This window comes from Anas platyrhynchos, chromosome 1 (genome assembly GCF_047663525.1).
Source record: "Anas platyrhynchos isolate ZD024472 breed Pekin duck chromosome 1, IASCAAS_PekinDuck_T2T, whole genome shotgun sequence".
In the NCBI taxonomy this organism is placed as follows: Eukaryota; Metazoa; Chordata; class Aves; order Anseriformes; family Anatidae; genus Anas; species Anas platyrhynchos.
The window spans coordinates 33,252,500-33,324,373 of record NC_092587.1 but is presented as its reverse complement, the minus strand read 5'-3'; the positions used below and the strand labels follow the sequence as shown (position 1 = coordinate 33,324,373).

The 71,874-nt window shown below is 38.3% G+C and overlaps 2 protein-coding genes and 1 long non-coding RNA gene across 7 annotated transcripts; 1 reads left to right on the top strand and 2 right to left on the bottom strand.

The window, feature by feature from the left end:
* Positions 1 to 25,136: 25,136 nt before the first annotated feature.
* On the bottom strand, positions 25,137 to 30,867 carry ATP23 (ATP23 metallopeptidase and ATP synthase assembly factor homolog). The gene is made up of 6 exons (XM_027456666.3): positions 30,660 to 30,867; positions 30,258 to 30,303; positions 30,071 to 30,152; positions 29,637 to 29,774; positions 28,148 to 28,231; positions 25,137 to 25,522 (listed from the first exon to the last, which is right to left on the bottom strand). Exons 1-6 carry the CDS (start codon positions 30,829 to 30,831, stop codon positions 25,319 to 25,321), a joined length of 726 nt encoding a protein of 241 aa, XP_027312467.1. The 5' UTR covers positions 30,832 to 30,867; the 3' UTR covers positions 25,137 to 25,318.
* A 4-nt stretch (positions 30,868 to 30,871) lies between these two features.
* RPAP3 (RNA polymerase II associated protein 3) lies at positions 30,872 to 49,919 on the top strand. 4 transcript variants are annotated; one of them, XM_072034263.1, is made up of 18 exons: positions 30,929 to 31,031; positions 31,429 to 31,530; positions 32,986 to 33,144; positions 34,157 to 34,297; positions 34,732 to 34,854; positions 37,036 to 37,163; positions 37,752 to 37,873; positions 38,240 to 38,310; positions 39,237 to 39,368; positions 40,614 to 40,741; positions 42,115 to 42,236; positions 42,684 to 42,754; positions 42,897 to 43,019; positions 44,938 to 45,149; positions 45,962 to 46,157; positions 46,834 to 46,931; positions 48,141 to 48,241; positions 49,408 to 49,646. In XM_072034263.1, exons 3-18 carry the CDS (start codon positions 32,992 to 32,994, stop codon positions 49,497 to 49,499), a joined length of 2,013 nt encoding a protein of 670 aa, XP_071890364.1. In that variant the 5' UTR covers positions 30,929 to 31,031; positions 31,429 to 31,530; positions 32,986 to 32,991; the 3' UTR covers positions 49,500 to 49,646. The 4 variants fall into 4 exon arrangements, with proteins under 4 accessions (XP_027312451.1, XP_038021105.1, XP_071890364.1 ...); XM_027456650.3 differs by lacking the exon at positions 31,429 to 31,530 and having other exon boundaries at positions 30,872 to 31,031; positions 49,408 to 49,919; XM_072034265.1 differs by lacking the exons at positions 30,929 to 31,031; positions 31,429 to 31,530 and adding an exon at positions 31,706 to 31,727.
* Positions 49,920 to 61,502: 11,583 nt separating this feature from the next.
* On the bottom strand, positions 61,503 to 68,245 carry LOC106017380 (uncharacterized). Of its 2 annotated transcripts, XR_002402861.4 has the most exons (5): positions 68,049 to 68,245; positions 65,239 to 65,284; positions 64,728 to 64,817; positions 64,424 to 64,488; positions 61,503 to 62,597 (listed from the first exon to the last, which is right to left on the bottom strand). It is a non-coding gene; the product is annotated as an uncharacterized lncRNA (long non-coding RNA). The 2 variants fall into 2 exon arrangements; XR_001190811.5 differs by lacking the exon at positions 64,424 to 64,488.
* Positions 68,246 to 71,874: the final 3,629 nt, after the last annotated feature.

Here is a 71,874-nt window from a genome sequence, read left to right as displayed (position 1 = left end):
AATTCTTAATATCTTGCTATCGGTGTACTTATTTATTTTACATCTTACTAGATCCTGTTTTTCAGTTCCGATATAATTTAATAAATACGTTTATTTAAGGTTGATCTCCCATGTTAGAATTTTAGTTTTTACCTTATACTAAACTCTTACGTTTTATAATCTGAACCACTGATTTATAACTCACTTTTCATGAGTAAACACATTTTGAGTTTCCAACTCCAATTTATTTTCTCCTAATTATTAACAGTGTAGGGGCAACACCATCAGAATGTGTGTAATCTGTTGTTAGGTACTTTGACTTTGCTTACGATGATAGGACACACCAAATCGCTTGGTGAATTTGCACGTTAAAGAACAGTACTGATACAAGTCTTGTTGATCAGTAAGCTTTTCTTAAGTGTCAGTGTTTTCTGAATCACATAAACTTACAGCTTAAGAATTAAACTAAAATCTTCCTTTATTCTTTCTGTAACAGAAATTTGAAAAATCTGTGTTATGTAGATTTTGAACATGATATTTTCTGTCTTGCTTCCCTCAGCCCCAGACAACCTAACTTATCCTCTTTAATTTTTGCAAGTTTGGCAAAAATATATATATATATATATATTTTTTTTTTTTCCCCAGTTTTAGACAGGAATTGCTTATCACTGTCTCACTTTATTTGCTGAGCAGAATGGAACAAACATACCTGAGTTTATGCATAAAAATTCTTTAAATGCACTTTGTGATAAAGTGTGTTATGTTATTAAGAATTGTAAAAGTATTACTGCACATCATTTTCATTACGTAGCTTATTTTAAATGGAGCAGAATATTTTAATAGTCCAAGAAAAGACATATTTTATAACCCAAAACAGGAGATATATCTGTAACTTTTTTCATAAAATATGCATGAATGATTTTCAGTTCCATTTAATTAATGTGTTTTGGAAAGTCTTTGCAATAGCAAATGCAACAAATCTCGGGCAAGATGGGAAGTAATATGTAAGTGTGGTTAAGAGTAACTTTTCATTTTGCGGTTCAAATTTTGGACCAAATATTTCTTTAAATAGATAGAAGCAGTATTGCTTTGGAATGTGACAGAGTGATCAACGGGTACAAAATTGCAAACTGTAAGAAAATAAAAATGTCCAAACATCATAAATGATTCAAAGTATATCCACCCTTCAATTGACTATAGAGCCTCCAGGAGCTATTGGTTGTTGTACAAATGGATGGAAAAGAGAGTGTTGGTGTCCTGATCAAAGATCTACTGAACACCAAGTGAAAGACAACACAAGACACAAAGGTGAAGCAGGGATTAATGGGTAGTGCCTAGTGCAGATGAGAGTAGTCTATGGTATGAAAAGGTCTTAAAATCCATAAGGTATCGGCACCTGCAAGACCACACTGCCTTCTGCCCTCCTCTCACACACCTACCATACAAACTACATCACACTTTTCCTTTGATGTTATCCAGACACAAAGAAGCAGTGATGAGGATGGCAGAGTTGACCACATGCTTTTTGAAATATGGGGAACAAGCCTGATTCCAAAAATTGCACAAAGTGCAACAAACGTAAATAATTGATGAGACCCACCAAAGCAAATACAGATGCTAATAGTAACTAATCTAGTTGAAACAGGGGAAGTTGTTACACCAGAAGCAGAGGGTTAGGTTCTCAAGCTGCAAGCAGAATTTCCAATTGCACAATCATCCCACTTAACTCAGGAATGAGTGTCTCCAGTGTTTGCTATGATCACCAACTAGAGCTAATCACCTCCATGGAGCTCTTCAGCATACCTAAAACTTTAATCTGTCAAGGCCAGGGCTCTTGGAAGAGAGATGATTTTTACAATAGACCATGGATAAACAATAACAGTCCCAGACAGAGTTCCCAGTTCTGCTCCATCCCTAATGAATTTGTGTGGTGGTTTCACACTGACGGGCAGCTAAACTCTACTGCACGATTCTTTCACTCCCCCTCCTCTAAAGAACAGGGTGAGAAAATATGATGATAGAGGGCTCAAGAATTGAGATAAGGACAGGGAGGTCACTCACCAATTACCCCCAAGGGCCAAACAGACTCGGGTAGATTAATATAATTTATTATCTATCACTAGCAGCCTAGAGAAGTGAGAACTAAAAGCAAACTAAAAACACCTTCCCTCCAACGACCCTCCCCTACCTCCTCCCCCCAGCAGCACAAGGGAACAGAATGGGGATTGGGGACCGTGGTCAGCCCCTAATGCTTCTTCCGTCTCTGCTGCTCCTTCACGGTCACCCTCTGCCCCTGCTCCATATGGGGTCCCTCCCAGAGGATGCCCAGAACTGAGCCTGTAGGGGCTTCCCACATGGCTCTGTACCACAGGGTCCGTCCCTCAGGAGCAAACTGCTCCAGCACGGGTCCCCCAAAGGTGGGTGGCAGCTCCCCCCAGACCTCCTACTCCTGCGTGGGCTCCTCTCCACGGGCTGCAGCTCTGGCCCAGGACCTGCTCCTGCGGGGGCTCTCCATGTGGCCTCCTCCAGGCCACATCCACTTGCTCCACTGGAGGCTCCTCCACAGGCTGCAGTGTGGAGATCTGCTCCATGTGGGACCCATGGGCTGCAGGGGGACAGCCTGCTCCACCAGGGGCCTCTCCACAGGTCACAGGGGAACTGCTGCTGTGTGCCTGGAGCACCTCCTGCCCTCCTGCTGCACTGACCCTGTGGTCTCTGCTGGTTCTCTCTCCCTGCTGCTGTTGCACAGCAGTTTTTTCCCCTTTCTTCAGTCTGCTTTCCCAGAGGCCCAGCCAGCATCGCTCACTGGCTTGGCTCTCACCAGCAGTGGGTCCCTTTTGCAGCCATCTGAAGCAGATTCCAATCTGACATGGGACAGCTGCTGGGCTCTACTCACAGAAGCTACCCCTGAATCACTCCTCCAGCCACCACCACTCCCCAAAACAGCCTCAAGAGTTGCAAGGTTTAGTCCTATGTGTTTCAAACAGCAATGATTTTGCTATCAAATGTAGTGTAGCTGCTTCACAAAATTTCTACATCTGAAAACGTTGTCAATATATAGATTTTTGTCAATGTTTGAAAGGCTGCCTTGATATATTCTGTTTTCAGATGTTATAACAAGAAATGAAGAAACACCATGAGAAGCTTAACATTACACTTCACATGATTGGTAGTATTGAAGTGAAAACACAATTATACTGTCATCTTACTTCATTTTAAAAACCTGAGCAATACGATTCATGGAAAAGTGGGACTGAAAATACAGAAAGCTGAAATCCAGATAGTAGAAGAAATATAACACATGCAGTGGCAATGCACTATTTATTACATGCTAAATTGCCTCATTAACATGACTTTTTCTGACCTTGAAATATCACAGTAAAGACAGAAAAGTAGTTCTGCCTCAATGTTTGCTTGATTTTTGCATTTTATGTGGAAAATGACAAGATATCTGTGATATCTGGCCATTTTAAGTGTCTCTGTTGCAACTCCTTGTCAAGAACATACATTCTGCTTAATCTTCAGATAAGTAATGTGTGAAAGAAAGGTGAACTAAACAATACTTGAGCAAATACAGACTAGACATTGATCTAAAATTCATTTTTCTCGGATGAGAAAAATATCTGAGGATTAAAAGACTATAAATTTGGCATGCATTTTGCATGTGTCACCTCTGTGCATAACAGTTTTTAAGATCCAAAAAGCAAAAGTCACCACTACCCTGAACATGGACCTAACTTTCTTGTACAAGTGGCAGATCAAGGTAGCATGTATCACAACACCTCTTTGTTCCCTCCCTCCCCCCCCCCATAAAAAAAAAAAATAAAAAAATCAGAACACTTGTTTCTTTTTATACTTCTACAATAAATGGTGTTTTAGTTCCATTCTGTCCACTATTTAATTGGTACAGTGCTAGCCACCTTGGATTCAGAATTTAGCTATTTATTTTAATGTATATAAATCAGGTGACTAAGAATTATGTCAACAATGCTAAATATTACAGTGTTATGACCATAAATGAATGAATGGAATAAAATTATGGAAATATTTTGCAGCTAGTAATTAATTGTATTATTATGGCTGATGGTGTTGGTGGGTGATACTTTCTTTTTTTCTTTGCACTCAGTAGGCAGTTAGTAGTCTTGAGGAGCACTTGGCTGATTTCCTCATGTTACTCTCCTCCAAAGGCAAAATTAACTTCAAGAAGTAAGATACAGTGCATGACAACAACTGGGATAGAGCCAAGGTGTGAATGTTCTAGGCATATTGCCTGGATATATTCAGATTTCAAGAAGCTGGTGTCAACTCCACTGAGTGTTTTGGCAGATGCTTATAATATGTTAACAATTTACTCAGACCAGAATCCTGTGGTAGACACTGACTTAGCATCCTTTGTTTATTTGTTTGTTTTTTCCAGTAAAAACTATTAACAAAAACTTGTTTCACAGATACATATATATATATAAACCAAACACCACACAACGCGTGTTCAAAGTCTTGCAGCATCAGTATTACAAGATAAAGCTTCAATTCAACTCCCAATTTGATATTCTAAGGACCTTATGTGGGTATGTATATTTTTGTATCTGTGTGGGAGAGAGAGAAGGAGAAAGAAAAGGAGAGAGAAAAAGTGTGTTTGTGGCTGCATATAAAATAAAAGGTACATAGAAAATTGTAAAGGGCAATTTAAAAAACAGTGACATTGAGCTGTTGATTTGAAACTGAAATAAACATAAAATATAAAGATCTCTTTGATACCACAGGAGTATCAGTATTTTATTCTAGACCAAAAAGACACATATGGCAATGCCAGTAACAAGACATTTCATTTACATGTGAATTATATTCTCTCTCTACCCCAAGAGAATTATTATTATTATTTTTCCCTAAGGAGTATATTTGAAGATAGAGTAGAAATGTGGTTTGTAAATGATATTTTTGTAGATTTTTTCACAGTGAGATTGAAAGGTATTAAAGTCATTAATTATCCACAGATTAAGATATGGATTTATAGAGGATATAAAAATCAATTTGTTGAGAGAATGTGAGGTAAAGGCTGTAGGATACATATATATATATATATTTTTTTTTTTTTTTTTTTGAGGGGAGTTATCTTACATATTATTCTAACATATGAGAACTGTGATTATTTTCTAACATGAGATTGGTATACTGTTGTACAAAATGTTGTACACTTTCTAAACTGAAATATTGGGCTTCGCTAAAGTCCTTGAGAATTTGTATTGCTAACTCGAATAAGGTCATCACTTCACCTTTGACTTTTCTAACTGATACATCTGAGCTACAAAGTTCTAACAAGTGATACCCTTTTTAAGTACTATATATGTTAATATGTTGTGTAATATAATATAACAGTGTAATATTGTTCATATTGTTCTCTTCCCCTCATCTCTTCTATGACATTCAAAACCTTTGTTTCATCATACTACTGTGCTGGTTTTACCCAGCTGGGCAGCTGAGCTCCACCACAACTGCTCTCTCACTCTCCCTCCTCAAAGGGAAAGGGGGAGAAAATGCAATGCAAAGGGCTCAGGGCTTGAGATAAGGACAGGGAGATCACTCAGCAATTATCGTTATGGGCAAAACAGACTCAGCATAAAGAGATCAATGCAATTTATTACCTCTTACGAGCTAGAGAAGTGAGAAACTAAAACCAACCAAACAAACAAGCAAAACAAACAAGCAAAACAAACAAAAACAAAACAAACAAACAAAAAAACTAAAAACACCTTTCCCCAACCACCCTCTTATATGTTCTCCTCCACAGGCTTGCAGCGTGGAGATCTGCTCCATGTGGGACCCATGGGCTGCAGGGGGACAGCCTGCTCCACCAGGGGCCTCTCCACAGGCTGCAGGGGAACTGCTGCTGTGTGCCTGGAGCACCTCCTGCCCTCCTGCTCCACTGACCCTGGGGTCTGCAGGGCTGCTTCTCTCACATTTTCTTACTCCTCTCTCCCAGCTTCTGTTGTGCATCTTTGTTTTTTTCTCCCCCTTTCTCCAACCTGCTCTCCCAGAGGCCCACACAGTGTCACTCACTGGCTTGGCTCTGGCCAGCAACAGGTCCCTTTTTGGAGGTGTCTGTAGCTGGCTCTGATCTGACATGGGGCAGCTGCTGGGCTCTGCTCACAGGGGCCACCCCTGCAGTCCCCCACGTAAACCTTGCCACTTAAACCCAATACGACTACACATACTGTAACACACGAGCATCTTTCTTTTTTCTGTCTTACTGTGCTCTGCTGATGCCCCTGAGTTTTGTATAATATTTCTTGGATCTAAGAAGGTGGTAATAAACTCTTAATATGTCATCATAACAATGAATGTAAATTGGGAATTTGTGAGGTCACCCTAATATTTGCATGTAGTAGAAATATTAACATACTCCTAAAAGTAATAGTAATAATATTTGAAAGTGGTAAGGATATTTATTATTTTGCTTTACCTGTAAAGAGATCTCAAAGCATTTTGTAACCACCATATCTTTGTTCAAATCTCACACTCAGTGAAATTGTATTTATAACGGTTCCATGTGGTGTACGAATGGCTGAGCCTAAGTGAAAATTTAAGTGTGAATTCTTGAAAATTGACTAGTCACACCCCACAACACTTGCTTGCCTTTTGGCAGAAAAAGATCGGCTTGCTCTTTGATTATGTTACCATATGCAATGTACATGCATAACTGTATGCATACACATATATGTACATATATTCATCTATTGACAGTTTCTTCTTGAAAGATAAATAAAACTTTTCCTCTCTCCAAGTCCACTTATCTAATTATCACATTATAATGAAGTAATGCTGTTGAATGAATTTTTCATGCCAAGAGTATGTTTTAAAATATCTTGGGTTGTGTTTTCCTCATTACTAGTTTTTATACATAGAGATTTAGAGAATCCTTAACTGAAGAGTGGAAATGTTTTGCCATGTTACCTCAATTGTATAAATCCTATCTTATTTCTTTGTAAATTTTATAAGTAAAATAATAGGCCTATAGCAACACTACAAGAAATCAGACAAAAGTTGTGTTTCTTTCTTTCACAAATTAAACTTCCAGTTTTGAAAAGAAGAGCTGTTTCTGCAGGTATGACTTTCTGTTTACTAATAATAAACACTTTCACAGCACATTTCATCTACAGTTTAAAAGGCAGTTCAGCATGATTATGCTCTTCTTTTGGTGAGAAGTGCTGAGAGGACACCATAACCATTGCCAGACTGCAGAGCCAGGCCATATCAGTGACAAGGTTGTCTTAGCTTACAATGTTCCTTACACCTTAGTTATTAAGCATTCTGCCTCCTAGAAATCAATTTCTGGAGGGCAAAATATATAGAGTGCCTGCCAGTATGTGAGAGGATTGTTTATATTGATCTTTCTTGCAACACAGTTTTCCTTTAAGGAAAAAAAGAGAAAATGATTAGTCAGTGACTGCCAGTGGATTTTCTTCAAGGGGAGTTCCAAGGTAAGCAAGATCTCAGAATCACGTCCTAATTCACCTGATAAGTTCAATGAAATAACACTCATCACCCACTTACTGTAGTGGTACAAAAGGAGGTGTAAATTTTGCTTCAGAAATAAGCTAAGTACAGGCTAAATACAGCATACGCTGTGTTGTTATGTGTGTTGTTATGTGTGTTGAGCTTAAAGCTTTGAGACCATCAAATGAGCTGTGTTCATATCTAAATGTTCTATACTGCACCTTAAAATGACTTAACTGACACTGTAAATGTCAGTTAATGGTTCATTATGAACAATCTACTTTTTTATCTCAATGGTAAATTACCAATGAATCTTTCGGATAGTCTTTTAAAAGAAAAAGGGGTTTAATATGTATGAACAAATACAAATTCCAAGTGAGTATTTCTTTTTGTATTTCTTTTATCCATAACTTTCTTCATGTCATGAATAAAGAAACTGATGGGAGTACTTTACTCATCACTGGAAAGAAGTTTACTCATCCAAATGCTGAATGAACAATGCATAATATATTATTGACAAGGACTAAAGTAATAACCACTTGCTATATCCACATGACACTAAAAAAGTGTTCATTTACTTAAGATACTATATTCATAAATGGTGAAGCTGGAAGGTCTGTAAAGCAAAGCTTGTTTTCCAACGAATTTTTCGTGCCCTTTACACTACACAACAACAGATTTACACCTCTCCATATTTCCCATGAACATTTTACTATCTGCTCCCTTCATCACAATACTCACAGCTTCTTCATCTTCAACCATTGGCTTCAAAATTTATTCTGTGCAACTCGTGGACCTCATGGCACAGCCTTTTTCCATGTAGATATATAGGTATCTTTCAGATAAGCGTATGGTGGTAAAAAGTGATGTTGCCATCAGAAACCTGATAATAACAGATACCATCAGTTCCTATACCACAAATAAAAGTATGAATATGCTGGGACATCATGAGTACTGTATGGGTCCTCTGTGTAGCTATCAGCACGTGTGTAGTTAGTCTAGTTAAGGACAGTTTTATCAGGTCCACAATGTGTGAGCAGATGTCTCTGCAGCCCCTACATAGTGATCAATGCATTCACAAAGCACAGCGCATACCCAAGGACAGTAGATTGGACTAACCAGGCATGCAAAATACAGTTGACCTGAACACAGACAGCTGTCATTTGTCCTGCTACTGCTTTGAGTGGGCTGCTGGGCACCCAGAAATCCCACAGAAAATGGCTAAAGATGGCAGGATAACAGGCAGTGAGACATAAAAGCAATCAGCGACTGTCAAAGGTAGCAGCCTCAGCAGATGCATATTCCCTCATCGTCTCCTGAGGAAATTTAGATAGGATCACTGTAAAGTTACAGGCAGGATAGACTATAAAATTGCAGTTCAATAATTACTGTACTATATAAACTTTTATATTTAGTCATTGTCTTAAGCTACAGTAGTTCTCATTACAGAGTCAAAAAGTAGTTAGATTAAAGCAAGTACTACAAACATTGTCATAAATTCTGTTCTATGGCAAAATTCTTACGCAGCCTGTCACTAAAGATCTTCATGGCTGTCTAAAGAGAGGAGTTTGGACTATAATGTCTCTCACAAGTATTTTTCTCATGTTTTCCATGCTTAGTGTTCACCTTTTCAGATTGATTTTATCGTTTTATTTAGTATTTACCCTTTGAGAGGTCCTAGCAACAACCACCTGGTATAGTATGGCTATAAACTATTTCTCAACATTTGTTGTGTTAGATTAACCATTAAGATCATTATGACATTTCCTATTTTCTTTAACACAAGCAGAACTGGGATGGCAAACCCCATAACATGCTAGCGTATAGGTACAGATTAATATATTCTCCAAATAAATGACACATTGAAATGCAATAGAGTACACTCAAAATATGGTAATATACTAAAAGATGCAGTATCTATTTTTTAAAGCATGCAAATTGCATGTTTGTCTCAAAAGGCTACAAACAGATGGAGTGTTGTGTTCAGCACATTTCTTCAGAGTTTCTAAATCTGCCTGATGGGAATTCCATTACCTGCACCAGCTGTACAGGTGACCTCTTTGACTTCTACTTGCTAGACTCTGAATATATGAGGAAGTGCTGGCTTGTTTTTAAAATAAAGTATATGCAAATATGGACATATCTGACATGTTGCTGTAGTGCCTATTTAAAATGTATACTCTCTGGTTTAACCCTTGCACCCATAATTATAAAGTGTTTCAAACTGTCTATTTTTTTCCCCTTAATCAGAATTTATTAAGATTTCTAATCTGAGAATTATTATTGGTTGTAGATCTAATTATTGCAGAAAAAAAAAGAAAAACAAACAAATGTTACATATTGGAAAAAGTCTCTGTAATGATAATAATACAGCTAACATTTTTATACACTTAATTTCTACAGCTTTTTTCCTGGTGTTATGCTTACCCTCCCTCTGTTTCTCCAGGACCTGAGGTCAGTGGTTTCAGCCTCGTTGCAGTGGTAGGTGTTAAGGTGAGTGTCAGTATCTGGAGTTTTTTTCCAGGAGGAAGATGATGCTAATGCTGATGATTTTTTCTTCCTCATTTTATGATATAATTTCAGTATTTATCACTTATTCTCTGTGTTACCCTTAAAAGCAGTTTTGTGCAGCTCCAGGTCTGCATTTCTTTAGCAGAACAAGTGTATGTTGTTTATTGCCATGGGGTCTCCAGTTCTAGTCTGTGCCCATCTTTATCACCCTGTGCCTGTATCTTAATGCGCTGCATCCTTCCCCTCTACTTCCCAGTGCTCCTGCTATCCTACCAGCCTGTATTTCTCTATACTACATTGCTATGGCAGTCATAAATACCTCACTATACATATAATTACTCCTTATTGTTTTTATTTCAGTAAAACTATGATTGCACAAAGATTAATAATAATAATAATAATAATAATAATAATAATAATAATAATAATAATAATAACAATAATAATAATAATAATAACGTAAAACACTAGCTGCAACCTCCTGAGCTTTAGAATTGTTGTTAAAGCTAACCCAAGCAAGACAGGAGTTCACATAGGACAAGCCTGACAACTCTGTTCAGAGGCCTTAAAAGCTCAGTAGCTCAGTTCAAAACCTATAGCCAGATACTAGCAGTATCAATACAACATTACAGGCATTACAGGTCTATAGGGTCACAGAGTTGTGCATGTTTTGTAATTATAACACCATCTCAAGAAAAAACACCAGAGTTTATTTTCATTTTGTATCATGGCAGTTGTCTCAGATCACTGTGCATTGTATCAAATTCTTCTGCTGAGCTGTCTGGCAAACCTGCAAGCTTTAGATTTTAACAGAGCTCTCTGATCAGTGTGCAAAACATATCCCGACCTAACAAACCCTGTTGCTGCCAAGAGTCCTCTTCTATCTCCAATATGCAGTCTGTAGGAGAACTGCCTCCCTGCTGCTGCATCAGCTTGGGACTAGAAATTAGCACAGGAATGTGAAGACAGGTATTCCAGGCAACCTTAGAAAAGAATTGAGAAGGGACTGATATGGCTGTTACATATCAGAGAGAAAACTCGTAAGTGTAGAATTATCAACACATTTACCTTCATTTTCACAAAGCATATCACTGAGATAAGTGTAGAGTTAATTTAAATACCAGGTGCTTAATAATCTTCATGAAATTTCTAGATAAAATGTCAGATTTATCGTCTGAAACAAGCTCTACAGATCTATCCAAGATCTGAAACATAATAGATTTCCTCTGGCTAATACTAACTCTCTTTTTTATATTTCTCAGTAGTGGTGAATTTAATAAAAGTATCAGGTAATAATAATTCCAATCTAGACTTACAAGGATCAGGTAACTACTTCTGGAAAGTATTCTATGGGCTTTGCAGAAACAGTTCAGTTTACAGTGGTATAACAAATGCAACAGGAGGCTATGTTTGCAGACCATAAAAAATTGAGTAAAAAACTAAGATTGCTACTATGAATTTGAAATATCAAGCCAATCTTGAGCCTAGCATCATCTAGAAAAGTGATTGTAACATTTTTATTACGAAGTCCAGAAATATCAGGTTTTCCACACTTTCTACAGTTTGACACCTGAAAGTAAAAACCATAAGTCTTTAATTTACTATGAAGAATATATTTATTTTCCACTGGAAAACAGCTGTAATGTGCAAGAATTTATCTGCCTTTAAAAGTAGATTTCACCAATAGCAGTTTAATCCTTTCTTAGATGGCAAACACTGAAGCTACCTGTAAAACAAATTGGATTTTTCACACATAACAAGGCAACTCAGTATAATGGAACCCAGGTGTTAGACTAATTTCTAATTTAACCATAAATGAAGAAAAGAGAAATATTAATCCTCAATGCAAGTTGTTGTGGTATTATAGAATCCATCATAATGAAGGAATGACCCCACTTTGCACAAAGGTTACCTGTACAAATGGTACAGTATTGACAAAAATGTTAATGAGTATGTGTGGCAGCAGGTAAGCAAGAGTTGGCAGAAGGAAGCTATTGTGATAGGCAGATAATTACAATGGAAGTCATGTCTTCAGTAATGACTAGGATTCACATCACATATCTTTTCAGTCACAGTACAATTTCGCTAGCTCTGTTTATGGTAATCTATGGGATTATTTGACAGCAAGGTGACACTGTGACTTTGGAACAAATTTCTTTCACAGACAGCACAATTACTGATATTGTGACATTCAATTAGCTATATCACTGCTGTATAATTTTGATTTTAGAAAATATACAAACATGAGGCACATTTTTCATTAGTACATGATGTTCTTTAGTCCTCCATTTGGATCTCATCACGCTACAAGCTTTGATCTTACTAATGCTTAGGAATTGGGAGAAATTTAACAGCACTGCATCTTTAACCATTCAGCTGCAGGATTGAAAAAGGAAAAAAATTATGCATTTTAAATATATACTTTTCTAAAATAGAAGGAATATAGATTTCCAGACAAAGTTTATCTGTGTTGTGAACTCTAGTAAATAACAATAAATATGCAATATGCTTTTCAAAAGTGAATTCTCTGTCAGTAGTTATTAAATCATATAGCAGGCCAAATTCCCATTTTTTTCCCATAGATTTTTTCCCAATCTATGTACCTCAAACTTACAAAATAACTAGCAATAGAAAAATGTTAAGGTGAAGAATCAAAACTGTGCCACCTATTCTCCCCTTAATGGAAGCATCGTGGGTAGGGCAAGACAGCAGATATGGTGATATGGTGAACAGCTCCAGAAGTTCCACCATATCTTTTGCCCATGGCAATAAGCTAGGTCTTACTGTGAGTATTTCATCACAAGACCAGAGTCCACAGCACCCTGTCAGTACTTGCATGTAAGTAAATAGCACTTTAACTATAACTAAAAGTCATAACTATAGTTATAACTTTTATAACTATCACAAGTTATAAAAGATATACTTTGGCAAACAGCAGCTTTCAAGAAAAAAATGTTTTATGTTTGAAATTCATCAAGAAAGGCCTTGTGCAAAACCAAACCAAACCAGACAACAAAATACTTTAATTTCTGGGATGTTTATGAACATTTTTTTTTTTTTTTTTGTGCTTCATGTGCATCAGTGCCTAAACTTGTGTGCTGGTCCACCAAAAGCACATTTTATTATTTATTTAGTTCTTTCAGTTCTTTCTTTGGCTAACCTAATCTTCCATAACCATCTCACCAAAAATCTCTCTTGCTGCCTTACAGTATATCCTCACAAATATAGCATCATAAATAAGATTTTTATTTTGCAAACAAAAATAAAATAAAATAAGAATGGGTATGGATATATCAGAAACAAAAATTTGCTTAGAAGACAAAAAATTTCTACAAATACAGCATTTTACTATCCACATAGCTTGTCATAACAGTGATTTTTTTTTCTTTGCTGTAGGTTTCACAGTCTAAAGTTTATGTTGTTTGCCTTCTTTATAACTCTGAATCTTTGTGACATGTCCATTATTTAAGACATAGGATCCAAGCATTAATCAAAAAGCAGCATTAAGGTTCAAGTAACTTTTAATCTGCATGACATCTGCATCTTTCCTTCCACTAAATTTGTGTAAAAATTTATACTGAAATTGGATTAGAAAAGTTGGCTTAGGTAACTTATTTATAGTTCATGATATGGAAAAAAAATGCTATCAGTATCCTATTATTTCCACTTCTGTTCAGTAATTTGTGACTTGAATGAACAAAACCTAAGGCTGAGATGGGATGAAGATGCTGTTAAGATTTGTTGGAGCCGTAAGAACATTATGCTTTTTCTCTCCAAGGAGACAGACTGCAATCATAATGATCTTACATTTGTAGGGGAGGTGGGGGGGATCAAGCCAACAAACCCCAAAATGCTTTAAAAAAACGACAAATCATATGTAAAAATCTTTCCATTCACCCTTGAAGTTCAGCAGCCTCTGTTGCAAAAGGTTTTTAAGACTGTACAGTAATGTCCTTCACTTTAGGACAAGATATGACTGCTATAAGCAGGAAGAGTCTCAGCAAGCTGACAATAGCACTTCAAATGGAAATGTAGAGACCACTGAAGTTGATATAGTACTTAGGAAGTGTGGCACATTGATTGAATGACCTTCCTTTTGTGTTTTGAGAGGACTGTACGTCCAATAACTCACTGAGTGAGTCCAAGTGCACTTGATGCACTTAGAGCACAGTTCTTCAAGGTGCTCAGCACAGTGGTTCACAAGACAACAAATGTTAAGTCTGTAAATATGACATGATTAAAGGTAAGTAAGTGCCTAAGTGCTCTGCTGCTCAGAACTTGCAGAGCTCTATGAAAGAGTCTGTGTCCCTGAGAGCCTGAAGTTCGTGTCTTGAAACCAGGACTCCTGAAGGAGAGAAATAGAAACAGTGACAGGGGTGTGGAGAACAGTCAGACTTAGTGCCACTGATAGACATCAGCCTTGGGCAATGGGGAAGTTGAGTAGCTAGATTCTGCTTATCTGTTATACAGACTTAAGGGTGGAGGTCTGTGAGCTTGGTTAGAGAGGTTGCCAAAGGAGGGAGAACTGTGGTGGCGGTATGGCCCTGTTTATATATATGCCCCTAAAAGCAGCAGTGCCTGGAGTGAAATCTTTTGCTTGAATATTTGTGAAATGAATATTAAAGTTACCTCCAAAACAGACATATTTTACTCTGGTTTACTCTTACCCTTTAATGTGACAGAGGTGTCAGTATTTTTTGCTTGCTTGGTTCACAAAGACAGAAAGAGGTAGTTCCCCTCAAAATCCTTTCTCTCACCTATTCCATAAGAATTTGCTTTATGGGGTTACAGCTGAAGAATATGAAAAGCATCTTGTTAAAATAAATAAATAAGTAAATAAAAGGAATAAAGCATACAGGAAGAGATTCAGACAATACCTACATCTCAATAAATAAATAAATAAATCTATGTAGTTGTCAACCTAACTGTAGAGATACTTATTTCGATATACTCCTCCAGAACTCTACCAAGGATTGTACAAGAGGGAGGTCTACTGTAAGTACTGCTTTAAGAGGCATCTCAGGTGGAAACAAATGTGCTTGAAGCACATTGCCACAGCTGCTGAAGGTATGTGTTGATGGAGAAAGCAGGCAGAACTCTGATGAGGCTCTCATGAGATGAGAAGCATGTCTTAGGGTCTCAAAGAAGCAAGCGGGAGAGCTGCCAGAGTGAAGGTTGATTTTGATAAGGAAGTCTGTTGCCCTAATATTCTAAAGTTCGTGCACAGGTGTCTCAGCCACCTTTGGACAACCTCAGACTGATGGTCCTCAGACATCACTACCTCTGGGACCAAATCTGCTGCCTATTACATCTGTGTTTGGGTTAAAGTTAGGTTCCTTATGTTAAACATGTCTTGAAAGGTGACGGTTACGTGTCTCAAAAAGCATACAGAAAGGCCAGCATGGAAAGACAAAGTAACCTAAAACTGAAGTAGAGGGTACATTTTATTTTGTTTTAAAAAGTAGAAAAGTCGGAGGGAAAGGATCATAAACTCTTAAAAAAAAAAAAAAAGTCAAAAAAGTCGTTAGATAACTCATTTACATAGCAGATGGCTAGGTTCAAGTACTTGTTTACCCTAAGGATAATGAACTTTCATCTCCCACTTCTCCAGTGGATGCCCCAACCAATAGGTTACAGACTAATGAAGGTATGCCATACTGCAATTCATTACTGACTGACCCAAGGTAAGGGGAAGAACTCTCTGAAGTTTATCCTAGGAAGGAAAGGTCTTTTTTTTTTTTTTTTTTTTTAAACCATACTTCAGCATGTTAAGTACTTCCATTTTCCATAGTAGATCCAAGTTATCAATAAGCTTTCAAACTATTGAAGAGAAAATCCCAAAGGTTCAGTCAAGCCAGCTAGCTATCCCCAAGAAAGCCTATCTGGGTGAACCTAGCAGAAAAGAAAGCTTAATGTGACTTCAAACCCTTTAAACCCTAGAAAATGCTTTGATGTTGCATCCACAAGGAAAGGATTTTATGGTGAATGATCACTAGTCCTCAGTATATCAGCAATAGTTTTCCGGTATTTAGGTGCTGAAAGGAGCAAAATGTCATGTAAAGATCAAGTTACAAAAGTCTAAATGTCACAGGAGGGATTATTACTGTAGCACTGCACATGTAGTAGGTGCTGTACTTCAAGGTGATTTACACAGTGTGCAAGTTACATGACTGGCCTCTCTAAGATGTGTTAGTGGGTGACAAGAAAATGTCTTCACATTTCTACCCAAGCTAGGCAATCGAAAATGATTGTGAGTGGTATGATTTCTAAAAACCTTCCCTTGACAAGAACTCAGCTACCCTGCATTCTGGATTCATTGACTGAACATAGGAAGGCTTCCTTAGCCCTTATTTCTAAAATATGCAGCATTTCTTTCTTTTTAAGCAAAAGTTAGAGAGGATTTGAACTCAAATTTCTCACTGCTCAAGAACATCCTGACTATGTCACTACTGGTACTTGGAAAACAAGGAAGGGACACCCTTGGTATGTTTTGGCATGGAGTCAGTAAAAGTGCTATAGGAGCCAGGAAAAAAGTAGACATAATAGCCAGTCCTCTTCAGTTAGTGTCTGGCAGACAAATTTACTCCCCCAGAGGCTTTCAAAGATCAGAAAGAAAGGGTTATGTTAAAGCTGTCCTTTTACCTCTGCTCTTATCCAGCAGTCAGAAAAAGAAATTGAGATGAAAATGTGTCCTCATGAGCTTCTTTTCTTGTATGCCCAGCCCTATAGGTAATTAGTCTCCTACTCTTTAAATCAGGTGTCAGGCAGCAGGAATAACAGCTGAGGGTAATATGCATTCTCTGCTACCCAGGAATGTTTCTCAGATCCCACAGATGAGTACTCAGCCCTGCCACGAGCTTAGTCCAGTATCACCATGAGGCCAAACTGGTAATCCTTAATCCCTGCCCTTGTTTCTTTGCTGAAGAAACATATTCCCAAATGGATTCCAGCAGAGTGTTGAACCGAGAGAGTAAAGCCAAGCAGACCACCAGCAGGCATCAACAATGGTTCAGCAAGGAAGGCAGAAGTATGGGGGCAGCAAAAGAAATAAATACAGTTGCAGGAGCTGGGTTTTGCAGCAAGTGGGGCAGTTGAGACACATATATATGCCTACATTTATATATAGGCATAAGACCAGAGGTGAGGAGGAAGCTCCTTAAAAGTAACACCAGAAGGAAGTGGATTCACATCCTTCTTCGCAGTCTGCTGCTGTGAATTGCCAGTTTAGTCCTACCAGTCCAGGTCTAAGTGATCAGAGATAAAAATGCAGTTGGGATTAGGAGATGGAAATCGACAGAGGTCATTGGGATGAAATATCCCTTGTACTGACACATATAACATAGTGGATAGGTTCCCCAAATATAATTTCCTTTGCATTCTCCTGTGTGAATTAGAGATGCACAGTGGTAGCAGAAGGAGGTAAGACATAGCAGGAAGAAAAGGAAGAACAACATCCTCCTTGCACATACTCACACACACACAGAGGAGGAAGTTGAAGAGGAAAGTGGGCTGAGTGTAATGTGTTCATTGGGAAGCAACTTTCTCGAACAAAGAGAAAATAGGAGGACAAAACCAGAGATGAATGAAAACCAGTCAAATATGAAGTATTTTGGGAAGAGATAAAGGTGTCCCTCTTGCTGAGGCAGTTCCATTTTGCTCTGGCAGGGAGAGAGGGAAAACCAAACTTTTGAGTACCAGAGACCCCTGCTCCCCTTGCAGCCATCGCTCTGCCCAGCTTGTCACCTGTCATGGATTTGTTTACAGCCTTTTCCCCAGCAGATGCCTGCGAGTGGGGAACATGGTTATAAATCCAGCAAATGCTTCTATGTTTTTTACTTAACATTCAGTGGAGCAGGAGATGAAACCAAGATCTCTCTTCATTTATTTGTTCCTTAAACACTAGCATGCCCTTTGTGTATGCCCTTCCTTTTCCTTCTTGCCATCTTCTTTTCAAACAAAGTGAGAGTGATGGTTTCACTCTCCCAAACCTTTAATGGATTTCTCATGTCCCGTTTAAGAACTATGATACAGAAAACTATTGAATAAATAAAAAATAATAATAATAATAAAAAAAAGACGATAGAAAGCTTAGTTTTCTAGTTTTGTTTTTGATCAGGCTTGCAGGCAAGGTAGAAAGGAGTGCTTACTAGTGAATTGGGGTCGAGTTCTGCTGGATAATAAACTCAGTGCTGAACTCCTCAGCTCTAGCAAGAGCTTCCTGCTTGTGCCCTGAAAACTTATGAATACTTTAATAACATTTTTTATCGTGGTTGAATTTTCCTTCTTTCTTATAGTTTCTGTTTTCTTCCCTTGTAATTGCTAAAATTTTCCAAAGAAATTTTGCAAAACTATAATCAACACATGTGGGCTACAGTTCTAATTCTGGCAAATGTCCATGAAACTGAGGAGCAGGTACTAAAAACTTTAAAAATACATCTGCCCAAGGAAGTATTCAGTGAGATATGTTATGGTTAGCACTTCTTCTCTAGGAAAAAGAAAATAATTAAAACAGTTCTTAAATTACTATCCTTTGTAATTTTACGTCTCTTTACTATTTGGACAATGTCACTTTTTATTTATTTTTTATTTTTATTCTTTCCCAGTTAGCATTGAAAAGCAGCTTCAGACAGAGACAGGGCATAAGCAGAAAGAACCAGCACTTCTAGAGATATTTATTATAAGACTTGGATGCTCAGCTGGCGTTTGATACTTCCACAAACAGAGGTAGCAGTATGGCACTGGAATTGTGGAATTAATGCAGAACCAGAAAAAAAAAAAAAAAAAAAAAAAAAAAAAAAAAAAAAAGTACAGTTTGAGTCAAAACTTCCAAATCTTTCATAAATAAGGAACAAGATTAAATATGGTGGGAATTCAGGCATGAGAAGTAATGAATTGAGACAATGTGACTTGTATGATTCTGATTACTGATGATGGGTCTTCAAAGCTTGAAGCTTAGGTCTGCAACATGCACCACAGCATTTATCTAACTGCCCCTGCAAACATAGCCACAATCCAAAGCATCACAGATAGCAAAATTATTTCCATATGTCTTGAGGTGATCTTCTAAAGGAAGGATATATTCTGTAGAAGCAGAAAATGTGATTGAAATATGTATAATTTTTAATCTACTTTAACATTAGAGTTATGCAAATTTGATTAAAACAGAGATTTCCACAAAAACTGATCTGCACACTGAGCAACGGCTATGTATAGTCGGCAGGTGGCTTTCTGCACGAACACGTTCTTCCACGCTCCTTTTGCTCCCTCTGCTGGCTAGTTCATCCCCCCATTTTTCATAATTGTTATGAGCTTTTACTCATTTTTTTAAAACCTCTGTTTAGATGAGAAAAAATGATGCAGATTAAAATTGCACCTAAAGCAATGAAATGATTGCTGAATTGATAAACAGCATGCAAAAAGTTTCTTATAATTACTGTCCCTCATTTTCTTGGGGAATGACAAGAAGCCCATCAGACTCTTCTGATTGCTTTCCGGCAACTCGGTGTAACTGTAATCTATCTGCTGCTTAAACTGACATATCCCGGTTATGCAATTTTATATCATACTGATCATTTATTTAAATAATTATGCCTTCATATAGCTAAGTGTACTCTTTATTACCAGTGTCTCTTTCAGGCATTTCTGGAATACTTTTTCCCCCAGATTTTTATGGTGTTCATCTATCAAAAATGCTAAAGAAAATAAGCTGCAGTTAGTATTCTTGTATTCCCGTCTTTATTGCTGTTTTTTCATTTCTAGACAGACTTGACAGAGCTTGTGCCAGATAGCTTATACCAGATTTACAGATAACTGTAAATATTCAACAAGCGTGTTGGACAAAAAGCAATATAAATACAAAACACTCAAACACACACACACATTCAGTGAAGTAGACCTTTGCTTAATAAGGTATAATGAAGGGAAGGAATGATCTGGCAGAATATACGTTAGAAGTATTATGAAAAACTCAGTATCATACTGACAAAATGGGAATCTGAAAAACAGTAAAGGTTAGGGGAATATTAACATACAAGATTATGCTGTTCCAAGGCATCTCTGATCTGCAGGGGATTTTAGAAAACCCAGAAGGTCTAGCTCGATTATATCAAAGATGGGAAGCTTAGAATTCAATGTGCAATTTTCTCCATAGGTATGTAGGGTATTATACCCATTTTTTTTTCTGTTTGGATATTCAGCTGTGTGATTATGTCAGTCACTGATGGAATTACCTTGAGAAAATAAGATTATTAAATCTCCATGTGAAATTCTGCAAAACTATTGAAAACACAGGTTTGGGGAATCTTGGGCAAGACTTTACTTTCTCCAGGACAACTAGGATGACTTTCTGAGGGATATGCATTAATGCTTAGCCCTAGAAGCAATGCTACCTGTGGGTGTGTATTATGCTACGCCTGGGAATAGGTGTAATCCACACATAATTCACCACAAACAGAACAACTCAGGCAACTCAGGCTCGATCAAATCTCCCAGGCACTGTTTGGTGTGTTGCTTTGTCCTTTGTGAGGGCAGTGCTTACATATAAATTTTTCCACAGTGTTTTATTGCTGTTCAGGAAATGGTGGCAAATCACTGGCCCTGCTTAGGGGGCATGGGAAGTGGCTGACTTTGCCATCATTTTCTTCATGCTGCTTGTTCTTGAGTGACAGATGAGGAGAGGGCCCACTAGGCTCGAGACTAATTACATGACCGAATCCTTTTTAGTAAGGAATTACATAATTACATTCAGATCCAAAGGTCTTGTGCCCCACAGCAGCCAGATCTAGCAGTTATGTATGCCTGAAAAAGTTTCATACTCTGACAATAGCCACAGCAGTGAAAGAGAAAACATGCCAATGAGTTTCAGCCCTGCAACAAGAAGCAACATCATTTAACATGGAATTCTCTGGCTGTTCTGTGATTACCGACTGCAGTTCCTTCTAGGTCTGCCTTTCCCACTACCGTGCTCTTCCAGTGGTTACTCCTTGCCCAGGAAGCCTAACTCTTAGCTAAAACCCCAGCGTGCAGGGTAGCTCCTACTGCGGAGGCATAATTACCTGCTTCAGGGCCAACACCAGAGCTCATTTATGAGGGACAGACTCACCCAGCCTTGCCAGTCACAGCTCAGTTCAGCACTGGTTATATCACACAGGCATCTCGATTTAGAGCAGCGATAGCAGCCAGGAAACATAAAGCTGTGCACTGGTGAATGAACAGCATGAAATAGCGTCCAGCTGCTCGTCTGCTTAAATCAAGGCAAGCAACAGCTCTATTATGTGCATTTAATTAGGTCCTTATATATTATATCACACTGTTTATCCTACTGTTTATGGTTGCCTCTCAAGCACTTCTGCTCTGCTCCCATACTAAGCATGCATGCAGATGCCAGCCATTAGCAGCACTGTTTGTTCTGCTTCTGCTACATATTGTTGTATATGAACATCTTCCCCAATTTAGTGTCATGGGTGCCTGGTGAAGACTTTAGCTGGTCTTTTAGTAGATTATAGGCAGTCTTGTTCCTAGTCTGGCATCTACCTATATCCCTTTCCACACTCTGTTCAGCATCTCATTCTCTCAGTAGAACAGCTACTGTAACTACAATACCTCTTTTTTAAAGCCTTTTAAGCCTTTTTAAGCCTTTTTTAAGCCTTCAGCCTCCATACTGTAGATTAAAGAAATAAAGTCATCCCTATCAAATAAATCGAGGAAAAATTTCTTTCTGATCCCAGATTTGGTGATTACTTTAACCTTGACCATGTGAGTAAAATATGCTCAAGTGGCAATACAAGGATTTAAGATCTCAAACCCATCAGCTTGTCCTAACTCACATACTTGTTAATATGAGTAATGAGTATTACTGCAGCTTCCCTGGTGCTGCAGGGGAGGACAATGAAGAACAGGAAACCAAAGTTATATATTTTGCGGTGTTGAGAGTAAAAAAAGGTCAAAGGGTTTTTGTTTCCTTTACAAATTCTGGCAATGACAAACAGAAATACTAAAATATAGGAGTGGTGCATCAGAAATAAGATACAAATAAATGTGAAAACACAACAATCCAGTTTTACTTCAGCCTTTTTTGAATATTCAAGGACTTAATGTTTCTCATTCTGGGCTCAACCGTTTCCCTAAATTTTCCATCCTTAGTATAAATAATGCATTTTCCTTGTCCTTTATCCTATTTAGAATACCTTTAATCTCCAGCTTCTAATTTCCTAATTAAATTTACACTGTCCATTTCATAACGATTTGACCTTCTACCATGACTTAAATTCCCTGCCCCAGTACATTTATGGAGTCATCGCTTCCACTCTCATAGAGTTTTTCTTGCTTTCTTTCCAGATCTTTTTGGGAGAGAGAACTGAAGAAAACAAAATGCACGGGGCCAAGGAAATCATGAGTAGAGCCACAAAATTGTGACTCCCTGGTGGAGACGTTCTCCTGGGACTGGGTGAGTGAGAAACTGGGTTGTGGGACCAGGTCTCCCAGGGCTGCTTTTACATCTTACATTAAACAGAAAACAAACAAAATGTCTGTATGTGCGCAGTTATTCTTTCAAGCAATGAAGGCTGAGCTCTGGGCTCAAGTTGCAAATTTGCATGGTGACCTTAATGTTGTCTGAGCACATCTGGAAAGCAGGTGGCATTCTACCACTATTTCCATATAGTTTTATCTCAACAAGCAGTGGGACAAAGAGTTGCTTTTCTTTTGCTTTGTTTTGTTTTGCCTGACTGAATTCAGTGTGAACAAAATATGATTGGCAAATTCTTGTGCTCAGGGCCCAAGTTCCAGGTACTTTATCTATCACTATACATGGAGAGGTAAATTAAACATGCCTTGAATGATTTTCTGACAGTTAAGGCAGTTCACATTGATATTTTACAACTTTTTAAATCTTCAGGGAGCACGCACACAAACTATCTATCAAAAATGTTCCCCAAACTGTTTTGTCTCTTTTACTGGGACTTATATGCAGAAGTGACTGCATTGCCTGTCATCAAAGGAATGCCTTAGTCTCTAAGACCATGGGTTAATTTCACACACTGAATGTCAGTCTAATCTCGACATCTTGGCTGGATTTCATATCTATCCCTTTCTGGTATATTTTGTAGGCTAATGTAGACCCCTCTTTCATGTATAGTTGATAGAACCATAGAATCATAGAATAGTTTGGGTTGGAAGGCACCTTAAGGAGCACCCAGTTCCAAACCCCCTGCCATAGGCAGGGATGCCACCCACCAGAACAGGTTGCCCAAAGCCCTGTCCAGTCTGGCCTTCAACACCTCCAGGGACAGGGCATCCACTGCTTCTCTGGGCAGCCTGTTCCAGTGCCTCACCACCCTCTGAGCAAAGAATATCCTCCTAAAATCTAATCTAAATCTCTCCTCTTTTATTTTACAACTGTTCCCCCTTGTTCTATCACTATCTGCTGTGTGAAACAGTTCTCACCATTTTTTTATAAACCCCATTTAAGTACCGAAAAGATGCAAACAGGTCTCCCTAGAGTCTTTGCTCTAGGCTGAACATCCCCAGCTCCCTCAATCTTTCTTCACAGGAGAGGTCCTTCAGCCTCTGACCATCTTTGTGGCCCTCCTCCAGACCCACTCTAACAGGTCCAATTGTTATGGAATATCCCTTTGGTTGGTTTAGGTCAGCTGCCCTAGCGATGTCCCCTCCCTGCCTCTTGCCCACCCCCAGCCTGCTGGCTCTTGGCAGGGGGTTGGAAGGAGTCTTGATACTGTGCCAGCACAGCTCAGCAATACACAAAACACTGGTGTGATAGCAGTGCTGTTCTAGCTACAGGTGCACAGCACAGCACTGTATGGGCTGTTGCAGGGAAAGTTAACTCCATCCCAGGCAGACCCAGCACACAAGGAGAGATTGAGAGGTAGGACTGTTCAGTCTGGAGAAGAGAAAGTTCAGGCAGACTTTATCAACATGCAGACTTTATCATCAATATCTGATGGGGAAAGGGTGGAAGCAAAGACTGAGCCAGTCTTCTCACAGGTGCCTAAGGAAATGACAAGAGGAAATGGGCACAAATACCAGAAATTCCATCTATTTCCATATACATAATTCCATATGTATCTGCATGTGTGATCAAATGCTGAACCAGATACTGAGAGGTTGTAGAATCTTCAATCTTGCAGACACCCAAACTCAACTAGACTTGCTCCTGCAAAACCTGCTCTAGTTGACCCTATTCTGTGCAATGGGGTTGAAAGAAACAGTCTCCAGAGGTCCCTTCCAACCTCAGCAAATTCTGCACAGAACTGACACAACCAGTAACAAAAAGTCCTCTCAGACCTTGAGATCCCATTAAGTTTGTTTGGCAATCAGTACAAAACAATAAAAATCAGAGGACTATTTGCTCCTTTGTGGATCTAGGTTTCCCATTTGAGTCTTAATCCAGTAACTGTTAATAGTTATACCTACAAACCCTTTGACTGTGGAGCCACAAGTCCATTACGTCAGTGAACTGTACCTGTGGTAGAATCATACCTTCAACTTCAAGAAAGAGGAAAATGTGGCTTTCTTGTATCCAAGACAATCATTATAATACTTTGTATTTGGGAATAACAGTTTCTCTAAGATTTATTATGAAGTTGGCAACCTTTCCCTTCCCTCAGAGGAAGAGATGAACTTCCAGTCTTTTTCCTATACTGTCAAGCAGGTAAGTTCCATACACTATTCATGTAAAACTCAGTCTGATGGATAGACTCTGACAATGCTTATCCAGCCTGTAGGTTTGATCCTGTAAGCAGGAGAATTGTCAGTCAAATTTCTAATAAGCAAAAGGGCTTTATGTACCTGTACAGTTAACATTAGATGAGGTGGAATTAAGAGGTGCTCAAAAACTGACTTCAGAGACAAATGGGGCAGTTCACTACATTTGGGAAGCGCCAGTTGTTAAATACAGGTCCAGGAGCTTTTTAAATGGACTGAAGAAGATAATCAAATTTATGACTATGTATCAAAGATGGTGGAAATTTAAAGATTTTATGAAAAGATTTGTTCAATAACAACAAAATTTTTAGAAACCAATTCCTACTCAAACCAAACAGAATTAAATGTGCATTGAAATGTGCAGATCATTATCTACTAAATCATTAGGTGTACTAAATGAGCTTGTTGGAATAACAGGTGAAGAAACACAGTTTTTAGTCAAGTTCATTTACTTTATTTACCTTGATGTAAATTGGCTCCTTGAAAAAGTTTACAAAATTAATTGATGCACTTGAAAGAATTGCCCCTTTCCACCAGCATTGCAGGTGTAGATTGCAACTCCATATACTATAGAACAACCAGCTATTAACATAGTTTTTCACATTTTTTTCCTTTACAAATTAGCATTGTAGCGATCTCTGTTCAGAAAGTCTTTATAAGCACGTTTTGCATCTGTTTTATTGTGCGGGATTCTTCCAAATGGTTCCAGATCATTGAAGCAGGCATCAAACACTTCATCCACAGCTTTTTCCGCAGTCTCTCTGCTAACTTTTCGAACAGCCAGAATGGAACGAATTGCTCTATCTCGTACACAAGTCTAAAGTGGGAATTAGAAAATGTCATTATTACAAAAAATAAAAATAGAATAAACCCATTTTTTTCCCTTTTAAAAAAAAGATTTTGTCAAGTATCAACTCCTACTATATGTGCAATAATTTTGTGTCACAGAAGAGTAAAATAACGTCTGCAATAAGCATTAAAAGACGTTTCTGTTCAAATTTGTTTTAAGTATGTGTTTTAGTTTTCCATACCATTTCCATTTCCATAAACTTCCAGATAAGAAAAGGATATTCCTCTCAACAGGAAAAAAAATAAAACTTGAGATTTGTTGTGGGTACCAAATATTTGTACAACTCGACTTGCACACAAGAGAAAATATGTAAAAAGAAACATACATAAATCCAAGTTAGTACTTCTAACCCCCTTTATGTTGTAAAACATGAAGGAATGACTCCTCTAATAGTCTTTATTTTGATACCTCTCTTTATGACTACTTTTGCTTACACAGTTTGTCTACTAAAAGATAAAAACAATGTAAGCATCTCCAGCTATAAGCTGACTACTGCTCTAGAATAAACAAAAACAATTATTTGGGATTCAACCTGTACTCTTCTCTACAAGTAGAAAGAAGCAGCTCCTCCAAGACATGCATTGTGTGACTGGTACCCTCTGTTCCTGACACATGGTAATATGGTATATTACCAATTAGCCCTATATTGGTATAGGGTATGGTATATTACCAATATACCACTAATATGGTATATTACCAATTATTATAACCAACGGTAAGGCACGCGTGCACAGCATGCAACTGGGCTGGTCACAGATCACTCTTCCCTCCCTTTCTCCCTACCTCTCTGGTGCCAAGGTATGGGGGCACCCACTCACAGGGTTATTAAGGCCATTCGCATTATTAAGGCTCAGGTGCTGGGTTGTCAGGATGTGGTTACACCCATCACATAACTGTACAAGCACATGGAGCTTGGAACTGGGACACAGTGAACTGGAAACTGTCTACAAGATCATGCAACAGCAAGCACTGGAAGCTAGACCAGCACTGCTGCTGGACAGCAAAACCCGTGAATCCTCTGGTGCCTCCACTGTCATCTTCCTGGAGGACTGAGTGAGTGGCTCATGTTCTTTTAGGTAAAGTCTGAGTCTGGCTTATGATTAATATACACTACTGACTAATCAGAATTTGACCTGATCTGCAGAGGGTCCAGGTGACTGAAAAGTCCATGGAACTAAGAATTCTAGAAATTCTATGTAACTGTCAGCTACACTAAGTGGCAGAAATTGTAGATAACAACCTATGCTGATTGCTAACATATTATGCAACAATAAAGTGTAAAAATAATATATAATTATAACACAAAAACCCCATTGCCAGTTGTCATTCCTTCAAGGATCTCTAAAACAACCTTCCTGTCCTCTGTAGTGTTGGGTGACAAATGGTTATTTAGACCCCTTGTAATCCAGTTTTCAAACACTTAAGAGTTTTATGGCCTTAGAGTATTGCTGCTACATTTCTTGCAAACCCCATTTTTGTTGGGTTCTTATTGACCATCCATTGTCAGTGGTAATGCTATAGGACATGACTAAGTACTCTGGCATTTCACTTCAACAAAAATAATAAAGGTCTTCAGAAAAAAATAATAAAAAAAACACCATGAACCGTTAAAGGTTAATTAAGTAAAGGTTGATTGAGTAGCAGGTCCACAGCTTATTCACAAGCACTGGTCCTGTCACACTACTGCTCTGCAAAAACAGAATTGCTGGGGAGCACGGAAGAGATGAACAGTAACAAACTGACAATAATGTCAAAACCTATGAAGAAGGAATGCTATTACAGACACACTTTGCAGATAATAACTGATTATGCAAATTATGAAATTAAATTACAGACTAAAGTTACAGGAGGGTCCTGTACCCTGAGTCTGTAAAATAGCAGAAGGAGCTAACAGTGTAAAGGAAACAGTAGGAGTAAGGAGGAGGAATAGGAAAAAATAATGCAGAAAACTGAATATTAGAAGGGTTCTACTTTTCATTGAAGTATTCAGTCAGCTGCTACAACTGCAAGACACAACAGGAAACTCAATACAGTTTCCCGGCCAAACCAGACAAGATCAGGCTCCCTATGCATATCCCCTCCTTCCGTCCCCCCACCGCCTGTTAAGAATATACTCCTGTCAGAGCAATGTGAGGAAGATGCAGATTACTCTGCAGCAATCAATGTTTCATGCAGCTACAGTTCTGTTCTTGTTAGTAGAGATTTAAGAAAGAATCCAGCAATGGGAAATACATACAGAAAAACTGAGTGACAGGAGCCAAGAATGAGGCAGTAGGGAAAAAGAAATAACAGCAAAGAAACAAAATGCGCAAACCGGACCTAGTACACATCCAAAGGAAAACATGAGAAAGGAAAGGCCTTGAGGAAGCTAAGACGTAAAACAAACAAGAACTAAGTAGGGCTCAGTAACATGAGAACAAAATAAAGTGGGAGAAATGCAGGGCAGATAAAAGCTGTACAACAGTATTATGGATTCTCAGACATTTACTTCTTTCTGCAATGGAAGTATCGCAGAGAGTGTAAAAGGCAGTGATCGAATATGTAAAGAAGGCTCGTAACAAATCAGTAGACGTTAATATCCATGGTCTTTACCTGATGGTGTGCTTTTAATCCAAATTTAAACCTGGCTATTTCATTCATCAGTGTACAGTCTCCACTGAGATTAGCAGCTCGAATCTAATGAGGAAAAAAATACAGTGAAATAGAAGATCAGAGAAAGACGTGGAAATACAAAGTTAAAAAAATAAATAAAGATAACTTTTTTTTTGGTATCTTTCTGTTGGCTGCTGATAGAGAATAATATTCCCTTCCCACTTGTACTTATTAATACCTTTTTTAACCACCCTCTCAACCCCAGTGAACGCAAAGTGTTACTGCTCAACATGTAGGCTTCTACAGGGCCAAAAGCTCGCATATTCTCAATGCTTAAATGATTGAGCAGAAAAGATAATACTTACATATACAGACTACTAAAAGAACATAGAAATTAAGATTCTCATAAAACCATCTAGATTAAAAACTCATAAAAGAGTCTGGAAGAAACACGGGAACTTTTCAAAGAGTACCACCTGCGATACCCAGAGGAGCAGGAATCCAGCAATTATAGAGAATGGCTTTACTGATACCATAAGAATTTAAAAAGTGAGACAACTTTTTATCTACAAAAAATATAAAGACAATACATGATGATGTGAATCTTTTCCAGAGCAAATATGAATAAAATTAATTTTTATGAAATCTGATCACATCAATTCACATCAATTCTCTTAAATCCTATCTATAGATGAAACCAGGGCATATCTTAAGCCTGGAATCAAATATGTTCTCAAAAAAAAACACACCAACTCTGTAAAATACTGTTACATTATTTTATTTTTGAAAAGTATAGTTAAGCCATCTAATTCACTCAGTGACAGAAATGTAGTTTCACAATATTAATCATAAGGCAAAGCTTTTCGGTGGTCAAACAACAGGAATTACATCAGATATCAGCTACAAGCACATGAATACACAAGTTGTGTATATAAGAGAAATCCTTACTAGGCTGTGTTCACTGTTTAATTTCACCTACTAATGCATCAAATTTCTGAGGCCCTTCAATCTGCATATCCCCACGTCCTCTGAAATGGACGTGGAGTCAAAACTAAAAGCATTATTAGCAACATCACAATCAAAAAAAGTGAGAAGACAAGATTACTGTTAACCAGAAAATATAAACCAACAAAAAATATACCCAACAAAGAGATTTGCAGGAGAGAAAAGGAACACTAAATATTCAATTAAGATGTGAATGTATGCTAATCTCCAACTATTCTCATTTAGTAATAACCACTTCTTGTTATGCTTGCATGCACAGGGACAACATTTTACTTAGTATGACACTGACATATTAATATTTGTGAAAACAAGATATTTGTTCTCTGATTGAAGCTGTTTAAGTTGATCAGACAGAAAGGACAAAATGTATTAAGAGGATCAATCAAATGAAGTTTGTATAACAGGATACCTAATTAAACATGAAGCATCCCTAATAACCAGCAGTAATGAATTCAATGGCAATGTTAGAAGCATTTTAACTTACCTCTGAACAGGCTAAGTGTTTGACGTTTTTAAACCAGTCAACATGTGCACGGCAGTGATCAAAAGCGTGTATCAATTCATGCGCAACCACACGGTTCATATGGGATTGCTGGCGAATGTTGTTCTGACACAGAACAATCTGTAGAAGGGATATAGGTAGTCTTTTCACCAAGTTTCTTAGAGACCCATGCAGAACACCTACAGCAATTAGACTCTTTAGATCAATGTTTTTTATCATCAGCAGCCCCACCATTCTTCAGTGTCCCAGTAGTGCCCGGTTCAATACGTCAAAACACCTTTCGCATATCTATTTTCAGGACTTTAACTCAGGTATCAGCATGAATAAATCCAGTTCTCTTTTTTTCATCAGGGAACAGGACAGTAAAAAAACTGTAGCCTCTCCTGTAAGATGACAGTGTCTGATTTGGTGCCTACCTGAGATGTGGCAGAATCAAAACCTCCACTGACACAGCCATCACAGTTTTCGCAAGAAAAGTGCCGGTCATTGAAGACAGTGCTGAAAGGCCCAAATGAACAAAGTTTGCGACAAAGTCGAGGAACTCTGCTAAGTCTGCGTAATACGGACAGTACTACAGAAAAGGGGACGAATTAGTTTACGTACCAACCAGATTGCTTCATAGCCGCAAGAAGCAGTTGAGCGTATGGATCTAGAAAAACATTGCTGCAATCAATTTCTCTAGAAAAAAGCTTTGGAAGTCGTCTATAACCAAAATACGGAGACAGGCAAGGAAGGCAGCGCTGTGTGTGCAAACTCCCGCTTGCTAGCGCTCAGCCTGGACGTGACACAAACGGCCCAGCCACCCCCCCCCCACCCCGGGCACCCACTGAGCCACGTCCCCAAGCACCGCGCCCGCCCTTTCCTTGCACACCCCCGGGGACGGTGACCCCCCCGCCCCCCCGGGCAGCCCGTCCCAGTGCCCGCTGCCCCCTCTGACCGGGACCATCTCCTCACGCCCACCCCGCGCCCCCCCCGCCGCACCCTGCGGCCGCTCCCGGCCCTTACTCGTCTCCAGGCTCATCCGCAGCATCAGCTGGCAGCGGTTGTGGAAGGTGAAGAGGCTGCGCACCAGGAAGCCCTGCGGCTTCTTCTTGCGGTCGGGGAACAGCCGGTACCCGAGGTCATCCTCCTCCTCCTCCCCCCCGCCCGGCGGCGCCGCGCCGCCCCCTGCCGCCATGGCCTCAACCCCCTCCCCCCTTCCCCCTGCCCGGCCTCTCCCGGCCACCGTCCCGGCGGCAGGGCGATGCCGCATGCGCCGCGTTCCCCGCCTCTTCCTCCTCCCCTCCCACCGCGGGAGGCTGCGTGGTGGGAGGAGGCCGGGCCGGGCCGCGCGGCGGCGGCGACGGCAGCGGCCGCAAGAGGCGGGGTGCGGCGCAGGTGGGACGCGGCCGGGGCCGGGGGGTGTCGGTGAGGGGTCCTGGGCGCCGGGTGGCGCGCAGGAGGCTCCCGCTGAGCCCCGGGCAGCCCCGCGGGGCCGGGCGGGGGCCGGAGCGTGGCGCAGGCTGCCCGGAGGGGCCGTGGGGTCTCCTCGTGGAGCCTCTAAAGCCGCCTGGGCGCGGCCCTGGGCAGCCTGCTCCGGGTGTCCCGCCTGGGGCAGGGGCTGGGGGGCTCCTGGGGGCCTGCCAGCCTCAGCCGCTCCGGCCTTGCGTTGTCTGTTACTCGGAGACGCTTCAGAGCCCCAGAAAATGGCAGGGTTTAACGTGCCTTTAGGCTTTTAGCTGTGGAGGAGTGTTATTTTAAGTATTAGTAACGAAGGAAAAGCATCTTCGCCTAGGTGCCGCTGCCCGCAGCGTCTGGCGTGCCCGGGCCAGGTCACGCAGGGTTCCCCAGAACTGCCTGAGAGCTGTGGAGACGGCTCAGGACACAGCAACAGCAGGTGGAAAAACTAAAACACCCGTTATACTTGAAAATATGTTCAAAAATGCGTATTTTTGGCTTCATCTGAAGTTTCTTTCCACTTAGTTTAAAATAGGCCGAATAAAGAGGAGAGATTAGGACAAGCGTATTGCTAAGGCTAAGAAGCACGTTGCCCTCTGCGCACGTATCAGTGAGCAGCACAGCTGATGCATCAGGGTATGTGCTCAACTGCTTGCTCCCGAGGATGGAGAAGCCTTTCTGTTTGGGTAGCATTAAATCATTGCGGTATGTCTTATGCGTCTTTTATGAGACTGCTACCTATAATTATGGGCAGCGCATTGTATTGCAGAAGTCATTACCTTGGGCCCATGTATTTTTATATTTCCATGCTATTATGTTATTATCTTGCACACATGCTCCATCTGTGTGTGCGTATATATGGATATATAAAAATAAATGAACAGAACTTTAGTCCTTTTTCTGCCATAACAACTTCGCATGCAGTATCTCCATAAATAGCTTCTACTTACACATGAGGATTGCAAAGGGTCCTGAAGCTCTTTCGGTCAAGAAGTTACTATCAACTATTCATAGTGTTTTTGATAAAGTTTGTATTTAGTTTCATCTTGAGCTAATTAATCATAGTTGTTCTCAATGTATGTTTGCTTCATCCTTTTTCACTTTTTTTTTTTTTGCTATGGATTGTTGCTTCATTTTTTTAATTGCAACCAAGGATATTTTTAAGGCTGCTTATTACTCATGATTTGTCATACCCATGATAATAAAATGTCTTTCACTTAAAAAAAAGAAAAAGAAAATTCAGACAACAAAACTCATGAAGACATATAAGCATTAAAAACTATTAAGCAGTATTTTCAGGACTTGAAGGGCCATGGGTGTGTAGAAAGAGCCCATTCAAATAATATACGGAGTTGCCCTTCATCTATATTATGTATTACCACCTCATGCATTTACTCTTTCCTGTCCTAAAAATGCGTGCATATCTAAACATATGCAGTTTCTAAGGGCAGAAAATGCTTTTGGGGTTGGTTTGTCAGAAGCCTTGTACGTCTTAATCTGTAGTTGAGACTTAACATGGAGTATTCTTTATTCTGTCTTCTGGGAAATACTACAGAAATTGCTTTGAACTATCATAGTTTATTATTATCCATTATCACCTTCAGGACTTTCATTGACTTGTTAAGTCTTATAACTTACACTAAATTGGAGCATGACTTATATATATTTATATAATCTAAATTATATCAGAACAAATAATGTCTTCTCTTTGTTCCCTCCCAAAGACATTTAAGTTGTGTTTCTTTATGGTTTCTTCCTATCTAATGTTTTTACTGGATTATTTGGGAAGCCTGTCTTGTATGCAAGTCAGATTTCTTCATTTTGAAGGAGCTAGCTTCCTTCAATACTTACTTTGAAATTCTCTTTAGGAAGTTTTCTCCTTGAAATTTGGCAGGTTACGATGACTGCACCAAATAAAGCTCTGGAGCTACAGCTGCAGATAAAGCAAAATGCTGAAGAGCTGCAGGATTTTATGAGAGAACTGGAGAGTTGGGAAAAAGATATTAAGGAAGTAGATTCTGAATTAAGGAAACAGAGTGGTGTTCCAGAAGAGGTAAAAATTGATGGACTTACGATTTTTATTAACTCAGCTATTCATTACATGACAGTGTTTTTAGTAACTTCTTGTTCCGTTCCTTTTCTTCCCTCCCATGTCTAATGAAGAGTCAAGCTACTGAAAGATAATCCTTTTGCAGGTTTTTTATTTCAGAGAATCCAGTTAACTTCAGCAAAATTACACATGTTGGCATGTAATATTTGAGTAGATGGTACGAGCTAACCCAGCTGACTTGTTCCTCGTCTGAAGTAGATTGAGGATTCCTCTGTAAACTGTTCCACCAACAGAGCTGTGGGGTTGTAGCTTCTGGAGTTCATGAATGCTTTGTGACAATAAGTGTTTAATCGATTCCAGGTAGACCTAGGAGAATATTTCTATCTGTAGCATCACTGTTATTTATTTATTGTGGTCTTTTAATATATTAATGCTAGTTTTTCAGTGATACTCTGCAGAAAGTTGTTGTAAAACTTAACCTTGTATCACAAATCACAGAACTGTAGGGGTTGGAAGGGACCTCGAAAGATCATTGGGTCCAACCCCCCCCGCCAAAGCAGGTTCCTCAGAGCAGGCTGCCCAGGTAGGCGTCCAGACAGACCTTGAATGTCTCCAGAGAGGGAGACTCCACAACCTCCCTAGGCAGCCTGTTCCAATGCTCTGTTACCCTCACCATGAAGTTCTTTTGCATGTCAGTGCAGAACTTCCTGTGCTCTAACTTGCAGCCATTGCTTGCATAAAATACTTGTTATTACCGTATACTGAAAGATTTATGCTTGTCTCTAGTGGTTTTGCAGAAATTCCTGAGAACAGCTTGCTTAATGGATTTCTAAAGTCAAACTAGCCAGCAGATACAGATATTATAGAAGTAGAAATATCTCTATATATTTCTATTTCTAAATAGAAATAGAAATATTATTAGAAATAGATTTCTATAATATCTATACTGTAGACTATGCAGTACAAGTAAATAATAGTTATTCTGTTTGATAATAAATTACTTATTTCAATCTAGAATTTACCACCAATTCGAAACAAGGCTTTTAAGAAAAAGAAGAAAAGCAAAAGTAAAGTCCCATCAAAGACAACTACTGAGGAAAACAAGAAAAACAAAATCAAGTCTTATGATTATGAAGCATGGGGAAAACTTGATGTGGTGAGTCAGGATATTTTCTTGTTAATTTAGTTTTCTCCCTAGGCACTTCTGTTTTGAAATCAGATTTACTTACTGTGCTGAATACTGTATGAATGTAGAAAGTAGCTTTTTCCCCAAAAGGGATTAACTTTAACATGCGGAATAATGAGAAATACTGCAGCTTCCTATTGATTCTGTTTTCATCCAGCAGATTTCTCTTCACTTAAAATCAAATGCAATCTTTTATCAATAAGCCTGTTAAAAGGTTATAGTTCTTGTAGAATATAAGACTAAACATGGCTGTCAGTATTAGAAGATAAGTCTTGTGAAATGTAGAATGCAGAATGAAGAGGACTTAAGGAGTAGAGATTTTTAATCAGACGACTCATTTTCTTAGTCTTACTTGATTTATTTTGTATTGATAAGTTATAATAAATTATTTTGTCCCTTTTCAGGATAAAATACTGGAAGAACTTGATAAAGATGACAGTACTCATGATTCTGTGTCTCCAGAATCAGACTCTGAAGAAGACGGAATTCGTATAGATGCAGAAAAGGCTCTTGCAGAGAAGGAAAAGGTAATAGCATTATAAATGTTTATTATCTACAAACTAGGGACTTGGACGTAGGTGCATTTGTAATTTGTTTTTAAAAGATTGTCTGCTGAGATGAGAGTTCTGCTGGAATGTGCCTGCTCTTCAGATTTTTTTTTTTAATGTCTGTGTTCCTGCCTGTTATTCCAACATACAGAATTCTGACTACATTTCTGTTTCTCCTCATCACTGATTGCAGCAAAGGCTGTCACTTTACTTAATGTACGTTTATAATGATCAATGTATTTGTGGATTTTTTTTTTTTCATTAAAAAGTTGGACTGCTCTGTAGAATTGCTGTATAGACCAAACATGCTTACTGGAGCCCAAGGTATAAGTGCCCCAAGTGAAATCCCCAAGAATTTCTCTGTGTCTCTGAATGATGGAGAAACTCATGTGTCTCCACTGGCTTGGTAATGGCAAGTTGGTACCAGTTAAGATTTTTACCCTGTTTTGCAAACAAAATACAATGAGACCTATCTTATGCTTCACCTTCTTAATGGGCATAGCAAGGATTTCTTCGGATAAAAAGTACAAAATCTTTGGTTGCTTTCAACAAGATGTTGATCAAACTTTGCCTTTGGGCAAGCAAGTATACAAAACAACTCCTGTCATCATGATCGAATCTGGGAGGAAGAAATAATAAATGCTAGTCATCTGAACAACATTTAAGATGTGTGCCAAACAGTTTCCAGCTTGTGGCAAAAAATGCTTTTGCATTTGTGGAAGGAAAACCGAATAAATGCTGGTCTTTAGCTTTTCTCGGTGTACAGGATCCTTATTAGGCATGCCATGTTCATCATCAGGGGCCTGTTGGATCTTGCTATAGATACCTAGTAGATCTTGGACTCAGCAATGTTTCTCTGCAAGAAAAATGAACAAATTCTCTAAGGTTCTCACATCATGGTTTTGTCCTACATGACAGATTCAAGCACCAGAGACATGTAGTCAAGCCAGGATAATAACTTTAGCCCTAATAATTTCCTCTTCAGAGTGAAAGTAGTAATTTATTGCCTTCTGCCTTTTAGGTGCTTTCTTGTACATATCTCTTTATCTAAGACAGGAATACCCCAAAATCAAACAGGAGCACTTTTCAGCAGTACCAACAGTATCAACTGACCAAGTAGCACTCTTTGTTGGCATAGACAATAACAAAAAACATACTTTGCTGTTGTGTGACTAGTGAAAGCTTTACCTGTTTGTTCTGTGTTAATACTTCTTTGGTTTTTAGTGTTATGAAGAGTTTCATTTGTATGAGCGTTCCTTCCTCCCAGTCTTGGGCTGGCTAGAAGCTCAATATAATATTAGAAGTTTCTGTTAATCGAGTTGCATGCTGAATACTTAATTTCTGTGACCTGATACCACTGTGAAAGTCTTTTCAGGACTTTCCCCAAATAGTAATTAGGAGGAATATGAATTTTAATAATACTAGGTGGAATGAATAAAGAGCATCAGATAAAGAACACCTGAACTACATCAACTTGTGAGGTAGATAGTCTAAGATAGTTATGTAGAAATTTATGAGGTTCTGAGAAAGTGTATTTAAAAACAACCATCTGATACCATCTGTCAGTCCATACTCTTCAGTAGAATTTCTTAGTGGCTTTGTTTTGTTTTTAAATTGTCTGCATGCATGACATCTGCCTATGTTCCCTACTGCTGTGAAATTCCCAGATGTATAATCTGCATTCTACACAGAGGAGAAATTGAGATATCTGTGACTGTTATCATTCTGGCAGCAGATAAAAGCCATGTCCCAAAAGAGATGTAAATTAGAATACTTACCTAGGAAAGGGAGGATGCCAAATCTAATCTCTTTAAAAAAAAAAAAAAAAAAAACAACAAAAAAAAACTTCAGTAAACTTATATGGCAGTTCAAACAGCTTTGTATGTGCTGCTTCTATGTTTGTAGAAAAGACCTACAGATACTGAAAGTTAGCATAACAAGAACAATTTACTGTATAAACGATGGTAAATATTTAAGATAGAATATTTAATATTTTAGTTACAAGAAGTGTTTCACAGTAAAGCAGTAATTTGTGAAAGATGTTAAAAAAACGTGAGCATTCTAAAATACAAGCTTTGATTACTGATTTTTGCTTAAAAAAAGAACAAAATGTATTTACACAGTAATTTGTTAAAATTACTATTTTCTTCCTATTTACAGGGTAACAACTACTTTAAACAAGGAAACTTTGATGAAGCTATAAAATGCTACACTAAAGGGATGCATTATGATCCGTACAATCCAGTATTGCCCACAAACAGAGCATCTGCTTTTTATAGAATGAAAAAGTAAGAACTGTATTGTTAAATCCGTAATACTTTTTTCTATGACATTTTACCTTCAGTTTTTTTAATGTGTGTGTGGTTTTAACTTTTGATTATACTACTTATCATGCTGTAATATGTAGGCCTATGTAAGGCTGGTTTCAAACTTGCTTTGCAGTTTCGAAGTGTAATAGGAATCTGGGAATCTGGTAGTTTCTGTCATCTTGTTTTCCTTCTGTCTTTTCGTGCTTTAAGTTTGCCACCTTCTATGTTATAGCACAAGACTTCAAAAAAAGGAAAAACAGAAGTTTAGCATCCAACTTGCCTTTATGGTTCTATGATCTCTATTTTTAAGGTTTTAATTTCTTTTGGGGGAAGTTAAGGGTATAGGGGAGTTGGTTATTCTTTTTGTTGCAGTAGAGATTGCTGACATCTGTTTTCCTTTGCTTTTCCCATGTATTCTGAATCAAGAGGTGTTTAAACACTTGTTCTATACCCCTTGTGAAGCCTGAAAATTTATCACTTTAGGAAGGAGTAACTTGCTGAGTAATGCTGAGGTTTTATTTTTTGTTTCCTAGATGTGTTCACTAATTCACTTTTTTTTTTTAATAGGTTTTCTGTTGCAGAATCTGATTGTAATTTAGCACTTGCTTTAGATAAAAATTACATAAAGGCTTATGCCAGAAGAGGGGCTGCTCGCTTTGCTTTAAAAAATCTTCAAGGTGCTAAAGAAGGTGGGTCATATTTAATAATTTCTTAAGAAACATGCACATTGTTTACCTGTGGGCTTGCCTAAAGCTTGTGTGATTCGTGTATTTGACGTAGGAATTTAATTTTCAAAATCTGTAAACAAAAATAATGAAATACCATATTGCATATTCTTCTGTGAGGGTGAAATTCAAGCAGCAAGTCTAAATGATTACCATAGGTGTCCGTAGTTAAAGAATTATCCAGTATTAAATATCTTAGTGTTGTTTGTAATATCGTGATTTTTAGGAAACTACAGAAAAAGGTTATCTCCAGAACAGTGCTCTTATTTTATGATGCAGTTACAGGCCTATAATTCATACTTGAAACGTTGTTTTCTGATCTTCTCATAGATTATGAAAAAGTTCTAGAGCTGGATGCAAACAACTTTGAAGCAAAAAATGAACTGAAGAAAATTAATCAGGTAATAAGGTTGATAGGCCCCAATATAAATTAATACATCCTGTTTAGTTTGTATCAATTTATAACAAGAATTGAATTCAACGCAATCTCATAGGCTTTTGCTGGCACTTCAAGTTCTCTGAAGTCAAAATCTGTAATTTAATGTCTTCTAGTTCTGGAGAGTATGCATACACCAGTGTAATGGTGGGTTGGCAGATTATGACTGGATGTGTACACCAGCTTCTCTGGCTTTATCTTCTTCCATCAGGTGTTTTTTCAATTTCTTGTGTTAATGATTTTTTTTTAAAGTCATGTTTAGTGTTTTGGTACAAGGTAGCAGTACAGGTATATCAGAAAATCAGAAAAATGATATATTCTCTTGGTAGCAGAGTAAAGCTAAACTGCTAGGCTGCTTGTGGTTCCACTGCTTGCTGTGCTATGCCAGACCAGAAAGTCAGTTTAAGCCTAGCAGAACAGAAACTCTGCTGCAAGTCTACCTCTTTCGTGACAGGGAAAGAATGCTTATTATTATGATCTTACTAAAATATAAGAGTATCTAGCATTACCTCTTCAATGGTAGTTTTTAAAGTTCTTTGATAAAGCTTTATTTCAAATGAAGACCCAAAGTCTTTGATAATTGAAGAAATTGAAAGTAACTGAAGAATCTGTGAATCAGGATTATATAGACAGTTTTCATGGATCATTTTACACTGTGCTGCAAAAATTACATATCTTCTATTTCCCAAGTAATATTCTGACTCGCAGTTCCTCACAGAAATATGTTTTTGAGCTTAGAATGATGTCTTCAATTTGTTTTCATCTTAAAGTAAGAACATTTCTGTTAAAATGCTTGGCAGATCTTTACTTCTTAAAAGTTTAGAATTTATTGTAACTCCTGTTCTGAAAATGTGTGAGGGAAATACCTACTGAGAAACAACATCTTTGCAGGCTCTATCATCAAAAGAAAGCTCAGGACAGAAGGAGTGTGAAGATGCAGTAAAACCAGAATTAACAGACAAAGAGAAGAGGCGCATTGAAGACGAGCAGCTCAAGCAGAAGGCTGTTATAGAAAAAGATCTCGTAAGTTGCAACTTCTAATGGAAGAAGAGAACTAGCAAACTAGAGCATAGTCTTGTGCTGTTAGCTCAAATTAAATTTGATTCTGTCCTGAACATCATATATACAGTGTGCTTGATGCACAGCTTAATTGCTGTTTCAGGCTCTGTTGGTGGTGGGAGGAAGGGGAGTCAGGTTCAGTTCTTTTTGGAATCTTCTGGGGGAATAATTGCAAGCTCGCTTTTAGAGCTTCATTTGTACATGATAAATTTCAGATATATAGTAAGATAAAACCAGAACTATATTTTACAAATAGCCCATTTGTCCAGTATGATGTGCATCTTCACTCTTTCCCAACTAGGGTTGTAGACTATCTTTTGTTTTCAAACCACTGATGACATGGTGAAATGTAGTTGTAAGAACTTAAAGGAGTACAGGCAACAATGACAACGTTATTTCTGATAATGTTATTTCTGGGTATATTATCTTGACTCATAGTTGGCTTGTTGATTTCTCTCCCTCCCCACCACTGCAATTAAAAATAACTTTACCTACTAAACTAAAATTTTCTTACTATTCTCTTATCTACTTAACTTCTGACTTTTTATAAGTTTTCATTTTTCTTTTACTGGTTTTAAGAGGTTAGTAGGATTAAGAGTAGGGAAATAATGAAAGGATACATTAGGTAGGTAAACAGAACAAAAAGGGGCCACAGTAACAAAATGCTATTAGCTTTGGCTACAGAATCACTAACTTTGGGTGCAGCCTGGCTTATAGTGCACATCAAGAGTAAAGAAATATTATGCGTGCATCATCTTCTCTGCTACTACTTTCCTCACTGGCAAAAAAAAAAAAAAAAAGCAGAGGCTGCAATTTGTACTTAATAGGATCAGTGTTGCCAGGAACAGACCTACAGTCATTCAACTGTGCTGTCAACAACATACTGTACTAGACTAAAATTTCTTTACTGTGGCACCTCTCCTTTTGCCTACTTAATATACCATTTCTTTCTTTTCCAACTAATCACCTTAAACTGTAGAGATAGCATTATTTTTAATCCACGAAGTATTGGAAAAAAATAAGAAATTTCTGTGGTCTGCCTCCAAAGAGTTTAGATATGAAAAAATGTCATAAATACCTGTCTTGAAATTTGTGTTTTTTGCGATTCATCTTCTTGATATTGTGTCCTTGTCTACTAAAAAGAAAAAAATAGCTAATTGCACTAGATCTTTCTCAACGTTACCTTTTCTCTGAACTTAACTATAACAGGGTAATGGTTATTTCAAAGAAGGGAAGTATGAGGCTGCAATAGAATGTTATACACGTGGTATAGCAGCAGATGGCACCAATGCACTTCTGCCAGCTAACAGAGCTATGGCCTATCTGAAGATTCAAAAGTAAGTAGGATTGCATGTACTGTATTGTTTCTTTATTTCTAATATAAGAAGTTCTGTATGTAGTTCTGAACTAGAAGGAAGCCTGATCCAGTGGGTTTTCACCCAAGTTTCATGAGTCACTTGTTGCAATTCTTTCTAGAATTCGGTATGGAATAAATCATACTGAAAACAACAAGCGATTTAAAAACAACCGAATATGTGGGATCTCATAATGTATTTCATAGGAAAAAAGTTCTGAGAAAATAAAATAACATCAGTTTGAAATTATAATGAAACCTAACTGATTTTTTTTTTAAGTTTGACTTCTAATTCTTTCACACGTGTAAAATTCTACATATTTACCTTTATCCAAGGACCGGCACCTTGGTCTTTTTTGGCTATAAAAACAGTCAGCTACTGAGTGTTGCCCTGTATGAAAAAGTGGATTGCAATTGCTAACTTGAAAAGGAATGGGTAGGAGCTTTTTCTGAGAATAAAGTAATCTTTAAAAATACTTATCTAACTCTAATAGCGTGTACGTATAATTTCTCTAATTAAACTTCTAAACTTTTCTCACGTAATCCAGTAACAGTAGGAAATGCATACTTTCTACCAAATGAGCAAAATTCCAAATGACCGTTTTTGAAGTCTTTGAATTTTGCTTTTTTTTTTTTTTTTTTTTTGCTTTGACTCCCTGTTGGTATAGGAGTTTAAACCTTTTAAATTGATGATAGCATGAGAAGCAGAGAGCTGAATGTTTTATCAGTCATCTCTTCTAATGTGTTGTGGCTGACCATGTACAGACAATGCACTGATCTCAAAGTATGCAATTATAAAGTAGACTGCATGGGTACTATTTCCGTTGAAGCCGTAGAGGATACCATAATGCACGTAATGTCAGAGAATCAGAGGAAGTGATACTCTACTTGAATGGCCAAGAAGAAAACTGATAGTGCAAGATAAATCGTTGTATTGTTTACACTTCAAAGAGGACTCAAACATAAAATGCAACAAAAGCTCATTGGTATTCTCACCAGCTCTGTAGGTTTTTGAGAGCTGAAAAAAATGTACCGTTTCTGTAAATTTAATGATAGATTGAGAGAAAAGGAATGAACAAAAATACTTTAATATTCACACATTGGAGTCATGATCAAATATAACTGGAATGACTTGATCTTAGAATGAAAGAAAATGACCTTAATACAAGAATATGCTGACTTATAATTTCTGATATTGTTAAAAATATGCTCTTTTATTTTTTGTTCTATGTTTTGGATCAGTAGTATATAGGTAATTAAGGCCTTTGTATTTTAACTTCTGTGTAGCTCTGTCTTTTAAGTTGAAATTGCTTATTTTGAAACTAATCATTAATTTTGTATCATTCTTTTGCTGAGATATGAAGAGGCAGAAAATGATTGTACGCAAGCTTTGCTGTTAGATGCCTCCTATTCTAAAGCTTTTGCCAGAAGAGGGGCTGCAAGAGTTGCTCTTGGAAAGTTAAAAGAAGCTATGCAAGGTATGACTGAATTAGGATGTGTGATAGGTAGAAGGACATAAGTAGAAATAATAGAAGTAGATAAGTAAAAGGAGGTCCTGATTTTTGTTTTTAATCTTAAAATAACAATTAAATAACGTGCTGACTAGCTGAGGTTTCAGTGCAAAAGTTAGGATGAATGGGCTTAGTTGTTTTTCAATGAATATGTATAACTTTTATATTGGTATTCATATGATAGGAGGACGGGCTTGTGTTAAATTACAATTGCTACTTAATAGTAATAGTTTGAAAAATTAATGTAAAACTAGATTAAGATAGATATTAGGATGAGTTACTTGTCTTTAAGTATTTTATAGCTATGAAAACAAATGGGAGGTATAAAAATTTGCCATTAGAAAAATTAAATTCACAAATTTCAATTTTTAACTTGAAATGCGTACATTTTTCATATGTTGTCTTTCACTTCAGATTTTGAAGCTGTTCTGAAGCTGGAACCTGGAAATAAACAAGCAATAAATGAACTCACTAAAATAAGAAATGTATGTGCACCAATGATTTTTTTTTTAATGTAAACCTACAGTAATAGTTTTTTCATTCTTTATTACGTAAATTTTAACAAATAATTATTTCTGAAACTTGCAGTCTTTCTGGGAAAATTACATTTTTAATTTTTTTTTCCAGGAATTAGCTGAGAAAGAACAGTTAGCTCAAGAATATAAAGAATATCCTGCAGTATTGATAAAAGAAGCAGAAATAAAGAATATAGTGAAACTCATTGATGATCCATCACTCCTGAAATCAACAGTGAGTTGTTGTTGTTTTTTTTTTTTTTTTAAAAAAAAAAAACTTTGTGAATTGCTATGTATAATGATGGGAAAAAGTAGAGTTTAAGTTACAGTCAGCTCCTTGCATCTTCTGATAGATATATACTGCATGTGGAAATCTCAAAAGTTCAGAGATTTACTTTTGTGATATTTTTTCAAGAATGTAACTTCTGCATTTCTGTGTGTGTTCAACAGTATCCATAGTGTAAACAGTGCTATACAGGAAACATAGTGTGTATATATATCAACAGTATGAAATAGGGAGGCAACTCCACAACCCTCTCCCGAGTCCTAACATTATAGTTGAGAGTAGATGGGTGGCTAATGGGTAAATGGGTTCAGCCTCTCATGTTTGACTGCAGACTTGAGAAAGCTCTGGGTAAATGTCCCCTCTCTTTCATCAGCTGTTTCCAGTTCCTATAGCAACTGCTGTAGTAACAAGACATGTTGCATACCCGTGGGTCCTTTCCAACCTTGTGTTTCTATGATCTCATATGTTGGTATCACTCAGGGCTACTGCGATAGCTTTGAGCCTGCAGTTTCATCCATGTATGCTGTGAAATAGCTGAATTATTTTTTTTCAAGAAGCAACATTTTTAAAGTCTGAATTATCATTCTGACTATAACCACTGATGGGTTACATATGACAAAATATGATGATACGGAGTATGCATTCTTGTGTAAATACAAAGCATGTTCAAAATGTGTGGCTAGTTTTCGTAGGAAATATGTGATTATTTTGATACCTTTCTTTTAAAGTATTATATGCTCTACAACCAGATGGTAAAAGTATATCTATTTAATATAGTATCTTTAGAAACCTTAATTAATTTATTGTGAAATAGCTGAAATACGACGCCTGATTATAGTCAGTTTTCAGTTTGGCTGCTAAGTTGAGATACTAGGCGGCATTTTTTCTGTGTAACTCTGTAAATTTTTTCTGTGTTATCTGTAACAAGTACAGATTAAGTATCTGTGTTCTTTGTACTGCCCAAAGAAGAACTGTAACTGTGTCTCATATCGAGTAGGCACTCTTAGCACAATGATGAGGTGTCATATTGTCAAAGTAAACTGTATATTGTCTGTTCGTACCAACCATACAGGGCTTTTTGGGCATAATTTAAAGCAGTTTGCAAATTGTTGTGAAGACTTGCAGAGGGTTTATGTTAGAGCTGGGCAGAGAAATCTGCCATCTCTAGAAGTATAAATTGTTGAATATGTTTAGTTTAACCATGTATATTTGCATCAATATTCGTAGAGCAATTTAGATTCTATTCAAAGAATTCCAAAGTTCCACTAACTGGTGCTTCATAAGACCTAGGAATGTGGTGGTAGGTGATCAGAAATAATGGTGATCATGCAGAGATGAAACGAACAAGCTGAAGCATTTTAATTACTCAGCATGTTCTCCAGTGGAAGGATTATTACCTTTTGTTGTATGTAACTTGGTCAGCCAGGAGGCCTGAGTTACAAATATTTATCTCAAAATATGAAGTTGAGAGATAAGTCATATGTTTATGGGTACTTCTTTGTTTAGCTAAACTACAAAGCTTGATCAGGTCATTGGTCAAAACCTTTTTTTTTTTGGGGGGGGAAACCCCCAAAACTTTTTTTTCTTTTTTACTGGAAAAACAGAATACAGATTCTGAGATACTGTAGGGGTATGCTGGTTTATAACAAATTGAGCAAATGATAATATAAGACTTCCTGTAGAAAGTCATGAAGCTTCCTTTTTTTGCCATTTATCTTCACTAAGTGTCTCCTGTGTGTTTCAACATGCATGAAACTGGGTATGATGAAGTTGTTTAATTATAAACAGGAGTTTCTCTGGTGCCAATACAGTGTATATTTATACAAAAAGGCTTACATGCATGACATCAGGTGTGTGTTCTGTTTAGAAGCCTTTGCGAACAATACCCATTGAAGTAGTTGATGACGACATGCCAAATAGTGACTTCCCCAGCACTACTTCTTTCGTTAATAACTGTACAAATTTGACAAGTACTGAAGCAACAGAGAATCTGGATCAGGATGATCACTTAACTACAATGGACATTCCAAAAGCAAAACAATTAAAAATAGAAGAAATTGCTGATACATCACCGTTACAGTAAGTATAAAAATTCTGACCCTCTTTTAGGAAGGTAGATGTAGTTGAAATATAATCTTAATTCTCAAACTTCTACACGTGATGAGATATATAACATAATAATGAGAATTTGAATTAAAAAAAATATGCAAAGAAACATGCAGTTCTTACATGTCTGTTTCTTTAGTGGTAGAAACACATATAGTCTGTTAGTGTCGTATGGAAAGTTAGTAGTTGCTCTTACATTTCGAAGAGGAAGAAACTGGAAATATTTTCCCATATTCCATATTCACTTCCTCGTGCACTGTATCTTTCCTTAGTACCTTTTATGGAATCCTGATTGAAGACTTTGTGAGGACTGTTTCCCCTTGGCTTTTTCAGCTCAGTCAAATGGATTTACCAGGTGTTGAAGAAAAAAGTAAATTCCTCAATCATTTTATAATTTCTGAAAAAATAAATGGACTTAACTGACAAATTATAGGACAAAAAATAGTGCCACTGTAACCAGTATTGAAATTGAAACAGGTTGCTCACTTGCCATGGTACTGTGGTTTAACCTCAGATGAACCTTCAGGTCAGTCAGATAATGACAGGAAAAGTGGGAATGGTTTTAAAGTAAAAGGGGAGATTTAGATTAGAGGTTTGGAGGAAATTTGTCATTCAGAGAGTGGTGAGGCAAAGGAACAGGTTGCCCAGAGAAGCTGTGGATGCCCCATCCCTGGAGGTGTTCAAGTGTTTTAGATTTTTTAGGATTTGAAAGGTCTCCTGTTAGGTCTCAGTGCAAAACTTCCTTAAATGTTTTCTAGATTACATACTTTGAAATCTCTCTTCAGGCTTCCTGCTAGTGTGAAAGGAATTTCACCAGTGTTGCATCCATCTTTTACTACAAACAAGCAGGCAGAAAAAGAAATCAAAGCATCATATAGATCTGCTTCTGCAGTCCCTGCCATTCCTGCAAATTCTTTCCAGCTTGAATCTGATTTCAGGAAGCTGAAAGACTGCCCAGAAAAACTGTATTTGTATCTCAAGGTATGAAACGTATTGTCTGACAGTACTTTGATAGCATCAACTTAGGCGAAAAGGGTAGCTATGTTAGATTGTCTTAGCGGTGTGAAATAGTCCCTTTCTTTAATTGCCTGCACATAATTATAAGTAGTGTGAGCTGCATCCGAATAGTTCTCCTCTTGGGTCTGACTTTTCACTTACCTCGTGTAGAGTACAGTCTCTGTATAATCTGTCATCTTTTAAGCGTAGGCCCTAAGTCTGTAAACATATGAATATGTCAGCAAAGTGAAATTCTGTTTTCTTCAGATGAATGCTTCTAGGGTAACCAGACATAGCAAAATTCTTCTCCCTTTATATTGAAAAAATACTTGAAACACATCAAGAAACAAATCAATCTACATCTATCAGCTTCTGCTGATATGTGTGTGTGTGTATATATATATATATATATAATATATATATATATAAAATATATATATATATATACAGAAATTGCTTAGAATGCTTTTTTTTAAAGAATGTAGCAAAAATCTTCTCAAGAAAAAATTAAAGCCAGACAAAACACACAAACAGTAATTTGTTAGTTTTCATGCACATCCAGCATTGCCCAAGATATCCTAAATATTCATTTATAATTCTTATGACTCAAATGTGTTTTTCTTTTTGCCTAAATAACATACCTTTCTTAATTTTCCCAAAGCAAATAGAGCCTTCGTTTTATCCAAAACTGTTCCAGAAGTCCTTAGATCCAGACTTGTTTAACCAGATACTGAAAATTCTACACGACTTCTACATTACGTAAGTTAAGCTTCTCTTTTGTTGTATATTGCTTGTTGCTATTCCCATCCTGCCCCTCACTTTTGGGCTTACAAAATTATTTTGAATATAGCATTACATGAATCTGGGTACAATACTTGGAATGATTTAATTCTTCCTTACTAAGAAATTAGACATATCTTGAAAAGTCAGAAAAGTAAGGAAATAAATAGGTTCTACCTAGACTAACCTGTTAGTAACATTTAGATAGAACGAAATAATTTTTGTTCATGTTACTATGTATGTCCCATTATCACATATGGTTGCACGATATTAATTTTGTCTATTCCTGAAGATAAGAAATACATGTGGTTTAATTTTTCTATGCCATGCCTATTGTGATACACTCTGAATTCTTAATTACCTGCTAGAATTTTACAGTAGCTTGTAGTAAATATATAGGAGCTAGAAGTTCTAATGTGAAAGGAATGACAATTTGCTCTGAAATTTGTCTCTGCTACCATTTGGTTCTTAAATATCATTTACCTGTTGGAGGCAGTTTGTTACTTACATGAATTATGCTGTGAGCATGCATTCAAAATGCTGATCAGTCCTTGTTTTATGGAGAAAAGTAAATGTAAATGAATATCAGGCTTTTTCTCAGTTTCTGTAAATACCCATCATTTGTGTGACGAGACATGGTCCTATATTTGTGGTATGACTTTGAAAGGCTAGTAAGCTTAAGTTGTTTGCAGTAAGGTAAAAGGCATTTGTTCTGTAGGGTGACAGAACAAGTTACAGAAGAAAAACACTCTTAGTTTTTAGTATTTGTAGCAAAGATGGTGCTTGCTTACTACTGCCTATTGTCCAGAAGAATATAAAATGAACAAAATCTAGGAATTGCCTATACATATAAAAATGTCAGTAGCTGTAATGAGGTGCTTGTTACGACAAGGTGAAAGCATTAAATCATTTAATAGCTATTCTGTACATTAACAGCAATCATTTTGCATCAGTCCGTTTTTTTTTTTTTGTACTTCTCTGCTCTTGGTCTGTATTAAAAGGATGCTTGGATAAATATTTCTGGTTTTGGCTCTCTGCTAAGTCAGTGGAAGAATGCACAGGAAAGATGAGAACGGGAAAGGAATTCCATTGGTCCTTTCATTTCCTGAAGTCTTTAATATTGCTTGCAGCTACTGAATCTTTCTAATCAACAGTAGTTATTTTTATGTTTCTAATAATCTTCTACAGGAAAGAGGAGCCATCACTCATCCTTGAAGTCCTCCAGAGGCTATCTGAATTAAAAAGATTTGATATGGCTGTAATGTTTATGTCAGGCTCAGAGAAAAAAAGTAAGTAGTTCAGTACCATCTTCTAAAAGTCGGTTTGTTGATACTGTATTTTGCAAGAAACGTGCAAAAGAGTGCTACTATTGTTTATTCCATGAAATAATAATTTAAGATTAGTTACTTGCCTAATTCAATGCTTTTTGATTACTTTAGAAGCCAATATGAAAATATATCATTTTTCTTAAATCTTTTGATCATTTATTAAGACTTGAAAAAATATAGCTAAATCCTTCTGGTTTTGTCAGTAATAGCACCGCACTTTACTCTGATAAAATAACTTCTCATTACCACTTCAGTTTGTAACTAGCAATGCTACAAATTTATGAATTTGTATGAAATCTTATATCTCAGGTCAAGGTGTACCAATTACAGTTTTCACAGGTATGACCACTTCAGCAATTATGATTTTAGTGCTGTCAAAAAAAATCATATTTTTTTTAGCAAGCATTTTTTTATTTTTTTATTTTATTTTTATTTTGTTTTTTTAGAAACAAAGCAAGTGTTTCTAAACCTCTGTCCTGTCCTTGAGGCGTCACTTAGATTAGGTTGCAAACCAGGCTGACACTGGCTTGAATTCCAGGTTTATAAAACTGTGGTTTTCATGTCAAACACTTCTTGTTTTACTTATTGCCAGACAGACTGAGTAACAGTGAGACACTCACAAGCCAAACTTTTCTTTAGGAACAAGTAATGTTAGATTTACTCTCTACAATTGAGTTTCACTAATAACCATTATAATTTGAAAATTTTGTTATGTGAATCTCCTTAAAATAAAATTACTTGTTTGACTTACTGAAGTGCAAGTCAGTTCCACTCAGGAATTGCCTTCACACCATAACCTGATGTAAGCTTTATCTGCCATCTGGCATTAACTTTTATCTTCTGCATTTAATGGTGTAGTGCCAAGATAGTAAACAAAATAAAATCTGTCTGTTTACGTTGTCAGTATTGTATATCCATTTAAGGAAATGTTGTTAGGCAATTCACGAGCATCAAAACAGAGGGCTTCTCTTTGCTGCCTTTCTTGATCCTCTGAGTAATTCTAAAAACTTACTCATATTTCAGCTGTATAATGCTGAAAACCCTTACAGAAGAAAGAGTTGAACTAATTTACATTCTGACTGTTAATTGCAAAAATAATGGTTTGTGGTTTTTTTTTTTTTTTACAGTTACACAGGTATTGTTCAGTCATGTGAAACACATGGGGTTGAAAGATACTCAGGTTGAAGAATTGGAGAAGAAATATGGCATTTTCTCTTAGTTTAGTGAGTTCGCTGACATTACGCATGTAAATTGCTGTTTCCACATTTTTGTCATGTGGAAATCATCTGAAGAAGCCTGTAAAGACTGGAGTTCTGTTGCTTTTGTATAAGTAATAAGATTCTTAAACTTGATTCACCGGAACGGCAGGTAGCTGGAGAAAGTTCTGCCGTCACGTTTGCTGTCCAGCACTTGAAACAATACAGATCTACATTCTTCAGTGGAATCAGTTTGCCTAAAAAACAATTGGATTGATTGGCATTCAGGATTATGACTACAGATGGAGATCTCTATTAGAAAGAAAACATATATTTATACACATCTCTTTTGGTAAGAATCAAATGGTGTATATTACAAACTTGCATGTTGTTTTGTTTGTGTTTTTTTTTTAGAAATTAAATGTTGAGTTGAAAATACAAAATGTCTTTTTTTTTCTTACTCCGGTGCCTAAATTACTCCTCTAAGGACAGACCATGCCATAGCATCCATAACATATAATCTGCAAAGAGAACCTGAGTTACAATAAACAAAAAATTCCAGAATTTCTTTACTTCAGCTTATCCAAAAGCATTAACAGCTGTAAACCTCAACTATAATTGCAGAGTAGAAGAAAGTCAAATACTATGAAATTAAAAATTATGGAGAAAACCACTTTTGTCTTTAGAGAGTACTTTTACAATAATCTTATCACATTTATCTTCTGGGTCTTTTTTTTTTCCTATCCACATACAGTTCTTAAGAAGCGTCAGAAAGCTGAGCAGAATATTCTTCCAGTATAAAGAAGACAAAGGCATGAAATTACATCATTTTCTTAGATAAGAAATAGCATCAGGCAGATGCATAATAGACTGTTCACATGGCCAGAAAAAGGAAGTAACAGCACTTACAAATACTTTAAGACATAATTGTAGTATTCAAGTAATGGCTGCCAAAAATTTGTCTGTATTGTAGACTTGACTAGTGTTTTTCATTCTGTTGATACATTCTGTCAGTTTGTTTTCATTCAAACCTTGTGCTTTCCTAATGCTTCTCTGCCTGTGGAAGCCTTCTGACATTACTGCTTTTGTTTGGTATAGTTGTGGTCTTTTCCAGAGGAATAATTAAACATAGCATGAAAAAGAAAGTTCAAACTTCAGAGGGATCGATGGGAGAAGTTATTAATATTACATGCTGTGTAGTTGGTGTTAGAAAACTAATTTTAAAACATTCACAGCTGTGTAATGTTTCAGATATAATCCAGGGAAGAAACATAACTGAACTACATTCTCAGGCTGTCTCTGAGTAGCTGACATGAATAGAGCAGTAGATTCCTAATGTAGCTCTGAATTAGCCCTGGAACAAAATTAGCACTAGGACAACAGCCAGTGTTGTTAGGGAAATGAATGAGCCTTTATATAATGCTGTTTGCAGCTTACCTACAATGTGAACTGTTATTACTAGGTGTGTCCCAAGTTACTAGATAACTGGCTTTACCCCCCAAACACGCTCCCTGTCGTAAATCACTTCTGATAATGTATCAGAGATCCTTCTGTAGTTGATGTGTTTAAAAAAAAAAAAAAAAAAAAAGGAACACGAGTAGTTACCAAAGTAATTTTATACACCTTTGTAGATACAAAATAGACACTAATGGACTGTTATTTTTGATTTTTGTTGTGTAATTTGTTCAATGACCCAAGAACACAGATAACCTGACTAGGTTATATTCAGAGCATTTGGTATGTTCTCAGAAGCTGCTGCTTGAAGGCTGTTGGAGAAAAACAGGTGATTCAATTGCAGATCTTTAATAGTAAAAGCAAGATGATAACTGAAAGATATGAAAACTGTAGGTCAGGAGTTCTGTAACTCTACTTCATCCAGTCTGCTGTGCTTTTAATGAAAACAAACTGCATTTGGTTTGTACATGAGGAAGAGGAGGGCTAGTTGAAAGGAAGGTGTTCACATGTAGAATTTTTGTGGGTGGACCTGGTTCATGTTGCTGCTGAATTTAGGCCACCAAGATTTACCTTGCATGTTGCACTCTACCCTAGCTCTCAGCTTATATTTCTAAATACATGTACAAAATCTGATGAAAGCATGCAAGATGAACACGTTAAGAGAACTGCAAACTTCACTTCATCCAGGTGATGGCAGTATTTTTCCCTTCTAAGTTGCTATAGGTATTACTAAGTGTCTGAATTGAGGAGTTTAATGAAAAATGGAGGAAATTCAAAAATCTGAAGTAAATCAAGTAAATAATTGTTTTTGGAGGGAGAAAGATTTTATTTATTAATTTATTAATTCTACACCCTCTTAGTGGCTGCATTTCTGTCATAGTGGGGGAAAATGTCTAAGGTCAACAGTTTAGAGAAAATTAATTACTTAGAAATTATTAATTTCTATAATTATTATTATATTTTTATGGAAAATATAGAAATGTCCCAGTGCAATGCTTGAATGCTGTGGCATTTAAGATGCCAAAAATTTCAGGTCATATTTATTGCCATGGCTTATTCAGACTTACCTTCCGAATCTCATTGTGAGGTGGGTCTATACAGATGATTATTCCTTTTTTTTCCTCAGTATTAAATGTTACAGTTTTCTAGACTACTTGCTATTATCATTTTTTCTTTGAATATTGTCGTCCAGTAAACCTGAAAGATATCCAAATTCATTATTTTCTATTTATCACTTAGGTGATGAGCAAGAATGTCAGTGGAACTGATCCTAGGACACTTCTGCAAAACATTCTTACAGCTCTGTTTTCACAGTAGACTTTTTTTATTCTTTCTGAAAACTCTAGCTACCTGCATTCATATGGTAGTATTTTCATCTGAGCCACGTTTCTCTGTCTTGTTTACGAGGATGTCCTGTGATAATCAGACATCAAGATACTTCATCTACTTTTTGTCATTAGACGAATGTTGTGAAAAAGAGGGTTTTAACATAACTTATTCTTGGCCAAATTTCTTGGTCATCTTATGTCAGTTTCTGTGGAAAGCATTAATTAATATAGTCTGGATATTTGTTCTTTTATTTTTTTTTTTTTGAGATAAGAATTAATGGTCTTGCCTCTGGTTTAAAAAAAAAAAAAGTCCTCACTGCTTCTCTTCTCCCTTGCCTTTCTGTTTAAAAACAGATGATGTCTGTGTGATAGCAATAGCTATATTTGAGAACTATTGCTTTTCATTCTGCCTCAGCTAATTTTTAACATATCTTATAATGAAGTCTTTTGGGGCCTAGACAATCTGCAAAAGTCTAACTTCAGGAAACTTACATATGTTCTTCTATGTTCTTTTCTTTCACTAGACAGATTTTTTTCTTTTTTCTTTTTATTTTTTTGTCAATGATACAAATACAGTGTCTTGTAGTTGCTATCACTAGGGAAGACTGGAATGTCTTCCCAGCCATCAAACAGTTCATTCATTTTCATTCATCTTGCATAACTAACACTTCCCTTGGTGGTGGTTTTGTTTTTATTTTTATGCAAATGCACTTACAGAGCAATCTCGTCTGCTGCTTTTTCTTTTTTTTTTTTTTTTTTGTTCTGATACTGTGCCTGTGTTTGTTTGTTGCTCTTAATTCTTAAATAATTTGTCCTCATTTCCATTTCTTGAATGCTTTTTTCTTCCGAGATTGGTGAAGAGCTCTTTGTTGGTTAGGCTAGTCTTGCTATCATTTCTTTCCATTGACATAATCTAAGCTTGTTATCTTGATACTTAGTTGGGAACTGCTGGGTCTCCTGTGAGAGATTTTTTCCTCCCATGAAAACTTACTGAGCTAGAAGAAGAGACAGACTAAGTGTATAAAGTTTTCAAACTTGTGCTCAGGTGCTGTGATGTCTAGGCAGCTTGAGATCACTTTACCATCAATATTAGAATTCGGGGTATTAAATATACATTCCCCTCTTGCTCTCCTGCTGTCCTATATGATGACAGCTATAACAAATGTTAGCAAAGAGGGGGACTATGTGAGTCTTCTGCCACTATATTTCTTTCGGTAAATAAGTGCTTTTTTAAGAATAGCAACAAGGGCCTTAATACAGCACTGCATATTTGTTGATTCTCACTTCTCCTCAGGTAAAACTCACCCTGTAGCTTTTCTTTCATAGCAGCTATCAATCACACTATTTTTCCTGCTCTGAAATGGTGTTCTGAGCTGCACTTGAATAACTGCTGCCTTGGCATGATCTTCTGGGAACTTCCTTAACATGTATTTCTTAGGGTTATGTTATTCAGAGTACAGAGTTACCTTGCAAAAGTGATTGATTACTCTTGATGATTATCCTTGAGAGCAGAAAACTAGCCCGACCCCTCAGGAACACATTCTGTGTTTGAACCTAGTCTTCATTTAACATTAGCAGATGCAAGTCTGTTAATGTAGTAGGTTTACATGGCAAGACTTTGGTAGTGGAGGGCTGCAGGGATGGCCTCTGTGAGAAGAATCCAGAAGCTGCCCCATGTTAGATAAGAGCCAGTTTCAGCTGACTCCAAAGGGACCTACCACTGGCCAGAGCCAAACCAATAGCAATGTTGTTTGTGCCTCTGGGAGAGCAGGTTGGAGAAAAGGAAAAAAAAAAAAAAAAAAAAAAAAAAAAGATGCACAACAGCAGCTGGGAGAGAGGAATAAGAAAATGTGAGAGAAGCAGCCCTGCAGACCACAGGGTCAGTGCAGCAGGAGGGCAGGAGGTGCTCCAGGCACGCAGCAGCAGTTCCCCTGCGGCCTGTGGAGAGGCCCCTGGTGGAGCAGGCTGTCCCCCTGCAGCCCATGGGTCCCACACGGAGCAGATCTCCACGCTGCAGCCCCCCCATGGGTGGAGGAGCCCCCGGTGGAGCAGGTGGATGTGGCCTGGAGGAGGCTGCGGCCCATGGAGAGCCCCCGCAGGAGCAGGCCCCGGGCCGGAGCTGCAGCCCTTGGAGAGGAGCCCACGCAGGAGCAGGAGGCCTGGGGGGAGCTGCCGCCCATGGGGGACCTGTGCTGGAGCAGTTTGCTCCTGGGGGATGGACACCGTTGTATAGAGCCGTGTGGGAGCAGTTCCTGAAGAGCTGCTGCCTGTGGGCAGCCCCCGCAGGCTCAGTTCGGGAAGGACGGCATCCCGTGGGAGGGACCTGACTGGGGGAGCAGGGGCAGAGAGGGACTGTGAGGGAGCGGCAGAGATGAAGCATCAGGGACTGACCACAGCCCCCTTCCCTGTTCCCTTGTGCTGCTAGGGGGGAGGAGGTGGAAGAGGGTGGATGGGGTGAAGGCATTTTTAGTTTCTTTGTTTTTCACTTCTCTACCTCATTAGTAATAGGCAGTAAATTTCTCTAATCTCCCTGTGATGGGTCTATTTTGCCCATGAAAATAGTTGTTGAGCAATCTCCTTGTCCTTCTCAAACCCTGAGCCCTTTCACTTTGAGGAGGGGGGGTGTGAGAGCAGTTGTGGAGCTTAGCTGTCCACCTGAGTAAAACCACCACAGCTAAAGACCACTAGTGCTTAGTCTGGCCTTAACAGCTTTTCTGATTAGGAAAAGGGGAAATAGGAATTCTGGAATAAAAGCTGAAATTGTTTTTCGTTGTTGTAACATCTTTTGAACATACTGTTCAGCCTGATTGCAGCACTGAAGATGCATGTGTTTTTATACATGTCTATTCCCTTTTCATCCTATTTCACATTAACCCTTTGTATGTAAGATCATTTTAGTTACATGCCACCTTCTGCTGAATCCCTCTCTCCAAATTTCAGTCTGTTTTCAATCAGGTTCAAACATTCTTCTCCACTGCCTTCTCTCTCCTGCAATTAGTTGCAAAGAGCCTCGCCTCTACAAGTATCATTTGGAGTCTCCTTTTCGTGTTCTAAAAATTTTGGTTCAAGGCTTGTTTCTGAAAGCTTTCAATACCTCTGCTTACAGACTCCATTTTGTAGAAATATCTCTCTAGTGTCTGGCTTTATAAAGCAAAGGAGTTACGGCACAGAAACTAAGGAAATTCCTTTTATTTTATTTTTTTTCTTGCTTCCTATTCAAGTGGTTGCTGAATTCAGTTATGGTTGCCTACGTGGGAATAGTTTACTTTCTGCTACTATTTAGAAAGCAACATTTGCTTTTCAGACATCTTTTTATCTTCAACCTTTTGTTCTCTTCCAGCAGCTGTTAAATTTATAAAGTTTAAGGTGACAGGGGAAAAAATAAATTTGATTTCTTGTCCATGTGTACCAAAAAAAAAAACCCAAACACCTCTATCTGGGCAAAGGAAGAAGTGAACCATTAGGCACAAATACTAATTATGATAACAAAAAACTGAGTATAGAATAGTCTTTGTTCTGCATACCTGATGAGAATAGGACAAATTAATATTCTGTATATATACTGTCAAATTAAATTCCTGCCTTGTAGCTACATTCTTGGACAGGTCTGCCTCAAGGATCTGAGCAGTAAATCAGTCTCTGTATGGAAAATAGCCAAAAAGAAGATGTATATATAACACATATTGCAAGAATGACTGTACTCCAGCTTGCACAGAAACAGCTTCCTCCCTAAAGAATCAATATTACTAAAGAGCAGGAAAGGAACAACTGGCAATGGCTGGCTTGTCCAACTGTGATTCTGATGGGAGAATTTGTATTTCTTAAGTCAAAAATCCAATGTCTTTGTGACTGCACAGGGTTTAGGACTCAGTTTGATAAGTGATGCTTCAACTTGATTTGTAATGAATTGCTATTACTTTTGGAAAAATCACAATCATTTTCTCTTTAGAAAAGCATGCTGCAGAGTCTTGGTTGGGAGGTGGAAATGCTGTGAGTTTTTTTCTAAAAGAGTCTGAAATTCACATTGCTGAAATGAAAAGTAAGGAGATACTGCTGTACAACAAAGCTTGTTTGTTATACCATGTAGCACATGAGCCTTGATTCCAATTCTGTCCCTGCAGTTAGATTTTCTTTGCATTTTGTGATTGGATTCTGCAAGCATTAATAAAGCTCAAGGAGAATGTTATCTGGATGTGCAATATCACAAGTGAAAAACAGGCCCGTCAAGCCTTGCTTTGAAATACTCTTTTGTTGGTCACTTCACACTCCTCTTTTATGGTGCCTGTATTTTCTGCACCGGAAGCATGACACAATGCTCTCTTTCTCTGGGTCCCAGACTCTGTGCCTCATTCAGCTCAGTGGCACACCTGAGTCTGGAGGACAGGACACCTGAGCAGCAGAGCTGGTAAAGCTCCTCTGAAAGAAGGTAAACGGCACGCAGTGTGGCAGCAGCGCTGTGCCCTCAGAAGCACGTTCGTTGCTGGCCTCATGTGCTCTCATTTCCTCCTGACTTGGATCCAGGCTGTATCAAATGATCTTATGTATCTGCAGCACTGGGATTCAGGTAGCTTTTGAAACCTGAATTATTTTTTTCAGCAGTGATGATGGTAGGCCACAATGAATTTGTTTGAACTCTGAAGTTAAAAGCAGCAGCTCAAAGTAGATTGACCCCTTATGCTGTTTTGAAGCTGTTAAATTGGCTCTGTCCTCTGAGGCATCCCATGTCCCGCCTCAGCTGCATTTAAAATACTGCTGCAAGTGACTGGATACTGTCTGAAAATGGGTATAAATACAGCAAGAGGGGACTTCCTTGGCTGGAGCCTTTTTGAGGAGCTGAGAGGCAAAACTGTTTTATTTCTGTCTTCAAATCCAATTTCTGGATTAAACAAATGCTTTGCAGCTTGATCAACTGTTTGCGTGCTGTGCTCAAACAAACTGTATCGCATGCTTTGAAATACAGAACCTGCTTTCATGTTGTTTTTGTGGCATTTACAGCCAGGTGAAGCTGATGCCTCTTCCCTGAAGTGGTCTGGGAAGGACTCAGCAGCTCAGCTAGGAGGGAGGAGAGGTGGTACATCTCTGAGCTGCCATGGAGGCAGGGCTGCCAGCTGGCCCAGCATGTCATGTGGGGTGCAGGAGAGATGTGTTATACGCATCTTGCTGAGTGTCAGCTCCTTCCCGTGTAATGCAGGAATAGGAGACATGAATTTCCATTTCACAAGACTCAAAATCAGCATTTTTTAATGTTTTTGATATTTCAGTCTCAACTTCAGTATTCAACACATCTATTTCAATAAAATCTAAACTTTCATGAGCATTTTTAACATGAAATCTGGAGAAGGTAGGAACCAAATGAACCCCACTAGCACACTTTGAGCCCTCAGTCTGTCTTACTAACTTCAGCTTGCTTTCCTCTCTGAGAATTACATTTTGTCCTTGTCTTTGTCCTTTTGCGCTTTTGTCTGCTACATACGAGGTTTTTATGAAGCAAGCTGTACTAGAGACAGATTCCTGCAGTCTGTGTTCCCATTATCAGCTTTAGTCAGAACAAGTTTGCTGGTACAGAAGTGAAGAAGAAATTTGGTTTTATCAGGATACCCACATGCTGCATATAAAACATCCAGAGTAGTTTTCAGCAAACCTTCCTATAGGGTTTGCACTATTAGAAACAGGAAACCACAGTACCATATAGCCAGAGATCCAGTCTCGAGGCATTTAATAAGGTTTCATTCTCATAATGCTGATGCAAAATGGTGTTGTAGGGATCATAGTTAAAGTCTATTGTGTTCAGACTAGGGGTCGTGTTTGTTTCTAGTCAGCTACTGAGGATAGCAATGTAGGGCTCTTCATCCCAAGACAGTCAAACCTTAGAACTTGAAAAAAAAAAAGTTTACAATTTCCAGTTGCCTAATGCATGAAATAGAACTTGTTTTAATCCTCATTTCTTTTTCCCCTGCCGATTCCTTCTCGTCTGACACTTAGAATCATAGAATCATAGAATCATAGAATATCCTGAGTTGGAAGGGACCCTTAAGGATCATCAAGTCCAACTCTTAACACCGCACAGGTCTACCCAAAAGTTCAGACCATGTGACTAAGTGCACAGTCCAATCTCTTCTTAAATTCAGACAGGCTCGGTGCAGTGACCACTTCCCTGGGGAGCCTGTTCCAGTGTGCAACCACCCTCTCTGTGAAGAACCCCCTCCTGATGTCAAGCCTAAATTTCCATCTAAACTTGCCATCCTTCAGCCTGCCTGTGCTTGCTCTCATTGCCAATTCTTGCCTAGGTATAGCCCATGTGTCTGTCAGAACAAGACCTGAAGGACATTTTGTATGGAGCAAATTAAATCTGAACAATAGACTAAAGCAGTGTTTTCAGATGCCTCAATGTCTTCCACCTCCCTGTGTACAGAATGCCCTCAGGTATAGTACTGCACACTGACAAATTTCAAAAGTTAACAAGATGGCTATTCCAAACTGATGAGCATCTTCTGGGAGTTTGCCAAAGACACAAGTGACAACTAGATGCCCAAATGCCTCTGAATCTCATGAAAAAAGAAAACATCAGCATGATGCAGTCTACTGGAGAAGTGCTAGGTCCAACTTTACTGCTGACCACAGGGATGCTTGGACTAATGAGTGCTCAGGAAAAGAAGGGAAAAGGAAACAAGACAACAAAGTGGGGGATGTGGCCAAGCCTCTCCATCGTTATTTTTAATTATTATAATGAATCAGCCCATGCTGAGAATTGTCCTATGCAAAGAGATTTGCATTTGCAAGAGAAAGTAAAACTGTTTTGGGGGGAAGGCAACTCTAGGTTTGCAGGGGAGTCAGGGCAAACTCCCTGGTACAGAAGTGCACTGCACCTTTTGAGATGGCAGGAGGTACTTGAAAAACCTAGGTGAAAACTGCAAATTAGGAGGGAAAAAGAGCTTACAGCAACTCTAGGGCTCATGTGCTGAGTGCTACTCATTGAAGATTGTGTTTGATGAAATTTGCATGAAATATCCTTTTTCCCTTTATAATTACAGAGCTGGCATAATGATTCAAGAATATCCACAGACTATTCATAAAGTGAATTTTGTGAAGGGAAAGCTATGAACTGTATTTGATTTGTTTAATTTATTTGACAAGCTTTGAGTCTGACCCAGCTTGGAGGCAAAGATATACTGGAAGGAAAAGAGAGCACAAGGCCTTTATCTTCACTGAATTATTTCTGCTAGCAAAGAAATCCTTTGGCTCTTCAATTATTTCAGTCCCAACCCAATGTTTGTTTCCTATTACCCAGACCTGGATCATCTGACCTGTCATGGTTGTTTTTCTCTCTTCAGCCTAATGCTAAAAATGAGAAGTTCGGTTCCCCTCCTTACCCGACAGCCTGCTGATGAGCCATGTTTTGACAGGAAGTTTTGGAGCTACACAGAATTGCCATAAAATCCAATTTCCGGGGGAAAATGATCACTGCTGACAGCTAGGGCACGAACTGGAAGTAGGTCTTCCAGGCTGATGTGTTTTGGGACAGTGCTGTTGCTATTAAAAATAAGAGTAGCATAAGACCACAGCACACAGAGAGGGTGTGAAAACCCAGCATAAACAGACAGATAGAAAGAGACAGTGGTGGCCAGTCCTTGGCCCACGGGCAGCCTCTCTCTCCTGAAATGACTCGCTGGCACTATTTGGAGTCAAAGGAAATAAAAAAGTTTGAGTCACGACCTTCTGCTCCGACAGAAATAGCAAAGTTTGCTGCAACTCCTTGCTTTTTCTGGGCTTATTTATCCTGGAAGAGTTGAGACACCATGATAGTTGATGTATAGATTTCTTCTGCTCACTGATTCGTTCTCTTAGAAAATGTAAAATGTGTGTATTGCCTAGTGAATAAATAGGATTCACCAGCTGTGCTAAGCCTACTGGACCATGTTTGAATACAATCACAGAAACAGCTGTCCATCTTAAAAGAGTTACAGTAGAATCATACAGTCAAGCAACCAAAAGCCTTGGAACATTAATTATGCCCCAAGTGATACTTAACCTTTGTTCAGTCAATATGTGTGTTTTCTATACCAGGGTATAATCTTTAGTTACATGCTACACCAAATTACTTCTAACAGCAAGGCTCTCAATATCTTTATTCTCCCTCAGTCAATGGATTTTTTGAGACTATAGCTTTTTTTTTTTCCAGGAAGAATTTTGGTGCCTCTAGTTAGCTGTTGAGAGAGTAAAGTGTCACTTCTGCAGCACAGTTCATGCTTTTAAGCTTTTTATAATGTACTTGTGAAAAAATAAATAAATAACTAAATAAAAAATCTTAACAATGAGTTGCAGCCATAGCAAGGCAAGTAAAGTAAGCCTGGTAGCTCTGGTTCAGCTGGTTGTTAAAAAATTCATGATGGCATTGATGACAACCATGCGCACGGTTACTCTGTTGTCCTTGTTGAAGTAGTCTTCTCTTTCCTGGCTGTTTGGCACCACAGAGGTGCCTGTATGACTGAAATGCACGTGTGTGTGTGTGCTGGTTTGGCTGGACTACATGCCATTTGCTTTATGTTGGAGAAAGTGGGAATGAAAAATCATTATAAAACCTACAGCATCAATATACAGTTTATTAATATTTGGGGTGAGTTGCTCTTATGGATTTACATTACTTTTCTTCCAGTCCATTTTTGTTGTTCCTACTCCCCTAATTTTCCTTCTTACTTTTCTTTTATTCATAAGTACTAATTAAGTGTGCCTATGAGCTGTAACGCTTTCCTAATGAACAAGCCATGGGCTTTGTGAAAGCACCTCAAAAGACATGAGAAGAACTGCTGCCAGCTGAGCCGAACCCAGCACATCTGGTGTCAGTCAGATGGGGAGAAGAGGAGCTCTGTTTAATAGCCTTTTTTAAGAATCGCCAGTGCTGGGGGTTAAAAGAAAGCCTGCAAGCAGTGAGAGCATCAGTGCTTGGCTGCAGCAGCAGCATGGGGTGAGTCTCTTGCTGTGAGCTGCATAGGTGAAACCACTGAGGCTCTGCAGACTTTGGGTCTTGCCTGAAAATACACCACTTCCAAGAAAAGAGAGTAATGTCCGAGGGCAGAGCGAAAGGAAAACGTTGCAAGGAACAGCCAGCACAGCAGGAACATGTGGAGTTAGTGTAATTGAAGGTGTGTGTGAGTGCCTTCAGATGAAGGAGCATTTAAATGGAGAGGAAAGATTAGTCCTTTTCTAGGAAAAAGCACAACAGGAGAAATGGGTTGGCTCACTGCCTCTGCAATGACAGCAAATAAGATGGCTCTGTATTTCCATCCCTTCTTTTATAAGCAGAGTCAAAAACAAAATTACATCATGCTCTTCAGAGTTTTCACATTCTGCAACATAATAGCTAGAAAATGGCACTGGTAAGAAATCATTTCGTTCACAGTTTCCTTATTTTTCACACATTTTAAATGAAAGACCCCATGTCAAACTGCCCTTACAATATTAACATAAATATAAGTAATGGGAAAGAGAGAATAGAAATCGACTTCCATCTGGAGAAATTAAAATCTTTTAATAGAATGCCAAATGAAATCGTTGTTATGAATAATTCTGTAACAGGGAGTAAAAGAAAGGCTGTTTGATTTACAGAACTTCTTGCTTATCATTAACGGCAAATGAAGCAAACACAGTTTTATTGCATGAAGGAACAATCTTCAACTGGCTTGAACTATTACGCACTCCACTTAGCCCAGAGGCTAAATCAGACATGCCACAAGAATGAATGTTATGTAAAATAGGCACAGGTTGAGAGAAAGCTGCAAGAAGGAAGCTGCACAGGGGCTGAAAAATGCCTTTCATAAATTTCCCTATTCCACCTTGCCCAAAGAAGAGGGCCTGGAGGAAACCCAGCAGCATTACTTCACAGCTAGAGCCTTGTGCCTGGCAAGCAGCAGCTGTGGCAAGCTGCAGCAAAGAGGGAAGGGGGTACTGGTGGGGTACAAGGGAGCACCAGGAGCCCACCATCCTCTCTGGCTGCCAGACTGGTGTCTGACTTGGTCCACCTCCACACTTGTTGAAATCACAGTAATTCTTCCTGTGGAAAGGCAAGTTTGCTAAACACAAAGAATGAATGAAAAACACTGCTTTCAAGCACAGAGCAGCATGTCACACATTCCTCTCACCATCTGAGTGTATCCGATAGCATATGCAACACACGTTTCCCTTCTGTGGTTTCAGAATGGCTTTTCCTCAGTTAAATCCACCTTGTGAAAACATGACAAGTATGAATCTTTCATGATTCTTCCATGCTTCTTTGGACTTCACGCAACAGCCTTCTTGTTCAGGACATGAAGCAAAAGCAGTACTGCTGTTCCTCAAAATGTTCTTTTATTTGTGAATATAAATGGACAAAAAGCAAAGCAATAAATTTCTTTTTAGAATAGCTTCCACCAAAGGGGTCTTCATGCCAAAGAAAAAAGGTTGATAGTTAAAAGATGAGGTTAATAGAATGTGTGTTCACACCAAAAAGTACATGGTGACTTTCTGCTTGATTTCTAGGCTGAGCTGCAAAAGCCAGCATTAAAACTGGTATAGAAAAGAAAACACACAGTGAGGAATTTCTAGTCAGGAGAACCTGACTGCCAGCCTCATGATTACATTTGTAGCCTGTAGGGTTTTGTTTGTTTGTTTTGTTTTCTTTCTAAATCATCTTTAAGAATAAGAAATATACAAACACTTTTATAACAAATAAAATAGGGGAAAAAATGACGACAGGAATAAAAACCTAGCACCACAAAAATAGCAACAAAAATAATAACAGTAAATTAGGCTGAGCACAGTGAAGTGTGCACAAAAGCCCAGGCTTTGAAAGTAAACTTAGTTAAAAACAAAACCTGTATCTTTACTTTTCAAACTGTTCTACCCTTGGCTTTCTTGACTCGTACAACTTGCACTTGTGAGACATGATGTACTCAACAGCTATTGCTGTTATATGTTCTTATTTAAGAGGACTTGATATTCTAAGGTATAAAAATTCTAATATTCCTGCTGGAGTCTCAAATAATTTAATAATTTTGCAGTTTAATTATTGAAATAATTTTGTTGTACATTCAGTACATTCAGCAGTGTGTAGGTGATGTGAAGGTTGTGATATGTGTATTCTCAGTGGTAGAGGAAGCATAAACAGTCATAAGACGTGTTGGCTCCTCCACACATAGCAATTATGGGGAGAGAGGTTTTTTGGAAGGCTAAAAGCCCAAAGAGGGTTTTAGTTCCTTGCAGTGGGTATGTACACAGCTACCAAAACCTGGACAGTGTAGATCTGTGCAACCCAACTGAACTGAAACCAGTTGGGGATATTTGTCTTCCCTTTGAATAGGGCCTGATTGTTTAGTCTAACCATACATTTCAAGGGAAAAACCTGGTGCCCCTGTGATTGTGATCTAAGATCCCAATGGACAAGAATCCAAATGGGAAGTCCTGACTCAAGTTCCTTTCTCCATCCTTATAGCTCAAGCCTTAGAACATCCTAGGACTGAGGCTTCTAAATCCCTCTGAAAAATCCTCTTTTTATAATCTAATTAAAGGTCTTTTTTTTTTTTTTTTTTTTTTTTTTTAAAAAAATTCCAGTTTTATATTAAGATAGGAACTGAGATGCCCCAAATTTCCTCTCTGCAGTAGGATAATAGGAATTTATTTCACTCATATTTTTGCATGCAAAGGGCAGCACCTTCAAAGCATACTGTTAGAGCCACCCTTCTCATGCCACCAGATTACTCTATAGTCTGTTGGGTATAGCAGGAGTAAACTTTGACAGGTGGAAAAATTGTATTCAGATTTATACTATCCCAAGTATGTTTGCCCTGACTGTTGTCTTATTTACCACATCAAAAGGAAATGTCTTACTCTAATAGCCTTCTTTTTAGAAAGAGAAAAACCTATAATGGGTTTTTAAAGGCCCTGAGTTTTAGCAGGGAACTGATTGCAAATCCCAGACAGAGACAGGAAGTTCAGCCAAGCCAAATGCTGGGTGGTGCTTTCTTCAAGGGCGTGCCACTTAACATGTGCCTCATTCTATGCTTTTTATTTATCATTTTAGGTTTTGTCTTCATGCTTCCCAGACATGACACACACCAGTGTATACTCAACTAATAAACAGCACAGAAAACACTGTCTGCATGGGGAAATTGTGCACTACAATGAACACTTACAAGAAGATGGAAATACTAGTCACCTCAAGTACTTGCTGGCATAGGTGTTTGTTTACTATGAAAAGCTGTGGAAGAAAGTGACAGAATACAAAGATTCAAAACTTGATCTCTCACCATTTGCTGAGAGCAAGTTTCATGACTGCTTCGTAGTTAACTGCATAAATTCTGGATAGATTGCTACAGCTGCAGTCTCCAGCACGAAGGCCAGGTATATGTGAAGTCCTGTACTAATACTGAGACTGCAGATAGAAAACAATCTGCAGTGTTATCTGCAGAACGTCGCTTTGCCCAATATTAAGTGTACCTGTAGCAGTCTGTCTTGGTGTACATGCTGCCTTCCTGGCTTGTGCTTGTATCACACCCTCTTCTCTTCCCATCTCAATTCTTATTCTTCCTGTGGAAAGGAAACTCAGGTCAGATTCACGGGCAAAAGGAACATACAGTAGTTCCAGACAGTTCTCCAGTCTAGATGGTCAATCAAGGGTAGATTCCCCCATCTATCTCTGACAGAAGAAAAGGAAGAGCTGTGATGGAAAACAGACAGTGTGCTGGGAACAGGAATATGTGATGTCCAATCTGTTTTTAGGCAGTAGGAATCCATGCACAGACATAAATTATCAGAGAGAGAAAAAACCTCAACATCAATGCCATGTTCAATGCGTGGGAGAGCCTCAATGCCAGCTCAAATATAGCACAGCAAGCAGATGTCTTTACTACACCAAGCATACTTAGACTTCCCTGAATTTGCAACGACAGCCTAGAATTACAGTCTTTTTCATTCAAAAATCATAACAAAAATCTATGTTGCCACTCACCTTTTATGTAAGCAAAGGAGGCTATAACACACCCACAATGAGAGATCTGCAGAAAAGACAAAAGAACAGGACAAATAAAGGAGGAAGGGGGAAATTTCCATTCCTCCTCTTGAAGCTGGGCTTCTTTATGTGAACGGATGCAAAATTCATTGTAGCCAAACCTAGGAGGTGTACACCAGAAGAGTAAGCTATAAGACACGTGACTAACTGCATAGACCTTCAGATTTCAAGGGTAATGGTCAATCATTTGAAGTCTGCCTGATAGTTGGCCATGACTGGTTAATACTGGGGCTAATACTGTTTAGTGTCTTTGCCTGGACAATGTGGCAGAATCCACCATCAAAAAGACAGTGGACTACATGAAATGAGAATAGCAGTTGACATGCTTAAGGGCAGAGCTGCTATTCAAAGAGATTTCAACAAGCTGGAAGAATGGACTGGCAGGAAACTCTTGAACTTTAACAGCAACCTATCTAGAGTCCTGCCTCTGGGATGAGATAACCCTATGCAACAACACAGACTATGCACCAGTTGGCTAGAAAGCACCTTTGCAAAAAAAGACCTCTGAGTTTTCTTGATGGACAAGAGTGGACAGCATGTCCTCATGGTGAAGAAGGTCAGCCTCAAAAGGGCAGAAAGTGCAGCCACTAGGTCAAGGGAATGACTTTTCCTCTCTGTTTACTAGCTGTAGGGTTCCACCTGTCCTACTGGATTCAGTTTGGGGCTGCAAAGCACATGGAAGGCATTAACAAACAGGAACAAGTTCCCTAGAGGCCCCCAAGCTGTTTGGGCTGGAGCACTTGCCCCGTGAGAGGCTGAATGACCTGGGCTGGTTCAGCACAGAGGAGAAGCATCATGGGGGGCACTAATCGCTGCCTTCATCTGCCTCAAAGAAAAAGGTAGAGCCATACTCTTCTCATGGGTATATATAAAAAGTGTCCTCTCCTAATAGGGTAAGAGGCAATAGACACAAGTTGTAACAACAACAAAAAAAAATGAATAAATAAATAATTGCATATATTGAAAAAAAATATTCACAGTAAAGGCAGTTACACACCAGAGCTAGTTGCCCAGAGAGGCTGTAAAAGCTCCATCCTAAGAGATATTCAAAAGCGAACCAGAGTAGGCCCTGAGCAACTTGATCTAACTTCAAAGCTGGCCCTACTTTGAGACCTTCAGAGCTCTCTTACAACCTCATTTTTTTTTTCCTATGATTTTATGATTCAAAGTACCCAGGAGAGAAAGGAGGCAACATAAAACCTGAATCCTTAATGTAATGTTCAAAATTTTCCTCAGGAGAAGCAGTTTCTGGGAGGCAGACAGCCCCAGTGTCTATCTCCATGCCTGATGGCAGAAGGGTCCACACCTGTACCTCATGAGTTTAATACCAGCCCTACATATTCAGAGATAATTTCTGTTCCCAGCCTTCAAGTGCTAGTCTCCTGCCCATAAAAATCTCACAGTTGTAGATGTTGTTCCTACAAATAGTTATTAGGAAAAGCTTTGGGTCTATATTAAGGTGACTGACTGTTATCCCCACATTACCGGATATATAAGGATATCTTAAAACACGTGCTCAGTTTTACTGGAGAGATTTTCCCAGCCCATTTCACAATATTTGTATCTTTCAGCTACAAGCTGTAAGCATCATGTCAAGTTTCTGGAAGATATTGCTCCATACCTATCCTTCTGGCTTTGAAACAGTTCCCCAGAGTCACAGAAAATTGGTAGACAAAGAAATTAATATATGCATAGCAACAATTACTATGAATACAAAACAAGGCAGCAGGAGAAATAACTATCATATTTACTCTCTCTTAGCCCTCTGCATCTAACAGACATTGCAAGAGAGGTTGTTTAAACTGATGGTTTGGCATCAAGTTCTGTTGAAAATATATTGAACCTCACTGGATATGGCTACTGCAGACTTTTTTTTTTCCCACTTTGCCTCATTTCATTACAATACAGATGGACTACCTGAATTGAAAACTTGATTTCATATAAAAGTCTTTGATGATTTAACGTGAGAAGCTACCACTGAAGAACTCTTAGGAGCAAGACACTAACATAAATTCTTTATCGGGATGTTGTCATTAAAAACAACTCTCCTTCCTATTTTAAAGATGTATTGCTGGAAAACAACATTGAGGTATGACATGTTCCTGTTTTACAATGATCCTGAAAGTATAGAATTAGATTTTTCTGACAGATTTACTGTTTTTAATTAGAATCAAAACTGCAGACTAAAGTCACAGTTATAACAAAATCTTGAATGTGTATTAATATTTTAATAGTCATTTGAAGCAGTCTTTTTTGCCCAACAGAACAGGTCAGCACTGAATATTTGATTTCAAAATACAAATAAAACTAAAAATATTGACTTAAATATAAAATATAATGTGTATCAGCCAGGCACAGAGAGATGGGGGACAGCAGCAATTCTTATCTTTTTATTAGACTGTTAGCAACAAATATAAAGAATGCTGAGTGCCTGATGTGAGGCCTCTCGGATAATTTCTTTTTGTAATGTAAAAGAAAATCAATGATTAAGGTAGCATTTCCTGAATGGATTCTAAAACTACTTCATCTTTTTGATTAATCTCTCTGGCATAGACTGCAGTTTGCATTAAAAGGAAAATCAGATCTGAACTTACTAAGCCAAGAATACAGCCCTCTCCTAGTTACAACGTATGCTCTGTGTGCATCTACGGCCTGCATCACATGCTAGAGAGAGGAGAACAGTTCTGAGCTGCACTAGGAGCAATAGCCTCCAGTTTCTTTCTCTTCTTGCCCACCATCACTTGACCCACCTCTTAAAGTGCACACACAGCTCTTGGTGAAATTCTTTTTGCCTGCTCCATTACATAGCCATGCTCATTATCACACCTGACTGGAGCTGTGTTGACACGGTTTCCTCCCAGGGTTGCACCTTACTCCAGAGACCTGAAGCCACCAAAGCCGCAGCCATGTGGCTCAGGACCACTGTGTTTTCCATCACCTTACAAGATACCCCATACACAACAGGAAAGCAGACTTCTCTTTCCTGTCCCTGTATTGAGACCAATAATTGTATTCAGGTGGAGCAGATTGCAGGAAGGCATCTGCATGTGATCTGGAGTTGGCAGGAGACGAATCATCACTGTTTGATTGTGGTTCATAAATTCCATTGCATCACTGAAAGGGGCTGCACCTAAGTTTTAGCTGGACTTGGGTTTCATTCAAAGTTAGTTCCAAAAAAAAATAAAAAAGACATAATTTTTTATTCTGGTAGGTTAGCGAGCCCTCCAATACCTAAGGTTTTCTTCCTCTCCAAATGTTCACTGGTAATGTTTAAACTGTCCTGGCAAATTTGATAAACTTGACAGATCTCTATAGTGTCTCCAAGCACAGCATCTTTGCCACCACAATTATCTTTTGATATTTAACATTTATCAGGGAACATAGATGAAAATTAAAGGTGTAAAGTTTAGAGCATCTGGAGCATCTTTTATGCATTCAGTTTTAAAAGCCTCAGGATAAGTGTTTATTTTGTCTTTTCAATACCTCCCTCTGCTCAGATGACATGCACATCAGTGTGATGCTTGGGTTTATAGGTCCTGGGAACAGTGTGCCCTTCATCTAAGCTTTCTGTTGAGCTTGTCTGCCAGATCATGAACCAACACAGTCTTTCTTAGCTGGGATTAGCTCCCAGCATCCCTGTTTGACTGAGGTGCAGCAGCGCAGGGCAGCGAGTCTTGTGTTAGCAGAGACCAGGCAAACACCAGAACTGCATAGTGCTGGCTTTGCATCCCAGCTCATCATCTGCTGGCAAGAACAGCCAGCTGACATGGGCACAGCTTTCAGACTGAAAGCTGTCTGGCTGCACAGTGCCACATGGATGTGGATGTGTTGAGCTGGGCTGGTGCTAGCTGGGGTGCTTTTGAATAGACACTCCTGAGTTTAGGAGATCATCCAGGAAGGAGCAGCTGTGCTCAGTCAGGAGCTCGGTTTGGGCCACTCTTGACAAGTGACAGTGTAAATTGCTGTAAGTAATCCATTACCATCCTCGTTTGTCTTCTTCCCATGTCTTCCTTGGGAGCACTGCAAAAGCCAAAGTTTACATAGCTCTGTTCCTCCTTGGCAATCTTCTTGTCCTTTTGGAAGCTAATACTAAGTGAAGCACAAAAACTGCATGCTGCAGGCACATTTCTTTAACCTTTAACCTTTAACCTTTAACCTTTTACCTTTAACCTTTAACCTAACTTTGTCTGTTCATAAAATAAAGAATAGAGCAAATGGCAGTTTTACCTTCAGCCTCTCCCTCTGAAAATTGTACTACAAAGGCACACATATTTGTGTCAATTAAAGAACACATGGATGGTATGAAACAATCCAGAAAATGACAGCACTTTACTTGGGTCTGTGCTAGCTTCAGAAGAACTTGCAGCCTATTTCTAATGAGGATGTATTGTGCAGTGGCTGTAAAAGGATAGATGGGACACACAGGGTTGGTCGGGAGCCTCATGAAAAAAAAAAAAAAGCCTCACAGAGAGGAGACCAAGAAGCTTTCAATTCTGAACCCCTCTCCTCCATCCAAGGGCTTGGGCTTCATCGCCCTGAACCTCTTTCAGATCCAGATGCCTGTGACAGTTTTTGCACAAGACATGCCAAAGACAAATATGCAATCATTTAAAGGCTGGAGCAGCTTCACAAGTAGAGAAATTCAAGTATTTCCTTTGGCCTAAGAGACAGTAACTGAAAGTCATATCTTCTACTTCCTGGTCCAATGTCCTTACTGTTGTCTTTCTTCCTCTTGTTTAATTAAACTTTAATTAGTCTGTTGAGAAAAGGATGCAGTTAACAAAAGAGATTACGAGCCTTTTTCTCTGCTCCCTTTGTAAGGGTGTCTCATAGTTTAGTGATCAGGTGGGATACGGAGATTCAATTTCCTCAGAGAAAGGAGGGGGTAGTCTAGAGGTTTAATGTGCTGGGTAACTCATCGCATTACAGATCTACTGAATATAAAATAGATAAGGTGCTATTTTGTACTGTTCCCAATCTGACTGGAGCATGACCTGAAGACAGATTGGGCAGAGTTTTGTAAATTTAAGCAGGGCTAAAAGCAGAGAGGTGTTGAAGTACTCAGGACTGTTAAGACTGAGGCATCTCTGAGAATGTCGAGAATCAATCAGCAGGCCCAAAGAAGTGAGAAATACAGGGCTGTTAAGCAGGAGCTGAATAAAAAGTTAGTTCTCACAGTTGTATGTCCCTTGGTTCCACCCAAGCCTGATTTTCAGTGCTCAGGTTTATGACTGGACATAATTCATAGTCATTAACCACAGCTCCTTGAATAGAGTGAAATCTGAAGGCAATTTATGCCAGAGATGTGGCATACTGTGGAAAAGAAACTGAGCTGAAGTGATTTCTCCAGAGTCAGATGTTCTGTTATACCCTGGCCAGGTATGAACATTTGATAGGTTTGTTCAAGTCTACTGTGCAGGACCAGATTTCTCACTAAGACATCATATGGTAAGTGCTATAATATAGTAAAGACAAACAAAAATGTAAACAATGGAAAATCATGCATAAGAGTATCTTTAAAAAAAGCACTCTGCTGTCTGCACGTTATCCTCACTTATTTTAGGGGTGAGGTTTGTGAGGAAGGCTGAGGACCCTCTGCGTTCTGGCAGAACAACTTTGCTTAATTAAAACAATATAATTCGGACCAACAGTCACAAATCAAAAAATAAATTGTATAAAAATAAACCAGATCACAAAACAAGAAGACAGGTTCATATTTTTCACCAAATCAGATTTTTATATCTTTATCTTCACCAGTGGCCTCTAATTTACCCATTTTATTTTTTTTTCTGCATTGCTGCTATGTGTGGTGACATCTAGATCACTTCATGAGCAATTTTCACATTGCACAGAGGAATAAACAGCTCCCAGAACATATCAGAGAGACACCTCCTCTGTATAATATTTTCATGGCAAAATTAATTCTTGCAAAAATAAATTGGGAAGGGAACCTCACAGAAAATATTGTGAAAACTGAACTGTTGTTATGTAATTTCTTAAACTATCTGCAAGGTTTTAAAATGTAAGTGTGTTTTCTAGATGAAGAATCTGCCATATTGGCCTAAAACAACTGACCAATGCCTTAGCCATTGCTTTGACTTTGTAGAAGTTATTTTATTCTTTTATTGGAATTTCTTAATCAGTTATTGAAGGAATAAAAGCTATTTCTAAGTTACTCACCACATCTCAGGATTTTGGGTGGTCTTAGAGGGAATAAGTTTGTTCTCAAGTAATGTATAGCCATACCAACACAAAATATATTTGGATATCACTTCCATAAAGTGGGATAAATGGGATCAGAAAACTTTATAAGCAAAATCAAACATTTTCCAGTCTGATCACCAGATTGTCAAACTCCTAAACAACTTTGGTTCAAAGAAATGCAGATAACATTTGTGATCCTTTTGTGACTACCAAGAATGATAGGGTGGAGATCATATTTCTAAGGCCCTTAGATAATTATGGAAGGCTTGAATCTGTCCAGAAGCTGTAAGACTAAGTTCTCTTACAACAGAAGCATGTAATCATATATGAAGCAGCTCCTGAACCTCTTCTGCTTATAACATAGCATTCTCA

Bases quoted from the DNA above. Each gene is read 5' to 3' on its own strand.
- ATP23 (XM_027456666.3), bottom strand. From the start codon at position 30,831: ATGGCGGCAGGGGGCGGCGCGGCGCCGCCGGGCGGGGGGGAGGAGGAG. The intron at 30,153-30,257 runs GTACGTAAACTA...TGGGCCTTTCAG, and splicing joins GCTATGAAGCAATCTGGTTG to CACTGTCTTCAATGACCGGC. The intron at 29,775-30,070 runs GTAGGCACCAAA...TCCCTTCTACAG, and splicing joins TTGATTCTGCCACATCTCAG to ATTGTTCTGTGTCAGAACAA.
- RPAP3 (XM_027456650.3), top strand. From the start codon at position 32,992: ATGACTGCACCAAATAAAGCTCTGGAGCTACAGCTGCAGATAAAGCAA. The intron at 34,298-34,731 runs GTGAGTCAGGAT...GTCCCTTTTCAG, and splicing joins CATGGGGAAAACTTGATGTG to GATAAAATACTGGAAGAACT. The intron at 46,932-48,140 runs GTAAGTTAAGCT...AATCTTCTACAG, and splicing joins CTACACGACTTCTACATTAC to GAAAGAGGAGCCATCACTCA.